The sequence below is a fragment of the Sorex araneus genome, chromosome 3 (genome assembly GCF_027595985.1).
Source record: "Sorex araneus isolate mSorAra2 chromosome 3, mSorAra2.pri, whole genome shotgun sequence".
Classification (NCBI taxonomy): domain Eukaryota; kingdom Metazoa; phylum Chordata; class Mammalia; order Eulipotyphla; family Soricidae; genus Sorex; species Sorex araneus.
The window spans coordinates 11031896-11086347 of record NC_073304.1 but is presented as its reverse complement, the minus strand read 5'-3'; the positions used below and the strand labels follow the sequence as shown (position 1 = coordinate 11086347).

Genomic DNA, 54452 nt, shown 5'->3' with positions numbered 1-54452 from the left:
CCACACTCTTCTGTCTAGCCCCCAACGCCGTCTTTCTACCACTTCCTTCACAAATGGGGGTGCATGTTTCTCAGACTGGGGTGCGCCGAAGGACAGGGATCACTGTGGTTTGTTTCTTTCTTTGTTTTTTTCTCTTTTTGGTTTGGGGACCACACCTGGCAATGCTCAGGGGTTACTCCCGACTCTGCACTCAGGAATCACTCCAGGTGGTGCTCAGGGGACCATTTGGGATGCCGGGGACAGATCCCAGGTCAGCTTCGAGCAGAGCAAGCCCCTTCCCTGCTATACTCTCACTCCTCCCCAAAAACAGGGATCTCTGAAGCCACCAGAAAATAATTCCTGTCCTTTGGATGATTTGTGGGTGGGGACAGGACATCTTTAAAATTAAACGAAAGAGAGCCTCCCGCCTACTGACTGTGATCCTGAGGTCTCCTAACCCATTTTGGCACCAGAGCAGATTCTTGCAGCCATGCATTTTGACTGTGAACTGAACTACAACCTCGTGCAGCCCGGGGAGGGATTTTTTTCCCTCTCCACCCCATTTTTCTGAGCGAAAATGGCGGCAGCGGCAGCAGCCACGCGGTGAGAGCCACCCTCTAAGACCCCTACACCAGGAGGTAGGACTTTCTTTAGTGACGTAGCCTGTAGGTGATCCTGGGAGGGGAGGTGTTCCCGGTGCGCCTTCCGCCCAGAGATGAACCAAGAGCCGCGGCACGAGAAGCAGAGCCTCCCGCCTACTGACTGTGATCCTGAGGTCTCCTAACCCATTTTGGCACCAGAGCAGATTCTTGCAGCCATCCATTTTGACTGTGAACTGAGCTAAAATATTAGAAACCCAAAACCGCGCGGCCGCAATAGCGGCCGCGCAGACTCAAAGTCTTCACTTTTACCAAGGAAGAGAAATTATTAGATGATGCTTATTCAGCAGGCCTGATTGTTGGGGAAAATTTCCAATCAACAATAGTGAGTTCTGTATGGAAATATGAAATGTACTCAATATATAGAGAGAATAATGGGAATATCATCAGCTACTTAGATGGGGGATGGGGTGGGAGGGGGGTGTATCGGGGTTCTTGGTGGTGGAACGGGTGCACTGGTGAAGGGATGGTGGTTTAATCAGTATTTGACTGTGACTTAAACCTGAAAGCTTTGTATTTTTTTTCTTGTTTTCACAGTGGTTCAATAAAATATTTCTTTAAAAAAAATAAAAATAAAAATAAATAAAAATAAATTAAACGAAAAATGTATTCATGCGTGTAAGTCTGAAATATGAAGTCCAATATGTAGCTTTGTCTAGGCTCACTCGGGCCGCTTTCTCAGCCTGCAGGAGTGTCTCTTTGGTCCCCTGGGCTGTGCGAGACACTTTGGTGGCAATCTTACAATAGCATCTACCGAAAGCTGCTGTCTCCTGTGGCAGAGATGTAGCTCAAGGGTAGCACAGCGTGAGTCCCTGAGTTTGATCCCGAGCACCTCCCCTGAGCCCCAATAAAGATTTTTCTCCTCAGGGGTCATAAGGGACACCGAACCTCTACATAAGTCAAGAACATCTTCACAAATATTATACTAGAAAGCAACTCTCAACTTTTTTACAGGGCAAATCAGCAGCAGATAGGGAGCTGGAGCGATAGCACAGCGGGGAGGGCATTTGCCTTGCATGCAGCCGACCCGGGTTCGATTTCCAGCATCCCATAGGGTCCCCTGAGCACCGCCAGGAGTAATTCCTGAGTGCAGAGCCAGGAATAACCCCTGTGCATCGCCAGGTGTGACCCCCCCAAAAAAAATCAGCAGGAGATAAAGGCGACCAGCAAGTGGATCTTTTACGGGGAAAACCACACTGAGGATGCAAAATTAATAAGAATAAACCAGGGTGGGGCCTGGGAGCTCCACAGGCTGGAGCACCTGGTTCCCTGAGCACCACCTGAGGGGAGGGAGCCCCAAGCACAAAGCTGGGAGTAGGCCCTGGGCACCCCTGAATGTGGGCCAAAATCCCCAAATAAACAAAAAAATCAACCAATGTGCAACTTGGAGAATTTATGAATTTTTCCTCCCTTTCCTATAATACTCCAAAGAAAAATAGAAAAATACAGGAACTCTGGAAGCAGGGGAATGGGAGGAGGCCTGCTGAATCATCGACCCTCAGTCTGTTTCTGCTATTTTCTCTTCTGCGAGAAGGAGACTGGGTTGGGCTAATAAGGGGGCAGTCTAGAATGCTAAATTGTTGTTTTCTCACCCTTTACCGTTTCTTTTGGTAGACTTTTAATGACTGGAACAGATGATAATTAGCACCTAAACCTTTTCCTGCGTATCTTGACAGTGATTAATTCCATTACTGGAAATATGCTTACTTCCTTTACAAAAAAAAAAAAAAACAGAAAAGAAAAATCTCAGCACATTGATGGGTTAGAAGTCAGCAAATTCACCAGTGTTGTCCAAAACAGAGACAGAGGAAGGATTGCATCTGAAATGAGATTAGCGGCAGGAATCTAAATGCAAGGCGGGGTCTAGGATTTCATTTTGCTAAGGAAAACCTCTGCAAAATTCAAACAAGGCCTGGAGGCTGGGCAGTGGCGCACAGTAGCATTCTGTCCATTTTCTGGTTTGACAAGCCCGTCAGAGTTAGGTCATAGATCAGCATCTTTCTGGAGTCCCACACTTTGAGTCCAAACATGGTGGTGACGGTGGTGGGCAGCAGAGTTCAGGCCACGAAAGGAGAGAGAGAGTGTGTGTGAGTGATGCTTTGGAAATATGGAAGAGGGGTTGGGAGACATTCCTTAGCCTATTCGTGTCACTTTTCCTCTAAGTCTGAAATTATATCAAAATTAAAATTTCAAAGAAAACTTAGAAAGACAACTTGTTCGGTTACTGCACACGGAAATCCAACTGGGGACAGGAAGATAATTAGGTAGGGCAAAGGACGCTCACGAGGAAGTCTGTTCACTTACAACAGTACCTTTCCTTGGACTGGATGAGTTTAGAGTAGTAGCCACCACTCACCATCCTGGGACTAAGGAAGGGTGTGCTGGTAAGACAACTCATTGGTGTGAGAACTTCTGTCCTTTTGGGTCTGGGGGTCACACATATTGGTGTTCAGCAGTTGCTTGCTCCTGGCTATATTCATGGGGCCGTGCAGTGCGAGGGATCGAACCCGGGTCTCCAAGAGGTGCTCAACCCTTTGAGTCATCATCCTGGTGCTGTTGTAAGAATTCTTCTCATTTGTCTTTGTTTGGGGGCACACCCAGCAGTGCTCAGGGGACCATGTGGTGGGGATAGAACTTGGGCCTCCTATAGGAAAAGCCTGTTTGTCTACTGGCTCCAGTGTATAAGAAGTGTGTGTGTGTGTGTGTGTGTGTGTGTGTGTGTGTGTTTCTGGTTTTGTTTTGTTTTTTGGGTTGTATTTGATCTCTGCACTCAGGGATCACTCCTGGCAGGGTTTGGGGGGCTGTGGAGTCCCAAGGATCAAACCTGGTTTGTCTGCAAGTCAAGCACCTTACCTGCACTGGTCCCAAAGATTCTTTTATAAAAATTTTGCATATAGTGTCTATTTATTTTATATTATTTATTTTTTGCTTTTTGGGTCACACCTGGTGATGCACAGGGGTTATTCTTGGCTCTGCACTCAGAAATTACTTCTGGCAGTACTCAGGGAGACCATATGGGATGCTGGGAATTGAACCTGGGTCGGCCGCATGCAAGGCAAATGCCCTACCCGCTATGCTATTGCTCCAGCCCCTATAGTGTCTGTTTAATAAAATCAAATAAATAGAAGCAAATAAAATTTGATGTAAACATTCATCTCCAAAGAGCAGCCAAGTGAAAAACCTTGACTTCTATCCAAGGGAGTGAGAAAGAGTTAATAGAGATATTCGTTTGCTTAAGTTTTCTAGATAATGATCTGACACATGTGCTTTGAATCTAAAATTCAAGGCATAAGAGTTCTTATTTGAAAAGTTAAGTGTTAAGCGCTATAAGGATAACAATCTAGTTAGTTTTGCTTCTCATTCTTCTAGGTTTTGCTTTAGTAAACCTTTGTCTATAGTTATTATTATAACTTAAACTCTCTTCATAGACAACTCCCAGGAAGATGTTGAACAGTGTTGAATCCCCCAACTCTTGCATTGAACTGCTGGCTCAGCTGGCTGAGAATTGCCAGTAGGACCCCAGCCTCTTGAATCCTTCTTGGGAGTCCTCAAAATTATATTTGATAATTTATATTATTAATATCATTGCTATGTACCACATGTGTTTGAGAGAACCTAATATTTACTTTTTTTTCTTCCTTTTTTTTTTTTTTTTTGCCTTTTGGGTCACACCTGGTGATGCACAGGGGTTACTCCTGGCTCATGCACTCAGGAATTACTCCTGGCGGTGCTCAGGGGACCATATGGAATGCTGGGGATCGAACCCGGGTCGGCTGCGTGGAAGGCAAACACCCTACCTGCTGTGCTATTGCTCCAGCCCCAATATTTACTTTTTTAAAAGCTACTTTAGAGTGACTGGAGGTACAGTGGCATTTGTCTTGCATGCAGCCAATCAGAATTCAATCCATAGCACCCCATCTAGTCCCCCGGCCCCACCAGGAGTGATCCCTGAGCACGGAACCAGGAATAAGCCCTGAGCACAGTTGGGTGTGCCACTAAAACCAAACAAGATAAAACAACACATAAACTCTACATTAGAAGCTGGAGAGATAGGGCAGGTCACAAAGCACTTGCCTTTCATGGGGAAGACCCAGCTTCAATCCCAGCACCCCATATGACCTCCCAAGCACCACCAGGCTGATCCCTGAGCACAGAGACCGGAGTAAGGCCTGAGCACAGCTGGGTGTGTACCCAAAATCAAAACAACAACAACAACAATAATAATAACAATAATAAAAGCTACATTAATTATAAATAGTGGTTTTCCTTCTTTCCTTGAACCCTTTCAGATTAGGCTACTTCAACTGACCAGTGATTCATATGTTCAACATGTACCATATAAGCTATGGGTCGGGATGGTGGATAGTGATGTCTAAGAAATAGCAAACCCCACATAGCAAACCCCACACAAATAAAACCAGGGTCCTTGCCCTCCAGTGCTTTCATCTAGTCATGGGCACCTGGTGGTCAGCGGCATGTCCATCTTTGTGGACACAGGGCCTTGCAGAGTGCTCGGCCTACGTATGTATGAGCCTCAGCGGTACTCATGGAGGGTGTGATGTTTGTGCTCTCCACAGGGCATTAGTAGAGAGGAGAGAAATTCTCTTGTTTATAGGGGGCCACACCCAACAGTGCCACGGAGCCACGTCAGATTTTTGCCTGGCCTGGGCACTTGCTTTACCACTATCTCCCAGGCCTGGGAGAGAGGTTCCTGACCCCAGGACCAGATCTGGTTAAAATGCACTTCCTCAGGAGAAGGACATAGAATGGTTACACTCATTTGTGGAATATAAAAACAAAACAAAACCATAATGCGAGACTAATACCCAAGGCCAGTAGAAACAAGGGAAAGGAGAGTTAGTCCACACGTGGAGGCTGCCTCAAATGCTGGGGGAGAAGGCAACTGGGCTAGAGAAGGGGCCGGCAGGACAAAGATAGTTGGAAATGACCACTCTGGATAGGAACTGAGTGATGGAAGTAGGCAAAGGAACAAACATAATAACATGATAACCTCTCAGTATCTGTGTTGCAGACCACAGTGGTGCCCGGAACGGGGCAGGAGAGAGAGAGCGAGAGCGAGAGAGAGAGAGAGAGAGAGAGAGAGAGAGAGAGAGAGAGAGAGAGAGAGAGAGAGAGAGAGAGAGAGGCAGGCGGGTTGGGGGAGGGGCAGGGTGGGAGGATACTGGGGTCGTTGGGGGTGGGAAGTGTACACTGGTGGAGGGAGGGGTGTTGAATCATTGTATGACTGAACCCCGATCCTGAACAGCTTTGTAACTGTGTATCACATGGTGACTCAATTAAAAAATAAAAAAAAATTTTTAAATGCTCTTTCTCTGGGTAAGGGAGAAATCTGTCGCCCTGGACTCTGAAAAGCCCCCTTCAGGGAGAGCATCCTTTGTGGGGGTTCCCCATATGTCGCCTTTGCTTACTGGACTCAGCATCACCGTGACACAGTTTCAGGTAGAGGGGAGCAGAGTGGACACTGGCAGGGTTTGTGTTGCTGACCCATCGTGGCATTGCTCACCACTCACAGAAGAGAAATTCTCAGCGTTTTAACATTTCCCGAGGGGGGGAAAAATAGTTTCTATTCCTTTCCATGCCCTTTCACATGAGACTGTAGCACTGTAGCACTGTCATCCCGTTGCTCATCAATTTGCTCAAGCAGGCACCAGGAACGTCTCCATTGTGAGACTTGTTGTTACTGTTTTTGGCATATTGAATACGCCACAGGGAGCTTGCCAGGCTCTGCCGTGCATGCGGGCGGCATACTCTTGGTAGCTTGCCGGGCTCTCCGAGAGGGACAGAAGAATTGAACCCAGGTTGGCCACGTGCAAGGCAAATGCCCTACCCGCTGTGCTAACATACAGGATTTTTTTTTCCTGTTTTGTTTTTTGTTTGGGGGCCACACCGGGAGCAGTCACGCTCAGCTCTGCACTCAGGGATCACTCCTTGCGGGGCTCAGGGGACCCTCTGGGATGCTGAGGATCAAACCCCAGTTGAAATCAGATTCAGTTCCATGCAAGGCAAGTGTCCTATAGTCTGTAGTCTTGCTCCAGCCCCTAACATCAACATTTTCTAACAAATTTATCAGCAGAGGTCCCTAGGGAAAAGGATCCTTTTTATCAGTCTTTCTGGAATAAAATGTAGCAATTGCTGCTAGGAAGAGGGCACAAGGGAAAGGATACCAAGAAACCTAGTAACAAGCTGTTCTGAAAAGAACTCATGGCTCACTACTCATTCTCTTCAAAGAAAAGACTTTCAAGACAGCAAACATTAATCGAAATATCAGTGGGACTAAATCTCCTGGGAAAATGTTCTGTGAAAAATATCACGTCTCTACTTCAGCTCCAGGTTGGAACTTCACTTTACAGAATTGAAGAAAATTGAAGAGAGGCAAGAATTTTTTAATTTACAAGACTCAGTTTACCAAGGTGCATCTTTGCATTTGAAACATGAAGAATTAGAATGTTGACCTTAATGAAAAACCCGTACTGGGGTATGATTTGCCTTGCAAATTCTCAGAGCATCAAAGAATAAAAAAACAAAACAAAACAGCAAACAGCAAAATCAACAAACAAAACCCTCCCTGCCATTTTTGGCAAGTTTCAGGATTAAAAAAAACAAACGAGTCAAGTATTCATTCACTGTTGAATATTATCACTGGACATCTTCATGTCTTCAGAGAGATTAATGTCATTAGAAATGATAAGGCTGAAAAAATGAGGGCAGATGACAAGTAAAGATATTGCAACTACTTCTACAGGACAATGGTTTAGTAGTAGAACTTCCTTATTTATTTGTATTTATTTATTTTATTGAATCACCATGTGGAAAGTTACAAAGCTTTCAGGCTTAAGTCTTAGAAATTTGCATATAAGTAGATCTTCCCTTTTTAAAAGGAATTTGTTTTGGATGAACTTATGGCCTAGTCAGAATGCTAAAACATACAAACAATGAGGTATGCATAATAGCAAAGAGAAGAGGGTGGGCGATGTGATATGAAATCACACAAGATGATAGAGGAGGAGGAGAAGAGAGTTGGCCTAGGATTGAGGGGGCATTTGACATACGGATAGGGCTACTATTCCATCTACAACCAGGAAAAAATAAAAGAAGAAAGGCAGGAGAACTAGAAGGAGCTAACTGGAGTGAGTGAACCTTCCAGGGCCCTGTTCCTCTTTGGTTTTGTTTTGTTTTGTTTTGTTGTTGTTGTTGTTGTTGTTGTTTGCTTTTTGCTTTTTTTGGGTCACTCCTGGCTCTACACTCAGGAATTACTCCTGGTGGTGCTCAGGGGACCATATGGGATGCTGGGGATTGAACCTGGGTGGGCCGCGTGCAAGGCAAACGCCCTACCCGCTGTGCTAGAACTCCAGCCCCAGACCTGTTTCTCTTTGACATGCTGTCTTGGGTTACTGGAAAGACAGTGGCTAGGGACACTACAGCCCAGTACCTCCTGGAGGACACAGTCATTGGTCCTTTTTATGCTACTTTGATGGATGGAGGCTGGGCAAGATGCTGCTGACCTCACTTCCAGGGCCCTGCATGGGATTATACATCTTTCTTTTGGGGAAATTCCTGGTTCTGGGCTCAAGAAGTGACACCCCCCCACCCCTGCCAGCTGGACTCAAGGGAACTCTCTGTGGTGGCCAGAGTCTTAGGCACCCTAACTCCTGCACTATCCTCTGATCTTACAATTAAACATGTTTTAATTTTTTTAATTTCGGGGCCACAATGGTGGTGCTCAAGGCTTCCTCCTGGCTCTGCACTTAGGAATCATTCCTGGAGGGCTCAGGAGACCATTTGAGTTCCAGGGATTAAACCTGGGTTAGCCGTATGCAAGGCAGGCACCCTACCCGCTGTGTTATCATTCCAGCCCATCTAATTAAGCATCTTCAAACAGGTCCCAAGAAGGAGCTTTCACCCATTGATGAGAGCCTTAAACATTTCCCCTTTAAGGGGCTGGAGTGATAGTATAGGATAGCGGGTAGGGCGTTTGCCTTGCATGTGGCCAACCCTGGTTCAATTCTCAGCATCCCATATGGTCCCCTGAGCACCGCCAGGAGTAATTCCTGAGTTCAGAGTCAGGAGTAACCCCTGTGTATCATCGGGTGTGACCCAAAAAGAAAAAAAATCCCATTTAAGATGCATCATCATCATCATTGTGAGTATTTAGCAGGAGAACTTAGTATACCTCCAAGGCACTTCCTCTAGGGAAAGGGGATTTCCTAGGAGAAGGCCAAGCCCAACTGGTGTCGATAACTTTTCCTCATTTGAGTTGGAAGAATTCCCACAGAGTGAGACAGTCCCATCACTTTGTTTACTGGTGTCTTAATGATTACAGGAAAAGCATGAGGGAGATACCCAAAGAGACCAGCACTAGAGACAACAGTGAAGGAACTTATCCCAAGCAGGGGTATTTCTTCCCCTTAATCATGTCCAAAAATGCCATCATGTAAGAAGAGTATTGGGTCTCAAATCTCGGAAGGCAGCAAGTAAGTGGGTTCACCTCCCAAATCTGTCACTGTGGGTCAGTGAACCTGGACAGCTTTTGGATCCTTACTGAGCTCACCGTCCTTATCTGTGGGGCTGGAGCGATAGTACCTGGCTCTTACCCTGCACGCAGCTGACCCAGAGTTGAAACCTGGTGCCCCAGATGGCCCCCCAAGCCTACCAGAAGTGATCCCTGAGCTCAGAGTCGGGGGTAATCCCTGAGCCCGGCTGGGTGTAGCCCCCAAACGACAATGTCCTTATCTGTGAAAGGAGTACACAACTTTTGTGAGTAGTAGCGAGGCTATGCAGAGCACCCCATAGCGGTCCATAAACAGCAGCATTCGTTGTCTTGTTGTTCCCTTTATCAGTCTTCCGCTCTACATGTCTTAAAATTCACCTCCTCTTTCCCGCCACATAATTATTCTCAGATAACTTTTGACTTTTGGCAGCCTCTTCTCTAAAATTCCAGTAAATTCCATTTTCTAACATTCCCAGTCAACTCCATGCACGCAGGGTAGTTCTTACCATCTTGCCTGGTACGTCAGCCCATTCCCAGCCAAACCTTTCTTGTGGTTGTTGGTTTGGGGCCACGGGCGGCTGTGCTCAGGGATTACTCCAGGCAGGGGGATCGCAGACAGTGCTGAAGTATCTCACGTGGTGCCAGGGGATCAAACCAGGGACGATTGTACGCAAGGCAAGTGCTCTGCCCACTCTAGCAACTCTCCAGTCCTCTCAATCAAGCCTCACCCAACCTACCACCAGTCTGCTCTCTCTTGATGCTCTCGACAATCCATTAAGGTTCCTTTCCTCCCCCAACCCACCCTGACCTTTGCAGCCCCTTGCTTTATTACTGGCTCTGCACCTAAACGGGAGGTGTTCTCTGTGTAAATCCATGTGGCTCCGCCCGGCTAGCTCAGGTGTATCCTGCCTCACAAAGCTTTCTCTGGGGGCCGGAGTGATAGTCCAGTGGGTAGGGCATGTGCCTTCCATGCAGCTGACCCGGGTTCAATCCCCAGCATCCCATAGGGTCCCCCAGCACCACTAAGAGTGATTCCTGAGTGCAGAGCCAGGAGTAACCCCTGAACATCATCGCTGGGTGTGACCTAAAAAGCAAAAAAAAAAAAAAAAAAAATCAAAGCTTTCTCCGCACAGGATTTCCCAAAGGGGCAACAGCACCCTGGGGAAGAGCAGTAATGGCCATGGTGCAATTGAGGGATGCTTTATATTTGTTTGTGTAAAGAAGGTAGATTTCTTTTTTCTTTTTCTTTTTCTTTTTGGTTTTTGGGTCACACCCAGGATGCACTCCTGGCTCATGCACTCAGGAATTACTCCTGGAAGTGCTCGGGAGACCATATGGGATGCTGGGATTCAAACCCGGGTTGGCCGCGTGCAAGGCAAACGCCCTCCCCGCTGTGCCATTGCTCCAGCCCCCCCTTTTTTTTTTGCTTTTTGGGTCACATCTGGTGATGCATAGGGGTCACTCCTGGCTGTGCACTCAGGAATTACTCCTGGCAGTGCTCAGGGGGCTCTATGGGATGCTGGGGATCGAACCCGGGTCGGCCATATGTGAGGCAAACGCCCTACCTGCTGTGTTATTGCTCCAGCCCCAAGAAGGTAGATTTCCAAGGGGGTGCAGAACAATTTTTTTTTTCTGAAGAAGGGGGCGGTAGGTCAAATAAAATTGGGAATGAATCTCTGCTCACGCAGAGTGAAAACTCCCTCTGGACTCTGAAACACGGCGTTTTCTTCTACCTTGAGAAATAGTTACTGGGGTTCACCTATTCCTCCAGCCTAAAATAGAAGTCATTTAAAAACCAAGGAACAAAAAAATAAAATAAAATAAAATAAAATAAAAATTTTAAATCTAAAAAAAACAAAATAAAAATAAAAACCAAGGGGGCTGGAGTGATAGCACAGCGGGTAGGGCGTTTGCCTTGCACGCGGCCGACCCGGGTTCAAATCCCAGCATCCCATATGGTCCCCTGAGCATCGCCAGGGGTAATTCCTGAGTGCATGAGCCAGGAGTGACCCCTGTGCATTGCCGGGTGTGACCCAAAAGCAAAAAAATAAATAAATTAAAAAAACCCCAAGGAACAGGGCTGGAGAGAGGGTAAAGAGGACTGGCCTTCCATGCGGCCGACCCCGTTGGATTCTCAGCACCACCTATGGGCTCCGGAGTACCCATAGGGGTGATCCCTGAGCACAGAACCAGAAGCAGACCCTGAGCACAGCCAGGTGTGGCCCCAAACTAAAACCAACTAAGCAAGTGAGGTCCCCTCCAACATCCCTGCCCCCCCCCCAAAAAAGAAGAAAACAAAGTCCAGGGCTTGGAGAGAGTACAGGAGGTCAGACACTTGCCTTGTTCAGGGTGTGACAGCTGAGACCTGGTTTGACTCTCTGGTACCATGTATGATCCCCTGAGCACCACAAGGGGTCACTCCTGAGCACAGAGCCAAGAGTAGACCCAGGGCACAGCCAAGTCTGGCCTACCCACACGCACAAAAGACAAATCAGCTTCGTTTTATATCCGCATTGCCCCCGGCACTGGGCCACTCAAGCAGGTACTTGAGAACTATGTGTGGAATGGGTAACGGCATACCTGTGAGAACAGAACAGGGTACCGGAAGAGGGCGAGATAAGGAACTGCGGGGATGGAGGGGAGGAGGAGGCTCTTCCAGGGGACATCTGAAAGACACCTTCAGCTAGCTGAAGCCCTCGGTGAAGGATGCTAGGACGCTGTCTGCAGGTGAAACTCAGAGATCAAGGCCAAGAACAGCCAGAGAGAAGCCGGGACCTTTGGTGGTGGGCAATGGACGTTGGAACATTATACGACTGAAACCCAGTCGTGAACAATCTTGTAGATGTGTATATCACTGTGATTCAGTTTTTTTTTAATTAATAGGAAATTTTTTTTTAATTTTAAAAAGAAAAACATCAAGGCCAAGAGAGCAATGGGAACGCGCCAGGGTGCACGGAGAGCACCGAGAGAACGCGGGAGCCTGAGGGGTACAGAGGGTGGCAGGTGGTCGGCACTGGAAAGCCAGATCAAGGGGGGTGCCTGGGCTTGATCCTTGGGAGCAGGGGACACCGGGGAGGTGTGGGGAGGGTCAGGACAGATGTGGCTGGGTGTTTGGGGAATTACTCCAGTGGGACTGCAGTGCTGGCCGCCTGCCCGCTGTCACCATGACGCTCAGAGGGGTCCCGTCGTCCCCGCAGCCCACGGCCACCACCGAGACCCAGGCCAGCACCGGCCAGGGAAGGGCCAGCTGGAGGAGGCGGAGAGCTGGAAGCGCCACATCCTTAAGGCTGTGGCGTACAGGCAGGCCCCAGGTGGTGGCCGGGGGAGGGGGCGGGAATACTTCATCAGGGCTCGTGCATCTCAGCGTGTTCCAGAGTCTCGCGCAGGAAAACAAGCCCTTGGTCCTGGCCAGCCACCAGACGAGCAGAGCCAGGCGTGACGAGCTGACCTACTTCTGGTGGCCACCCGGCGCTCTGCGCCTGCATCTGAGCGCCCGCTCCGCCCCCACGTGACCTGCCCCAAGCCACTGGATCCCCCGCGGCAGGTTCCCTTCAAATAAAGCTTTTTAAAATTTTTGCAAAAAAAAGAAAAAAGAAAATTACTCTATTAGTTGGGCACAAAAGGGAACCAAGGAAGAGATTTAACAGGAAAAAAAAAAAAAGGCTATTTCAGTAGCTGGGAAAGGGGAGAGGCTGGGAAAAGAACCAGAGGTGGATGGGGCTGCTCCACCCGAAATGCACGGGCAGAATTCACAAGTCCATCATTTGGTTTTCGTTTTTTTGTTTTGTTTTGTTTTGTTTGGGTCACACCCGGGCGATGCACAGGGCTTACTCCTGGCTCTGCACTCAGGAATTACTCCCAGCGGTGCCCAGGGGACCCTATGGGATGCTGGGAATCGAACCCAGGTCAGCCACGTGCAAGGCAAATGCCCTACCTGCTGTGCTATCTCTCCAGCCCCAGGAATCTGTCATTTGGATGCAAAACTGGAAGCTCTTTATTTCACTAGCTCTCCGTGAAACAGAGCATGCCTACAACCAGGAGTGTGGGCAACAAACCACGCCCACATTAGGTTCGGACAGACTGGCAAAGGGGTGCGTGGCATCAAAAAAGATCTAGGACTGGTGAAATAGTTCCAGCAGATGAACCAGGAGTTAAGTCCTGAGCGCTGCTGGGTGTGGCCCCAAAACAAACTAAAAAAATCCCAGTACTGTAAATCACATAATCTCAATTTTAAAAAAAAGTGACCAAAGATTAGAATAGGGGGAAACAGGAAATAGGAAATAGGGGGAAAACATGTATATGCATATATATACGTATATATATAATATATACGTATATATATCAGTTACTCAGAAAGAGATAGATACAAAATGATCTCTCTGTGTGGAACTTAATGAGACACTGCAAGGTAGAAACAAAGGGCTGAATACAGCATGGCAGGAAAACAAACCCACACAATTGATTTGGGGGCGGGGAGTTGAAAGGGAGGGGCTTTCAGATCCTTGGAGGAGTGCGGTGGGTGCACTGGTGATGGGTGTGGTGTTGGAGTCATGCACACAGAAACCATCATTAACAGTATTGTGGACCACAGTGCCTCAATCAATAAGAAGCTAAAACAATAAAGCAGTAGAACCCCATGCCAGAAAAGAAGTGTGTGTGAGGGGAGCAAGAGAGGCTCCACTTGTGTCTGGTTGACTGCTGACAGGCTTTAGAACTTTTATGAAAAGTACGAAATCTGGAATCTTCTGTAATGTTTCTTTATCTTAAAATGCTGGAGCAATAGCACAGTGGGTAGGGAGTTTGCCTTGCACGCGGCCGACCAGGGTTTGATTCCTCCATCCCTCTCAGCCTGGCAAGCTACCGAGAATATCTCACCTGCAAGGCAGAGCCTGGCAAGCTACCCATGGCATATTTGATATGCCAAAAACAGTAACAAGTCTCACAATGGAGACGTTACTGGTGCCCACTCGAGCAAATCGATGAGCAACAGGATGACAGTGACAGTGACAGTGATTTTGCATCCAAGTTATGTATATAAATAAATGTGTATATACACATATGTGTGTCCACTCCTTCCCTCCCCTCCCTGTCTTGGTATGTACGAGACATGGTGCGTTGCCCCTCCTTAGTTGGGGTGTTTGCACACTTGTGGGCCACCCTCTCCCGACGGTGCTTGCAGTTTTTAGTTCAGCTGCGGTCTGTAGGGTCGCACACCTTAGTTGCAGGGCTCCCACGCACCTGGTGATGGTGCGGCCAGGAATCACCTGCAGAGCCAGGCCCCAGGCGGCAGCCAGCCAGCTGCTACTTAGCACCTAGTCAGGGCAGGGCAGCGAGATCCTGGGCTCAAGCTCGCAAAGCAGGCACTTAAACAGAGTCATCTTCCAGCCCCCTGAAAAATAAACTTAGGAGCCAGAGAGACAGTAGAAGGGTTAATTAAGGCACTTGCCTTGATTTATTTTTTGGGGTCCCCAATACACATCTATTTATATACATATATGTATACAAATACATGTATACAATTGTATATGCAAATATATAATTTACATATAAATATATTTGCATATTTGCATATATACGTGTGTGTTGGGAACCAAATAGATATGTATTTGCATATATATCTCTCTATGTATATCCTGGTGTGAGGACTAAAAGGAATAAAGCTGGAGAAAATAATCCCTTTTGGCCAGGGAGAGCGCATAGGGGTTAAAGCGCTTGCCTTGGATGTGGCAGATCCTGGCACTGCACCTGGTACCCTGGGCACTGCCAGGACTGAACCCTGAGCACAGCCGGGTATGGCCCGGCTCCCGAGTCCACCCAGCTCATCTTTGCTCGGGATGAGTTTCAGGTGTCAGGACACCGTTTCCTTGTAGCTGGAGCTGCAGGAACACTTAATCTCCACAGAGCAGGAATCTCCCATTTCCCCATCTGGTCACCGGTGCACCCTCCCAGCTTGTGGCACTGAAAACATCCCACGGGTGACCAACTGTCCTGGTTTGCCCGTGACAGAGGGGCTTTCTAGGACATGAGCTTTTGAGGGCTGAAATTCAAGGTCTCAAATTCAGGGAAATTGAAGGTAAACTGATAAGCCGGTCACCCAACACCCACCTCCCCACCCCCATCTGACACTGCATGTTAAGGCTATTTTAATACGACGCCATCAATTAAGAAAACACGGTGCTATTTAGGGTTTGTTTCAGATCTGCATTTGTCCCTCTGTTCATCCCACAAAGTAAAAAATGAAAATCTTCTCACAAGGGAGAGGGCATGGGTGTAGGCACCCCACCAAAAAAATGCTTTAAAGGGACAGAATGCCACTTTTCTGTAGACTGCACAACGTACACAGAGCTGCTCACATCCGAAGCAATCCTGGGGTCAGCTCTGCAGGCGAGACTTGATTCTCTTCTCCTCCAACAAGGGATCCAGGCTCTGCAAGCTCTTCTCCGCTTCGGCTCGCACAGCAAAGTGGCCAACTCCAAGCACTGCAGCTGCGAAAGAACACTGAATCCCTGTGTGTGCTCCGCCCAGGCCTGAGTGGTTAGTTGCTACATGGAGATTATGCAAAACTGCACTTTTCTTTCTCATGCAACGTCCGTGAACTCAGCGCTCGGGCGTTTATATAATGACACCCAATAAAACGGAGGGTTCAGTTTTAGGCAGAAGGCGCCTCCTCAAGGTACGGTGGGTGGTTTGCCGATGGTGGGGTGGGGGTGGGGGTGGGGGGGAGAAAGTCATAAAAACCAAATAGGCAAGTGTCCCAAACTGGAAAGATTAGTAGGTTCGAGAAGCACCAACTCGGCCATCGACACGCTCAGACACGGGCACAGAAACAATGCACGCGTCCCCGTGCGGAATCCACGCGAGGCGGGGAACACGCCCACGCAGTATGCAAGCCGACACCGCCCGTGCAGTGCCCGTATCGATCAATTCAGGAAATCTTGGCCGCGGCGGGGAGAGGGGAAAGCCAGGATCCATCCATAAACTAGTCAATTACTAGAGAGGCTTCAGACATCCGGGGCTTGGGCTTGGCTGGGGAAACTCACCCACTCTCCCCGTAGCCATGGCAACGCCCACACCTAGGCAACGCCCGGCTTCTCTCTTGCGTGCATCTCCATCAGCCCGGGAGCTTGCACCTTTGCAGCTCGAATAAAACAAAGGCACCCCTCCCGCGGAACCAAGATAACCCTGATTATTATTATTTTTTTTTCCCGTTTCCCCATCTCTTACTCGGCCTGGGAACAGGTCTTTCTTTTCACCCATATCCGCTGCAGGAGGGTGCGTCCTGCACACGCGTCGCTTTCCACATACTTGGGCCCTCGTACAGAAGGATGTAAGATAACAAGCAGATTCCCCCCCACCCCCCTCTTTTTTTTTTTTTGCCGGGGCGGACATCGGAGACGACGGAAACCTCATCCACACACAACCTCACAGTTGCCTAAAAAGGCAAATAAGCTGATAGGATCAGGATGATTTTCAGCCAACGTCTCGCGGCACGGTCTGTCAGGCAAGCTCCGTTTTGCCCCTGCAGGCCACGGTCTCTGCGGCCGAAAAATAAAAAGTCTCCGAGCCGCCGGCTGTTTGATTTCCAGTTCTTAAAACACACACACACGCACACACACACACACACACACACACACACACACACACACACACAGGCACACGCATTCCATGCGGGGTGGAACGGCGCGCGCGGCGTGCCCGAGAAACCATGACGTATTCGAGAGAGCTTTCCAGAACTGCTTTCCAGCGCAAACTGCCCAGGAAGCAAATCTTATTATTTTTTTTCCTTTTTTTTTTTTTAACGTCTAGCAATCGAGAAGCATCCAGCCGCCCGCCCCGCGCGCGCCGCGAGAATGCAAATCAGGCGGCTCGCTGCAGGCGGCAGCTGGAACTCTGGGCCGGCGCCCGCTCCCCGGGGACCGGAGCAAAAGCGACCCCCGGGCCTCCGAACAGGAGCCCCCGACAAAACTTCCTGTCGCAGCGCTCCTTGCTGGTGGCCAAAGAAGGCCGAGATCCTTAGACCCAAACGCAACGGGACAGCCCGACACAGCCGGCGCCGCGGGCCCGATGGCGCTGCCCCTAATAAAGATGGCGGCCAGGGGGCGGAGCCGCTCTCACCCAGCCCCGCCCTCCACGCCCCGCCGCGGCTTGACGCATTGCAGGTGCCGCGTAGCCAATCAGGGCGCCCGGCTCCTTCCGGCCAACCATTGCAGGGTCGCGCGGGCCAATCACAGCGCTCCCGGCCGGGGCTGAACGAGGAAAGGAGCCTCGGCAGCGCCAACTAAGCAACCGGCTACCGCAAGCGGTGGGGACGCTGTGTGCGGCCGACGCCGTCGTGTGCTCCTCCGCCGGGAGATATAGTGCCCCGGCCCCGCCCCGCCCGCGCGCGCTTGAAAGGCTGCAGCGCTGGGCGGCCCGCGGCGTCCTGCTCTGGTGCACACGGGGCTGGGCGTGGACACGATGCCCGCTTTCTCCGCGGGGATCTTCGGCCCTGCTGTGGTCCCCCCCACCCCAGCCCCCCTCCTCCGACCCGGCCCAGGGCGGCCGCTGCTCCGGCACCTTTTGTCAAAATTGCTGCGGGCAGGGAAAGGAAACGGCCCCTGATCTCGCAGCCCCACCCCGGCCGGCCTCGGAGCTGACCCCAGCCGTGCTGGCGAGCGGGCCTGCAGCTGCAGTCCCCTGGGCAGCGGTGTCGGGAGAGCCCGGCTCCAGCTCCCTCGTGGGCGGGCCCCGGACCTCCCGCGGACCCTAGGCCAGGCTGACCCCTGGAAAGCCCCTGGCTGCAGCAGGATGATAACGCCCCTTAGGCGGGCCAGTGCTGGTAGCGTGGTCGGGAGGTGCATGGACTCGCCTCCCATCCACAGCCGCTTCATTGGCATCTAAGCCCTTGTTTGTTTTTGTTTGGGGGCGCATCCTGCGATGCTCAGGGCTGACTCCTGGCTCTGCGCTCGGGGATCGCTCCTGGCGGTGCTGGGGGGACCCTGTGGGATGCCAGGGATCGAGCCCAGGTGGGCTGTGTATAAGGCAAACGCCCTACCTGCTGTATACTAAGCACTCAGGCCCCAGGCCCTTGGTTTTCACACACACACACACACTCCAGTGACACCCCATCTTTCTAGAGTTGACCTTAGGGCCGTGACATGGCGGTGGGGACGGGCGGGATGGACGAAGTGAGGGATTCTTTTGCAGCTGAGAAGGCAGTAGAGGGGAAACAGCCCTTGGTGGTTCTCAGAAGTCTAGCTCTCTGAGGGAGGGAAGTGAAGACTTGGGGATTTCTGAGTACTGTCCTGGTTCCCCATGACTCAGGCACCGCAGGACTTGGGGGAGCTAGTGAATTCTGTGCTTGAGCCATTCTGAGTTCTCCTTGTTTCTTAGATGGTGCGGAATGGTTTTCCCGGAGGTTCCACAAACACCCGTGGGCTCAGCACCGGACTAGGGGAAGGTGGACCTTGGATCTGAGGCCACCGATGGCTTGCTGCTGCTTCCTAGGCGGGCTGGAAGTCTTGTTCAAATAGAATAGCTGAGGCTTTCTTTCTCTAGGTAGGAGCGAGCCGTCCCCGAAGGTGTCTGCCAAGTATGCAAACACACGAAACCCTAAATGAGCATCTGGCCCTAAAAACCTCTGCCCCAGGAAGCAATCCACCATTTCCTTTGTGGTGCATGTGGTCTCGGAAGTACGAGCCCTGACTTTTTTTTTTTTTTTTTTTTTTTTTAATCAAGGCAGATGGAGATGTGAGAAGAGAGATCAGACTGTACCACTGGCCAATTGGGAATTCTTGGGTAAGTCCCTTTGCTCATGGGAACTTGGTTTTCAGAGGATCGGTAACAGGATTTCCGGAGTTAACTTCCAGCGCTGATACTCGATTCTGCTGTGCACATATCAGACCAGAACTCAATTGTATCGTGATATTTAGGTGTACCTGCTTCTGCTCACAATGCCAAGGCCTCTTTAGTCATTTTTACACTGATTTTTCACATTTAATCTCCTAAATATATCCTGAAGGAGAGACCCCCTTTACAAAGAAGGTGGATTTTGCTAGAAAGGCTGTTGCCGGTTTCTCTAAATGTGCAGCAATAGATTTTGGGGAGGAGAGGTGGAAAACACACCCAGCCATGCCCGGGGACCAATCTTATTCCTAGGAGGTATCCCTGGTGGGGCTTGAAGGGACGATGTGGTGCCAGGGATCAAACCGTGGCTCTCACAGGCAAACCATTCACCACGCTCGCCCTCTGAGCATCCTTGCGGGGGTTTACTGGAACAGGAGTCAGAGGGCCCCGACACTTCTCTGCCGGCTGGGAAGGGAGCTCAGCAGTAGAGCATCCTTCTGGCTCAGGTGGGCCCCTGGCTTAATCCCCAGCCCTGCAAACATCAGTAAACAAATAAATGAAAACTGTGGATGCGTTACTTCAGTTCTAAACCTATTGCTCTTTGGTGGGCAATAACTTAGCTTAATTGTGAGCTCTGGTAGGATAGGTTTATCCGATTCATCCTGCTTTTAATTTTTTATTCCACCCCCCGCACCCCAGCTCCTTCTTATTGTTGTTGTTGCTGCAATGACGGGGGGTTGCACAGGTGTTTGATTGTTGCTTGCTGGGTTGCTGGCTGCCACACATACACTCTTACCTGACTGCTGCAGGCTGGAGATTGTTACAGTCTTTGGTCTGGTGCTAAGGGGTCCCCAGTAGAGCTTCTGGGACCCCACTCAGATGTGTGGGTAGTGCCAGGAGATCCAACTGGAGACCTCAAACTTGCAAGGTAGGCATTTTGCCTCCAAGCAATCCCAGACCCCTGGTGCGTCTCTGTTTAGTGAGTTCCGTACTGCCGTGAGGAGCTCAATGAAGAAGGGGGCCAGGGAGAGAGCTGGGGAGCTGGAGCACAGTCAGACTTGCACAGAACCCCAGTTATATCACCAGCCTGCTACCTGCTGAGCACGACTGGGTGTGACCCTGGGGGTTCTCAGCACTACTGGGGACTCCCCGCCCCCAAAAAAATGTGTTGAAGGAAGAGATGAACAATTATTAAGACCGTAAAGACCGTAGTAGCAGGGGCTGGGGCAATAGCACAACAGGTAGGGCATTTGCCTTGCACGCGGCCGACCCAGGTTCAATTCCCAGCATCCCATATGGTCCCCTGAGCACCGCCAGGGGTGATTCCTGAGTGCAGAGCCAGGAGAAATCCCTGTGCATAGCCGGATATGACCCCCCACCCCCAAAAAAAGACCATAGTAGTAGCTCCTGGCTATGGAAGAGTGTTTTTGAGTCCCAAGAGAAGTGATCAAACAGCACTTCCTGAGGCTGCATGTAGAAGATTGCGTTTCCGCTTCCATCATCACACTTTCTCTCCATTTGACTTATCCTTTTCACTTTTTATTTTTAAGTAACAAAATGTCATCATTATGGGACATTAATATCTTCTTAAATATCAGGGCTTATCCAAGTCTTCCTTTGTATCTGTTACATTCTTTGAAGAATACAAAGATTTGGAAGAAAATGATTTTTTTTTTTTCAAAATCTGACTCACTCAAAATTGCTCACTTTCTCCTCCTATTGTTGCTTTTCTGGTCTTTGTAAAGAGATAATGTCCTTTCACCAGCTTTTGAGCTCTTGCGGTAATTTCTGGGAATAAATGTCAGGTTTGATCAGTCAGTTTGAGTGGGCATGGCCCTGTCTGTTCTGCTTTGACAGAATAGCACGCAACAAAGTAGGGATTCTGTAGTGATCTTAACTTTCGCTGCTTACAAAATGATGTAAGTCTGGAGAGATGCAAGTTGCCGCAGCCCTAAACTCTATTTATACCCTCTTGGGAATTCTGCACACATCCCTTACAGAATTCACAGGTATCATACAACTTGAAACCCGGGAGGACCCAGAGGAAGTCCATCTTGTGTCACCACCCCCCCAGCCCCCCACACACACATTCTTTTCCATTTTACAGAAGAAAGCCTGTCTGGGGAGACAGCCCAAAGGGGTACTGAGCAGGCTCTGCCTTTGGGGCTTCCAGCCTCGGATTCCCTGACCCGCCTGGGGACCCAGCACCCACCCCTAGTACTGCAGGGGTGACCCCAAACAAAGCAAACTTCCAAGAAGTGACTAGTGGGAGAAGACAGGTTCAGTCCCGTCCATGATTAGACTCCTCTTCGACCTTTGAAAACATTGAAACCAAAGTCTAACCCTGGGAAGGCGAGGAGAGGGATGTTATCATCTCCCAGGCCTCCAGTGACTGGAAAATCTTGAGATGACTTACTTTGGACTTTGTTATTCCACTTAGGGATCGGCTGTCCTGAATTGTTCCCCAAGGGAGGCCTTATCTATACAGCTTGTTTAAGACTCTTTGACCTTCAGTTAAATTGCTGACAATTCCCAAAGGTTACGCCTTATCTTCGTTCCTTTACCTGCCTGGTCTTGAAGCTAGCAGTTCCTTCCTTTCTTACGCCCAAAGGTGCTCCGAGAAGCCACCTTTTGGAGAAGGGTAACAAATGACAAAGAAGGCATCTGTATAATTATAACTAAAAGCATTCCAAAGTATTGCCAGGGGTTGCAAAAGTGCTATTACAAAATAATTATGGAGGACTGGAGAGATAGCATGGCAGGTAAGGCACTTAACTTGCACAACCGGGGTTCAACCTGGGTTCAATTCCTGGCACCACATATGGTCCCCCTGCACCGTGCCAGGATTGACCCCTGAGCACAGAGCCAGGAGTGAGGCCTGAGCACATCCAGGTGTGGCCCCCAAACCCCAAAAATAAAGGGGAGGGGAAAAAAGTCTGGTTCTAGCTTCATTTCTCGCTATGCCGCTTTGGGGCTGCTTCTTCACAAAAGTTTCTCTTCCAATGGTTAAAGCAGTTAATGACTGGACACATCTAGAACGTGGTGCTGTTTCAGAGAAAGGGAGACTTACTCCCTGCCTCAGAACATTAGTCGTTCACTCAGCTGACGGCCTACCAAGAGTTCACCAGCACGATGAAGTTCGAAGGGCAGATTCCCAGCCTGGGAACTGGGCAGGCCGAAACGCAGGCGGAAGGCCCAGCTCAAACCTCTCCGTGCTTCCAGTCCCAGAGTCCCAGGTACGAAGCATGGGAGAGCTGTCTTACATTCTCCCCCGTGGTTCCAGACCTTCCTGCAAATGCAAAATAGGAAAAAAAAATGCCCCTGTACAGTCGGTTTCATTGGCCGTGTAAAAGCCAGTGTGTGCACTGTGCCGCTGTTTGGTTTTAGGGTCCTTTCCTGGATTTCCGACTGTGGGCTAGACAGGTGCAGCGGGGAAGAGCTGTGTCAGGGAAGGGCTAGAGTGGTGAAACATGAAACTAGAAAGCCGGTCTCTGAGTCACAGGTCTCGGAGCCGCTCTAGAAGAGGGTGATAATTCAGCAGCATTCCGCAGGGGTGGAGGAGGCCCTGAGCTTGCCGAGGGCTTGGGGTCCGGGCTGCTGGGGGCACTGACCCCTCTGGGAACCTCCCCGATGCTGAGTTGTTGCATGGCTGCCTCAGTTTCCCAGACAGGCTCTCAATTGATACTTGGGGGTGGGGGGAGTTAGGGTTGTCACACCTGGCAATGCTCAGGGGTTACTCCTGGCTGTGCACCTGGCGGTGCTAGGGACACATCATAGGAGGCTAGGGGTCGAACATGGGCCAGCTTCCTGCAAGGCAAACGCCCTACCCATTGTACTATCACTCTGGCCCCTCAACTGATTTCTGACCCTACCTTTAAGTATGGGCTGGAGCCATAGCACAGCAGGGAGGGTGTTTGCCTTGCACGCGGCCGACCCAGGTTCGATTCCTCCATCCCTCTCGGAGAACCCAGCAAGCTACTGAGAGGATCCCGCCCACACTGCAGAACCTGGCAAGCTCCCCGTGGCGTATTCGATATGCCAGACACAGTAGCAACACGTCTCACAATGGAGGCGTTCCTGGTGCCCGCTCAAGCAAATCGATGAACAATGGGATGACAGTGCTGCCTTTAAGTATATTTATCTAACTGGAAATCATTAAGATTTTAAGAAGCCACATCTCATATATTTGTCTAAGGTTTATTGTTTGCAAAAGAACTCGCCACTTAATTTTTCTCAGGTAGTACACAGGCCCTTGAGGTATGCTGCTATTCAATCCACTGATGAGAGAGTTGAGTGACAAATAGCCAAGGCAGCCATTGAAATCAGCAAGTGTTCTATAGTATTGGCCTCTTCTTGGGAAGTAACCATTTTCTTTTCTGTTCTGTTCTTTTCTTTTTCCAATTTTTTTTTTTGGGGGGGTCAGATCTGGTGATGCTCGGGGTTACTCTTGGCTCTGTACTCAGGAATTACTCCTGGCGGTGCTCAGGGGCCATGTGGAATGCAGGGGATCGAACCTGGCCTGGCCACGTTCAAGGCAAATGCCTTTCCCACCTGCTGTCTGATTGTTTTGGTCCCAGTAACTATTTTTTCTTTTCCCAAACAATAAGAATAGAAAAACAGAACATGCCTTAGAACAAGACAAAACTGTCTGCTTACTCTCTTGTTTACAGGGAAGCCGTTGGGAAAGGAGGGGACACACCAATGCGAAGTTGTAGGTCTTGAAAATTCTCCTAAAGGCACATCTGTAACCGAGGGACCCAGTCATCCTGTTGTGATCCGGAGAGCTGGTTTATTAGCTAATGACTCAGAGTCTCTACTTAGAATAAATAGAACTGAAGAAGCATCTTCCCTGGTCTGAGAGACAGTCCCAATTTTTCTATCCCAGTGCAGCTTCCCTTTGGCTATGTTTGCTCCATTCCAGGAAGTAGGAAATGGGTCCAGTTCAGTGAAAAGAGGGGAGAGGATTGCTGAAGGGCCATCAGCCCAGGTCTCTGCTCTGACCCTCGGGAGGATACACAGGTGAGGACTAAAGGAAAAGCCTGCGCAGCCTCGCACATCCCTGAGGAGGGGACGCTAGCCTCCAAATCTAGGGAGGCTGGCTTCCAGGAGGCAGTTCAGCTTTAAAAGCCAAGAATTTCATTTTCTTCCCTCTCCTTTAGAAAATCCATACCTGGTATCTTCCCTGGCCCCAGGACCCAACCCACCTCCACATTGGTTGACTAAATAATCCGTATGCACCGAGTCAGGTGCTAGGCTGAGTTCCAAGTAGAGGATGGTGGCCTCTGCTCCTGTGTGGCTGAGAAACAAAATATGTGCTGAGGCCTCTGGAGGTAGAAACGGAGGAGAGAGAGAGAGAGAGGCAGGAGTGCAGGAGACAGGAAGTTGGTTGGAAACCAGGAGGGTCCGTCAAGTTCGAGTTGAAAACAGGCGTTGCCACGCTGACCCAGCATATCCCACTGGTGGTTCACACTGCGCTGTGGCTTTCTGTATGGACACAAAGTGTGGCGTGTTAAACAAGGCCTGGAGGAGCCGCAAGAATTGAGAGGCCCATTTGTGGGATATAAAGTAACAGAATGGAAGACTAACACCCAAGAACAGTAGAGATAGGCACCAGGAGGAGTACCCCACAGCTTGGAAGCTGACCTCATGTGCTAGGTGAAGAAGCAGCTCTGATAGAGAAGGGATCACCAAGCAAAGGGTGCTAGGCGGGCCCACTAGGGATGGGAGATACGGGCTGAAAATAGACGATAGACCGAACATGATGCCTGCTTAATACCTCTGTAGCAACCCACAACACCCAAAAAGGGAGAGAGAGAACAAATGGGAATGCCCTGCCACAGAGGCAGGGTGGGGTGAAGGGGGCAGGGTGGGGGTGGTGGGAGGGATGCTGGGACCATTGGTGGTGGAAAATGGGCACTGGTGGAGGGATGGGTACTCGATCATTGTATGACTGAAACGTAAGCATGAAAACCTGTAAGTCTGTAACTTTCTCTCGCCATGGTTCACTAATAAAATTTAAAAAAAAAAAAAGAATTGAGAGGCGGTGAGAGGGCAGGTAGGCATCAGAACCGCGCAAGGCAGGAGGCTCAGCGTGTCCCCTGGGACAGGTGCCATCTGCCCGAAGCAGAAACTATGTATTTGTACAAGACTGAAAGTAGCAACTGAAAAGCAGAACAAACTCTTGACACCTTAGGGTGCTGGCCGCAGGAGCAGCGTTGCCTCTCTGCCAGCCACCGGGAAGCCACAGAGGCTTCTCAGTAGGGAAATGACGTTCTTGAAACATGGTGGCTGTGTGCTGGATGCATCAGAAGGGGACACACTCATCGGGATGAACAAAAAGTCATGGCGGTCATATTAAAATCATTGGGATTTGGGAGCCTGAGCGATAGTACAGCGGGTAGGGCATTTGCCTTGCACGTGACTGACCCGGGTTTGATCCCCGGTATCCCATAGGGTCCCCCAAGTACCGCCAGGAGTAATTCCTGTGTGCAGAGCCAGGAGTAGACCTTGAGTGTCGCCCTGTGTGACCTCAAACAAAAAAATAATTAAAATTGTTGGGACTTTTTAGCTACCTGGATCAGGCAAACAGGATGTATTGCATACTGATGAAAAATCCCTAGTCTGGTGCTGTCCTGGGGGTGTTTTGAATGAAGGGAATGCTCTGTGCTGGAGGTTACGAGTCCTTCTGGGCTATTGAATGCTCCAGTTCAAGAGCTGGAGAGGTAGGACAAGCAAGTCAGACACTTGCCTTGCAGATGGCTGACACAGGTTCAATCCCCGGCACCACATATAATCCCTCACCGGAAATCCCTGAGCACAGAGCCAGGAGTAAGCCCTGAGAACTTCTGTGTGTGCCCCTCCCCCCCCAAAAAAAAAGAGAATATTAAAAAATAGTGCTTTGGGGCTGTAGTGATAGTACAGCAGGTAGGGCATTTGCCTCGCATGTAGCCGACCTGGGTTTGATCCCCAGCATCCCATATGGTCCCCCAAGCACCACCAGGAGTAATTCCTGAGTGCAGAGCCAGGAGTAACCCCTGAGCATTGCTGGGTGTGACCCAAAAAGAAAAAAAAAAAGAAGAAAGAAATGGTACTTGAATTTTGCCATTGAGACTCAATTATTTTTTTTTCTTTTTGGGTTACACCTGGTGATGCACAGGGGTTACTCCTGGCTCTGCACTCAGGAATTACCCCTGGTGGTGCTGAGGGGACCATAGGAGATGCTGGGAATCGAACCTGGGTCGGCCGCGTGCAAGGCAAATGCCCTACCTGCTATGCTATTACTCCAGCCCCTCCTTCTGATCTTATATTCATTCCCATCTACTCCTAATTTTCATTAATTTTGATTTAAATAGTCAAATTTGAGGGTCAGAGAGACAGTCCAGGGGGTAAGATGCTTGTCTTTCATGCAGCTAATCCTGATTCGGTCTGATGCACTGTGTATGCGCCACCCTACCTCCAGCATGGCCAGGGGCCTTTCCTGAGCACAGAGCCAGGAGTACTCCCTGCGCACCTCTGAGAATGACCCATAGTCTCCCTACCCCAACCCCAAGATAAGAAGATATGGCTTGTAGCTAGTAATGCATTGGCTAGCACAGATCCAGCAGGCAGGCCAGAAGCTATTCATTGTGATTCAAAGCCAACCCTCACCAAGCTAGATTCTTAGCTTTGTTAAAATTGGTGAGGCCCATTGGTCGGTATCCAAAATCAGCACTGATTTATCTGGTTTATCACTGTGCCCTGACATTTTTTGCACCGCAAGGACTTAGTGAAAGCCCCAAATGTGTGTCATCGCTGATTCTTCTCTTTAGACACACTGAGTAACCCTAAAACCTGTCATTCCAGCTCTCCACCGTTGCCACCTGCCCCTTCACTGAACATCTGTTCAACCATTCATGAGCTGCTAACACCAACGGGTCATTGGGTGAGTCTCGGTATTGCTCTCTGGTTTGCCCCTTAGCCCAGTGCGTGTAGCACTGCAGCACTGTCGCACTGTCATCCCGTTGGTCATCGGTTTGCTCGAGCAGGCACCAGTAACGTCTCCATGGTGAGACTTGTTGTTATTGTTTTTGGCATATCGAATACACCACGGGTAGCTTGCCAGGCTCTGCTGTGTGGGCGGGATACTCTCGGTAACTTGCCGGGCTCTCCGAGAGGGGCGGAGGAATCGAGCCCAGGTCGGCTGCATGCAAGGCAAACGCCCTACCCACTGTGCTATGGCTCCAGTCCCCAGTGCATGTAATGGAAGTGAAAAGTCACTGGTTATCCTTTGCATGTTGGTTAGAGTAATTTTTGCACTTGACTTTTGAGGTAAGTGATACCTTAATATTATCCCAAGGGCTGAAGAATTAATACAGCGGGTAGGGTACTTGCCTTATGCACAGACAACCCTGATTTGATCTCTGGCACCGTATAGAGTCCCTTGAGCCCCACCAGGAGTGATTCCTGAGCACAGAGCCAGAAGTACGTCTTGAGCACTGCCAGGTGTGGCCCAAAAAAACAAAAACAAAAACTTTCAAATGATAACTTTTAAAGAACCCCTTGCTCAATCGTTAATCGCGTTAAACTAAATCAGCTCGAATTTAGTGTCGACGGTGATGATTTTACCCCACTGGATCGTTTTGGGCCTGATGATTCACATGCTTGCAAGGTCCCCAAGTCTGTCTAACCCTCGGTGACTTCAGAGCTCAGTGGATTGAAGCAGAAAGTAAGGCCCGTCATGTGTCCAGTTTCACGAATGACCCTGATTTTGCTCTGTTTTCTCTCCCTGACCCTGGCTTGCTGTGTTGCATATTCATGCCCTTGATCACAGGGCAGACCAGGCCAGAGAGGGAAGAGTGCAAATCCATCACCACAGCTACTAGGAAAACAAGCGCAAGCAAGCCTGGGAGTGGAAGGCAGGTGGCATGCTCCACAAAGGGAAGTGGTTTTGCAAAGGCATCGGGGCACACATGTGGCAGGAGCGGAGCCGTTTGGGAACGTCGAGTGGCAGACAGTTAACTGTACCCATAGACGCTGTCGGCTGAAACATGCAGCCGGGTGTTCAGTCTAGCTCCGAGTCACGTCAAATTATAGATGCTCTCAAGAAACCGAGGAAGGGATGAGACCAGCCCCAAGGGAAAATACAGTCCATAGAACTGGCATGTGAGGGTGCGGAGAGGTGGGTGGGGGAGCAGATGGGACTTGGGATAACGTGAAAGGAGCCTGGCACTCTGGTGATGGGCATGGTGGGTACGGTAATATTGGTACCACGGCAGAGGAAATCTGGATGCTAAACAGACGCACCGTGTCCAAATGGGCCGTGCTTTACTTACGTTCACAGGGTAATGTTTTCAAGTTTAAATGCAATAGAATTCCCCCTCTATTTGTATTTGTTTATATTTTTTGTTTTTTATTGTTTTATTTGTTTTTGGGGGGGGGGCGGTTATACCCGGTGGTGCTCAGAGGTTCCTCCCGGCTCTGCATTCAGGAATCACTCCTGGTGGTGCTTGGGGGACCATATGGGATGCTGAGGATTTGAACCCTGGCCAGCCACATGCAAGGCAAATGCCCTCCCTGCTGTGCTATCACCCCGGCCCCTTATTTATGTATTTTGGTTTGGGATCATACCTGGCAGTGCTTGGGGGGGCTACTCCAGGCTTGGTGCTCAGTGGTCACTCGCTCCCAGTGATGCTTGAGGGACCTGGTGGTGCCTGGGGATCAAACCCTGGGCTCCTCCATGCAGAGCCTGTACCCCAGACCTTAGGGCTCTCTCCCAGATCTCTGTGGGGTGTCCCTAGCAGAGGTCAGAGGCCCAGGAGCCGCTGGATCAGACGATACAATCTAAGACCCAAGGATGTGGTGCTACTTGGGGCCCGAGGTGTCAGGGGGACTACCAGGGCCGTCCCAGTGTTCAGAGGGACACCCCAGGATGACACCTGCAGTGCTGGGGGGAGTAGACGGGGATGCCTGGGATTGAGTCGGGGGCCCCAATCCCTGTGCTGTCGCCTGAGCTCTCTCCCACTATTCTTCACCTGTGAGTTATTGGAAGAAGATAATAGTAAAAACTAAAAAGGAAAAAGAAAAAAGATAATCACTGTCACTGTCATCCCGTTGCTCATCGATTTGCTCCAGTGGGCACCAGTAACGTCTCCATTGTGAGACTTGTTGTTACTGTTTTTGGCATATCGAATACGCCACGGCTAGCTTGCCAGGCTCTGCCGTGCGGGTGAGATACCTTCAGTAGCTTGCTGGGCTCTCCGAGAGGGGCAGAGAAATGGAACCCAGATCGGCCGCATGCAAGGCAAACGCCCTACCCGCTATGCTATTGCTCCAGCCCCGAAAAGATAATAGTAAAATTATTTATTTATTTATTTAAAGGTTTGACTCACTCCCCGAGGTGCTCAGGGCTAACTCTTGGCTCTGCACTCAGGGAACACTCCTGGCAGGATTCAGGAGACCCAGATGGGATGCCTGGGATGGAATTCTGGTCAGCTGTGTGCAAAGTAGGTGTCCTATCCATAGCGCCTCCCCATCTCCAGCCCCATAATAGCAAACCATGTAAATGAAAATATAATGAAGTGGGTTTTTTTTTTCTTTTTGGGTCACACCCAGCAATGCTCAGAGGTTACTCCTGGCTCTACACTCAGGAATTACTACTGGTGCTGCTTGGGGGACCATTTGGAACACCGGGGATGGAACCCAGGTTGGCCACGTGCAAGGCAAACACCCTACCCGCTGTGCTATCACTCTGACCCCCTAGTGAAGTATTTTGTTAGCAGACAACGATAGTAGAACTTTCTAGTTTGGTGGTCACACCCAGCAGTGCTCAGAGCTTACTCCTGGCTCTGTGCTCAGTGATCACTCCTGGCAGGGCTCAGGGGGTCAACCATCTATGGTGTCAGGAAGTGAATCCATGACATCTAGGTACATGGCATTTACCCCTATGCTGTCTTTTTGGCCTGGATAGAAGAGCATTATACCAATCCTGCAGAGTTTATTGATGAAATGAAAATATACATAGAAACGAAAAAAAAATCCATGTTGGCTATTGGAGCTGGTTCGTGAGAAAGAATACAGGGAGCAGGAACCATCACTGCAATTAGACTCTGGGACAGAGAAGGCGGGTGGGACGGGAGAGTGGCTCAAGGTATGGCTTCTTGCTCATGAGAGTTCAGGAAAGGAGCTCCAGCCTGGTGTTACATATTACTTGCTAGTCCTTGAGCTAGGGACTAGGGGACCATGCTTGACCTGGGGAAGGCCTGGTGTGATCTCTGGCAGTACATGGAGCACCACCTGGAGTGACCCCGAAACACAAAGCCCCTAAATCAAAAATCAAATTATGGGGGCTGGAGAGATAGCACAGCGGGTAGGGCGTTTGCCTTGCACGCGGCCGACCCGGGTTCAAATCCCAGCATCCCATATGGTCCCCTGAGCACGGCCAGGGGTAATTCCTGAGTGCAGAGCCAGGAGTAACCCCTGTGCATCGCCAGGTGTGACCCAAAAAGCAAAAAAAAAAAAATCAAATTATGTCAAATGAAAGAGAAGAGAAAATTGTCTAAGTAGCAAATTCATTTGACTATAGCTATATGCAGCAAATGCATGTTTGACGGGTTATTTTGTAATAGCCCTGAATACACACACACACACACACACACACACACACACACACACACACACAACATTGTCTCCCCAAACATGATTTCATTTTTTCCAGGAAGGTAACGAGATACCTGTCTGTGTGCCGTAGAGAGTCACAGAGCCTAGAAGAAGGTGGGGTACAGTAAGTAACTCGATACTTGTTCTGAGGCTGATTCATATATATACGTTTATTGTTGGTTTTTGTTGTCCTTTGGTTTTGGGGTCAGACCTGGCATTTCTCAATGCTGGGAGACTATCCCAGCTCTGTGCTCAGCATTCATTCCTGGCAGTGCTCATGGGATCATTTGTGGTAGTTCTCATATGCGGTCCCAAGGCTCAAACCTGGATCTCTGGCATGCAATGTTCCCTCATTCTGGTGACCTACTCTTCTCTAGCACTATACGTATGTACTTAATATGCTAGGAAACATAAGGGCGATGTTTCTGATTTTCATAGCACAGCGGGTAGGGCGTTTGCCTTGCACACGGCTGACCTGGGTTCGATTCCTCCGTCCCTCCTGGAGAGCCCGGCAAGCTACTGAGAGTATCCCACCTGCACGGCAGAGCCTAGCAAGCTCCCCGTGGCGTATTCGATATGTCAGAAACAGTAACAACAAGTCTCACAATGGAGATGTTACTGGTGCCCGCTCGAGCAAATCGATGAACAGCAGGATGACAGTGTGAGTACTTCAGATGTCTTAAATTTAGGTTTTTCATGGAGACCTATTTGCAACAAAACAAAGCCATTTCAAATCCTGGATGTACAGCTTGGAACAGGAGTGGCGACAGAGAGCCCGGGGCCGCTCTCCTCCAAATGCAGAGAGCCGTCAGCTGAGTGCTTGATGCTAAGCCGGTCTCCACCTTCTTAGTCTCCTCTGCAAAATGAGGAACATCACCGAGCTAGGAAGCATCTCAAAGTGGATGCTCTGCTTTGGGTTTCCACTCCCCACCCCACCCCAACCCCCCAAACAGTGGCTTTTGTATGGGAGATAAAGCTACCACTGCATTTCCGGGATCCTGTTGTAATCAAAAATCTCTGGGTACAGAGTATAGAGATGCACCACATTTATTTATCTTCATTGGCGCATCACTCCCAGCAGAGGGGTTGGGCGGGCGGGAGGGATGACTGTGAGGTCATGGCTGGAACCCAAGGCTCGGCATTCTAAACATGTGCTCCAGCCCTGAGCCATCTTCCCAGCCTCTCCGAACACACTTTAAGCTCAATATTTGCACCTACCCTGATACGAATTAAACTGAACATATTTTGGGAGGTGGTCACAGCTGGTGATGCTCAGGGATTTCTTCTGGCTCTGCACTCCGGACTCACTCCTGGCAGTGCTCGGGGGACCATATGGGATGCTGGGGATCGAACCCATGTTCAGCTGCACAAGAGGCAAGTGCCCTCCCCTCTGTACTATCTCTTTGGCCCCTAAACTATAATCTTTCAATGAGTTGAAGAAACTGCTTTTAATACTGAATGCTGAAAATGTTGCTTCTTGGGATGGGTGTTTGGGGTTCACCGTTTAAAAGAGCAGAATCGCCAAATCCTTCACTGCTCCAGTTTCCACATCAGGATAATGATGCAGATGATAATAATAAGGATAATGATGGCTGCCTTACAGGACGGGCAGGAGAATAAAACAGGACATTCAGCACAGGGCCCGGCCATATCAATACTCAGCAAATGTGAGTTTGTTTATTTTGGGGCTTGGGGCCACACCTGGCTGTGCTCAGGGGACTGTGTGTGCTGAGGATGCACCTGACCCCTTATACTATCCCCCTATACAGCAGATGTTATTTTTAAGCTATTGCCATTGAACATTTCCATCATCAATATGTGTATCCTGGCATGCATACATCTATTTGTCATAGGCATGTAGGTTTATGAGATAAGTTAGGATCTCATGGTCTACAGCTGGAAGAGATTTATAGATCCAGTTCAAACTTCTTGTTTTATACATGAACACCTGCAACCACTGGTCAGGTGAGGGGCAGAAATGGCCAGGTGAGGGGCAGAAATGATACTTGAGGTTTCTGGCTTAGGCTTTCTTTCTACCTTTCTTCCCTTCGGTATAATTCTATTGAAATAATTTATTTTCAATATTTTGAAATATTCCATAGGCTTTTGGTTCTCAGTAAATTATGGTATCACAGTAATGTGGCTTTTGTTCGTGCCTGTTCATCACTCCATCAAGTAGGTATTTTATTGAGTAAAAAGACTCTATTTGAGGGCCATGGAGATTGCTTCAGTGGTAGGAAACATGATCTAGACAAAGCCCTGAGTTCTAGCTGGAGAACTTCCTAGACCCATCTAACACCATCAAATGTGATCCCTAGTTTATTTTTTTTTAAGTCCATTAACTTAAATAAAAAAAAATCCAGAGGTCATCAAAGTAGTAGTAGAAAAATGTGTTTTATGAAATAGGCAAATTCTTCACATGGTCACTTAAAAATTGCAAATATTAGGGTGGGGCTGTGTCTCGGTGATTGAGTGCATACCTCACCTGGGTAAACTCTGGGTTTGATTCCCAGCACCGAAAAAAATTGTTTGGATATTGATTCCACTGATATATAATCTAATATTTGAGCCCCTGAGTCAGGACTTGTGCTCTATTTTATATTCCCATCACTGACTCACGGTAAGATCTTGGGCAAGTCACTTGACCTTCTTATATTTCAATGTGTCAAACTAGTCATAAAACTTAGCAAAGCATGACCTCATTATTAGTGCAATAGACTTGAAAGCGAAGATGTGCTTTGATACACGAAAGAATTGCCAAAAGAGAAGGCTAGTAAAATTTGAAGAACCAGAAAGTGAATTTTATTATCAACAAAATGATTCTGAAATACATAATCTTTAGCAAGTGAAGTCATGTAACAGTTTCTTTTATTTGGGTGGAATAGGTTAAATAATGAGAAACATTATTTTAAGGAATGCCTCAAAACCGGAGATGATAGCAACTTAACTAAAATAGCTACATGGAACAGAAACTGTTAAACACTAAGGAATCCTTTTTTTTGTGGGAGGGTTTGGGCCATACTGATACTTAGGCCCTCTCTGAGGTCAGAGATCTCTCCTGGAAGTGCATAGGGGAACCGTAGGCAGTGCAGGGAACTGATCAGTGTTCTTTGTGTGGAAGGCAAAAGCACTTGAACCCCTATACTGATTATCCTGACCCTAATGAAACCTTGAAAACACTGTTGTCCCGTTGTTCATAGATTTTGCTAGAGCGGGCACCAGTAACATCTCCATTGTGAGACTTGTTGTTACTGTTTTTGGCAATCAAATACGCCACGGGTAGCTTGCCAGGCTCTGCCATGCAGGCGGAATACTCTCAGTAGCTTGCTGGGCTCTCCAAGAGGGACGGAGGATTCGAACCCGGGTCGGCTGCGTGCAAGGCAAACGCCTTACCCACTGTGCTATTGCTCCAGTCCTTTAAAAATTTAACATATTTATTTCTAAGCCAATATTGTATAACATATAGCACTGTAGCACTGTAGCACTGTCATCCTGTTGTTCATAGATTTGTTTGTGCAAGGCAAACACCCTACCCACTGTGCTGTATACTTAGACATATATATGTGTGTGCATGTATATATGTATATGTGTGTGTGTATATATATGTATTTTTTAAAATTTGGGGGCCACGGGAGAGTAGTGTTTCATACTCTGTACTTGGAAGGCCATAGGATTGAACCCAGGATTCCAACATGGAAAGCATGTGCTCAGTTCTTCAAGCTCCGCTTTAAAATGTACATAACTAACCACCTCATAGAAAGGTTGACAAAAAATTATAAATTCCCTTAGTAATGGAGCTTTTTTAAACTACCCGTGGTGTGCTTAGAGGAATGTGTAAATTCAGTGCCAGGGATTGAACTTGGGACCCCTGCATGCAGAATCTGAGCTCCTGTCTGTGGAGCTTCATCTTGTCCTGGGCCCAGAAGCAGATATAGCTGCTTGTTCGTGCCTTGGCCATTCAGACGTGTAGCTCACAGGATTATTGAAATTGACTTTTTATATTTTATTGAAATTGACTTTTTCTATTTTATTTCCAACTTGATGGTGACAGTGATGGGGATGATTGGCAGATTTGCAAAGTCAGTACGGCCTTTCCAAACCGCAGAGGGAAGGCAGTACCCTTCCCTTGTTGGCTGCTCTAGCCTTTGATGGTTGTTCTGATGAATGATGAATGCTTTGGGGTCACTCCTGATGGGCTAGGCGGGTTACTCCCAGTTCTTTCCGAGGGTGTGAGGGGTCATGCCTGGTGCAAGCACTCTGGCGGCTGAACTACCTCTTTGGCCCTGCAGCCGCTTTTGAAATTGAAGAGCAGGCTAACCCTTTCTGCAGCATTCCAGGAGGACTATCAGTCAGAACATTTCCACAGATGCTTGTCTGGGATTACCCAGGCAGTCCTCTGGCATCTGCAATGTGCCCGAACATTTCCCGTTCTTTTAAAAACATCTTTTTGAAAAAAGAACTCCCCCCCCCCCAAAAAAAAAAACCCAAAAACAAACATCTTTTTTTTTGCAGGCTCCATGAAAGTCTGAAACATGGGAAACCAAGCAAAATCCTTTGGCGCAAAGCTGCCAATCTCCACGTTCCCAGACGGGGCAAGCAAGTGATAACTTGGAACCGTTGTCCAGACGCTGTAAACAAAAGATCAAATTCTGTGTTCAGCCTTGGCCAGAAAAGAAACGGTTTGATTTTTTTTTTTCAAGAAAAAGAATCAAAAAACAGAAAACAAAAACAAACCGACTTGGGCTTCAAATAAAGGACTGACCACGCTTTTTCTATACTACAAAAAATAAAAAATTACCCAAGCCCCAGGAAAATCAGGGATGAAATACGATTTCAAGGGGAACATACTAGATTGTGAGTTAAGCGATGGTCTGATGAAGCTGTGTGCCAGCGCTGTCACGGAGGGGGATTCTGTTTTTCCTTGTGTGTACGGATCTCTAAATTCAGATCTGATCACTCCGTACCAGGAACATTCAGAGAAACAAAATACACCAAAAAAAAAAAAAAAAATGCTGCAAAGCCTGAGCTGTAGGAGATGCATGGTTCAGTTAAGAGCAGCCCAGAATGAACAGTGCTTTCCATAGGGGGAAAAAAAAAGAAAAAAGGGAACAGAACTGGTGCGGTGGGGTGGGGTGGGGGGAAGAGAGTTACTATTCCGGCACACCGGCAAAACTATTCCGTGGGAACGTGAAAAACATGAGCGCGTGGCTAAGCCCGCGGGCAGAGGCACGGATTCCGCACGCAGGCTCTGGGCACGGCGCCTTCCCCCCGGAGGAGAGCTCTGGCCCCTTCCAGATCCTTCTGCGCGGTGGAAGGCTGCGCGGCCGGTGCGCCTCCCGCCCCCGCAGCCCCGGCGCCCCGCGGCGGCCCCCGCCCCCGCCCCCAGCACAGCCCCCCGCACGCGAGCCGGCGGGCGCGGGGCCCGGGGCGCGCGGCGGGCGCCGGGGGCAGGGCGGGGCCGGCCCCGGGGAGCGGCGTCCCGCGGCTCTCCCGCCGGGGCGCGCGGGCGGCGGGCGGCGGGCGCGCCGGGGGCGGGGCCAGCGCGCGAGGCCCGGCCCGGCGCGAGGCGCGCGCCGGCGGCGGCGGCGGAGGGATACGGAGCGCCGTATATATACGGCGGGGCGCAGGCTCGCGCTTCGGCACTGGTGCTGGCAGGCTCGCGGGCGCGGCGCCGTTACTCGCGGTGGGGCCGGAGCGCAGGCGGCGGCACAGGCGGCACAGGCGGCACAGCGCCCCGCGCACCCCGCGCCCGAGCAGCAGCGGCAGCGGCAGCGGCAGCAGCAGCAGCGTCAGCGGCCAGCAGCGCCGCCGCGGAGGCCCCCGCCGCCGTCTCAGCCCCTGAGCTGGTGCAGCCCCCCTCGCCCCCTCTGCTCGTCCTGCGCTCGCCCGCACCATGGTAGGTCGGGAGTGGCCGCGGGAGCAGCCTCCCGCTCGGGGTCTCGCCCCCGATCCTGATTCCCGGGGTCTCTGTGTGCGTGTGCGAGTGCGGGAGAGGGAGCGGGAGGGAGAAAGGAGAGAGTTGGGGGTGGGTGGGGGAGCGCTCCATTATCTTTTTTTTTTTTCCGGGTGTTACGCAGCAGTTGCGGTTAGGAAGGATGCATTCCGGATTTGCATCTCGGTTTCCTCGTCCCCCGGGGCTTCTCATTTAAATTTTGGTCTCCCCTTTGGAGCTGGACTTGGCCTTGGGCTGACCGCGAGCCGGGCTGCGGGGAGGAGGAGGAGGAGGAGAGGGGGGGTCGTCCCAGCCGCGACCGCACCGGGCCCTGGCGCATCCACCCCCTCCCCCAGCCCCGCACCGCTGCACGCAGCGCGCCGCACCCGGGCAGCCCGCAGCGCTGCGCCTCGGCCGGGGCCCCGGAGGGGGGGCGGGGAGCCGGGCGGGGCCGGGCTCCGGGTCCCCCCCTCCCCCGCCCTGCCTCTCCCAGTTCCGAAGGCGGCCGCCGGCCGGGCGCACGGCAGAATGAATGGGTCCCGGGAGCCGGTGGCGCACATTGCTCCCACCGCGCTGTTGGGGTGGCGGGGTGGAGGGGTGGTCGTCGTGAGTCCCCGCCTCCCCTTTCTCTACCCCCCAGCCCCCCACCTCCGGCACCGACCCCGCCGGGCGTCCGCGCTCAGCCGTCCTCCCCCTCCTGCTCCCGCCCGGGGGGCGCGCCACGGGCGTGGGCTGGGAAGGAAGGAGCCGGGGAAGGGTGGGGTGAAGGCAGGAAGGCGAGGGGTGGGGGGCGGAGAGGGCGGAAGCTGCGGGCCGGGCGGGGCCCCGCCATGCGGCCCGGGTGGCGCTGCTGGCACCGGCGACCCCCGGGCGGCCCCGCGGGGCGTTGCGGCTGCACCCGGAGGCCCCTTCCCGCGGGAGGCGCGAGGCCCGCGCTAATTGGGGCGGGGGGGGGGGGAGGAGGCGGGAGCTGGCGCGCGCCTCGGTTTCCATTAGAGACGCGAAGTTTCTGCTCGGGGAGGAGGCGGTGGCGCTGCGGGCGCGGCGCCTGGGGGAGCAGCCGCGGGTGGGAGGCGCGGGGCGGGCGCCGCGCGGGCGCCGCGTGGCCCAGGAGTTGGGGCCGCGGCGCGGGGAGGGCGCGAGGGGGTGGTCCCGGCGGCGCCCCTGCCCCTGCCCGCCCTCCACTTCCCCGTCGGCGGGGAGCTGTCCTCGCTCCTCGGCGTTTCCGCTTTCTCCGCAGCCTGCGCGCTCGCCAGATGCGCCTGTGCGCCCCGATGGGTGTGTTGGCCACGGCCCCTTCCTCCCGCGGCCGCAGGGCTGACATCACTCTCCGCCCGCGCCCGGCAGGTTCCCATCACCTTTGCCCCCGGGGCTGGCTCTGCTTTGGGGGGGGGGGGTCTCTGTCGACCCGGGTGATGCTTACCCAGCGCCCCCCACCCACTCCCCATCGGAAGGCGAGTTTGGGGGCGAGGTGGGACTGATTCTCCCCCGGAACAGCGACAGTTTTCTCCTGCAAGGTGTGGCCGCGCTTCCTGTTGTACAAGACAGACGGAGCCCTGGCGTTACATAAATCATCGTGTCGCCGCCTTTTACCAAAAGAAAACCAAATTTGCAGTGACTCGGCGACTTAGGAAGGGAGGAAGCCCAGTTTGAAAAATTGCTTGAAACAAAGAAGCCCCCCCCCTCTCCTGCCAGTCAACATATCAAAACCCCATTTCTACGGAAAGTTTTCATTTAGGACTTAGAATAGACTGAAGTGTGGTTAGCTTTCTATTTGTAACCGGCTTCATTAGGCGTCCTTCATTAAAGTAAAAATACATATTAGCTCTCCTTGAGAGCTGAATTCCCCTGACTGGAGGCGCAGGCTGAGTGTTGCAGAGACCAAATAATGCAAGTGAGAATTGCCACCTCCAGTAAAGCGTGCTTATTATGAGCAACTCTTATGTCATCCTAGAGGTGGGGAGAGAAGTAAATATTTTCCAGCGAAGTTTTCTCTCCCGAAAAGAAAGAGACTGTAGCGTCTCAGGATCGCTGTGCCTTTTGTGTGTGTGCCCGTCCTTAGTTTTTTTTTTTTGCAGTTCCAAAACGGCTTCCGAGCCCTGCTTCACAGGATAATTTGACCAAGGGCATTAGCTATAGTAATTGCAGGCCTCCGACAAATAACTGCCTCATTTAAATGATTGGAAAGCATTCATTACAGCAGAATTAAGTGGGAAGGGTAACCCCATGCTATGTATTTATTTAATTTTTTCGGGATGTAAAAGCCCCTTAATCCGACACAATGCCATTATGTAACTCCAATTTGGAGATTGGAAGCGCCCGCAGCAATGCGCAAGGTGCGGTGAAAGCCTCCCCTGGACTCGACCCTGCGCGCTGTTGGCTGCGGTGCCCGCGGCGCCTGGCTGGATCCCCGGGCGCCTGTGGGCGCTGTGGGGGCGCGGGCCGGTAGGTGGCGCTCTCCCTTCTCCGCCTCCGACGCTGCAGATGCCGCGGGGCCTGTTGCCGCTAGAGGAGCCCTGTTTTCAGATGAGGCGGCCCCCCTCCCTCCTCGGGCAGGAGCGCACGGGGCCACGGGCCCGGGAGAGTGACATCCTTTGTCTTCACGGTGTCACCCGGGGCTCTCATCATTCTGATTGCTGTCATCAGATGACAGTGGAAAAAGTTGCGAGGGTTGGTCCAGGGGCTGTGCTCCCGGAGACCCCGGGGCAGAGTGTGGCTGGATGAGAAACTGTAGCTGCCGGCACTGAACTGTAACCTTTCCTTTCTCCTGCAGGCCGATCAGCTGACCGAGGAGCAGATCGCTGGTAAGTCCGGCGGGGGCAGGTCCCCTTAAACCAGAGCTAGACAGGACTCAGCTTGGTTCCAGTGACTCCTGAATCCCCTTCCTAAAGCCTGAAGTGCTCCAAGCACTTAGGTGACAACAATAAGCAGAAATACTTGAGGCCGGACATCATTGCCACTAATTTGAAGATTATGTGAAAAGGGAAAAAAAAAAGTGGGACTAAGACAGTCCGTTTGTTGTACCCTGGAGTATTTGTTTCAGCAGGGAGCCTTGCAGATAAGAGGAGGAAACAGCCTTCAGCTCAGAAAAGGCCCTTTTAGAATTCTTACGTCACTGGGCTTGTAAGGAGCCGCCCTCAAATCTTGTGTTGGCCAGGTGACAGTCAGTGAGGGTGGGTGCAAGCGAGAGTTAGGGCCCCTGTCAGAGCTGGATGGGAGTTACTTTAGGTATTAAGGGTTTTTTTCCCCCCCTTGTTGGTTTTGGGGCCTCACCCAGCAGTGCTCAGGGCTTACCCCTGGCTCTGTGCTCAGGGGTCACTCCTGGCAGGGCTCTGCTGGAGGGACCCCGAGGTTCCTGGAGTTGGACTGGGCTCGCCACGGGCAAGGCACGGCCTTAATCCAAATACCTTCTCTCCAGCCCTCGGTTTTGGCTTGGGCGACTCTCTGGAGGGTATGCGTATGTATATTTTGGAGGCCGTTTCTCTGGAGGAAACGCGCAGTGCCTCTGAGAGGCTCTGAGTGCCTTTGAGGGAGGCTGGTTGCCTGGGACTCCTCCTCACGTTGCTATGGAACGAGCCGTCCAACAGGAAGAGGCCTTTGGGGACGGTGTGGGCCGCTCTTCACGCGGGTGGGACTCGGGACCGGTTTGAGCGCAGCGTCCTTTAAAGACACGAGACAAGTGTGGTTTTCTGGAGCGGCTGCCAGGAATGGTGTTTAATCCACGACCTGCCGCCTGTGAAGGGCCAGTTCAGGGGCGACTGGAGTCTTGTCCCCAGTGGCTAGCGACCGGGCGGGGTCTGATGGATTGCGCAGCTGGACTGGTGGCGGCCAGTTCCGGGGAAGCCAGTCCGGTGGCGGCGCTGGGCGGGGTCGGTGACATTCATTCTCAAAGGTGAACTTTTGTTTTCAGAGTTCAAGGAAGCTTTCTCCCTGTTTGACAAGGATGGTGACGGCACCATCACCACAAAGGAGCTTGGGACTGTCATGAGGTCACTGGGCCAGAACCCAACAGAGGCCGAGCTGCAGGATATGATCAATGAGGTGGACGCTGACGGTAAGGGTTAGCAGCAGCGCGGTGCGAGTCGGGTCCAGACACTTCCCAGGCTCGGCTCCCGGGGGGCCTGGAGCTAAACACGCAGTGTGGGGGGGGGGGTCTCCTCTGTGGCCGCCTTGCAGCCAGCTCCGGGCAGAGGGAGCATTTCCTGGATGAGATCGTCTTACTGCTCGTTTTCCACCTGCGGTGACCTGGGCGCAGTCTTCTCCAGTGGCCAGTGAACAGAATAGCCTAAAACACCTGTACTAAATACCAGATAGCCTCAAAGACTCGGTCTCCAAGAGGAGAGGAAGGACCCCTTGAGATGTTAGCCGTTCCCGACTGGAGAGGGGGCTCGGAGACCTACCGCCCATTGAGCCGCAGAGGGTGCTTCTTCCTACACCCCCCCAAATTAGTAAAGAACTGAGCACGGTGTGAAGCGTGTGATGGACGTGTGTGCATGTGTGCACCGGGAGTTTGTTGAGGCTCGGGGAAGTGCACGTCGATGATGGGGCACAGCCAAGAGTGTAAGAAAAGGGAAGGAGGGGAGAGGGGAGCCCTGAGCTCATGCTGCAGTCACCGGCCAGCCGCTCCCGAGGCCTCCCGGGCCTGATGGACAGTTGACCTTTTCTTGCTCACTTCCTTCCAGAAGCAGCTTCTGAGCAACCCCTCCACCGGAAATCTGTACTCGCACGAGTACACCGAGAAGCCTGGCACCCGCACAGCACAGCTGGAGGGCTGAGCGGAGAGCAGTTTGGGCTTAGGTGATTTGAGAGGTGGTCGGCTTGAGATGCGCCCTTCGAAACAAACAGTGTGAGGGCATTAAGAGACATCGAGTTACATGTATTAGAAGCAGGGCTTTTGGTGATGGTCTTAGCGTAGAAGTCTGGCCCATTGGAGCTTAATAACTGATTTTGGAAAGTGGGATTGTTCACAACTTGATTCTGCCGAGAGGAGCAGCCATCTGGGGGCGGGGAGGGTCCTGGCTGTGTGTGGCCCAAGGAGATGGCGCTTGGGGTGTCAGTGAAGGGAATGGGGCAAGGCTGTGGCACGTTCCTGAATGAGGGGTTCAGCACCAATAGCTGTGGATGTCCCCGCATGACCGTGAGCGGACACTCCGGATCATTTGTCTTCTGTGAAAGTAGCACTTTACAACTGTAGGAGGACTTGCAGGCTATTTTCATGTAAAGGGACTAGTGAAAGGTAACCTGACCCTTTAATTTCCGGTCAGACCACGGCTGGTCTTTGGGGGGTGTTCATCTGACTTTGTTTTTTGGGGCTGGGGCTTTGAGTATTTGGAGCGCTTCATACATAGCTTCTGAAATATTAATGGGCTGAGCTGTGAGGACAATTCTGGAGCATTCTAAGCTTTGCCCTTCGTGGAAATAGATACTTGCTTGGCAAGAATGAAGTGGCTTTCCAGTGGCTGAGCAATAATTCCCCTCCCTTGGTTTGGGGGGGGCAGGGGCGTGGGCCATGCCCAGCTCTGTGCCAAGGCTTGGTTTCGTGATGCTGGGTGTTGGCTGCCTTCGGGAAAGGCCTCACCATGTGCCAGTTCTCTGGCCCCAGGACTCTAACAAGTTCTGGTCTTCTGGATAACAAAGTCAAATTTTCCAGGTCACCACTACCCCAAGAACAGTTTTTTGGATTTGTTTTGGGGTTTTTTTTGGGGGGTCAAACCCGGCTTACTTCTGGTTCCTAGCTCAGGGATCCTTGTGGGCGGGCTCGGGGGACCATGTGGGCTGCCGGGGGTAAACCCCGGGTGGCCGTGTGCAGGGCAGGCACCCTCCCCACCGTGCTGTCATTCCAGTTCCCTAAAAACAGTTTGGACTTGTAACTTGGTGGCCCAGTCCCAGGTCTTTCCCAGTGTCCCTAGCCTAAAGCACAGTTCGTCCCCTTGGTCCAACTCAGGGCAAGTGCACCCCAGCCCCTCGGGAGAAGGCCAAGCGGGGGACACTGTGTTGCCCGAACAGGGAGTTCCCCCTTGAGTGGTGAAGGGGGTCTCTGTGCATTTTCCTTCGTACCCACAAATGCCGTCCTTGGTGTCATTTGAAAGTTGTGACACCTGTGGGCCATTGGAACCGTCCCGGCCTGCCGCAGGGTGGTCCCCCTGATAAAATCGGGGTGTCATGGGGCTCGAAAGTGACCTGCACCAGGCAGCATCACCAGAGCACTTGTTTTACACGCACTTTTCTTTTTTTTATTTGAGGAAACGGCACCATTGACTTCCCAGAGTTCTTGACTATGATGGCTAGAAAAATGAAAGACACAGACAGCGAAGAGGAGATCCGTGAAGCATTCCGAGTGTTCGACAAGGTAATTGCTGTCTGCACTGCAGACGGCGTTTTGCTGGGGCTTTTTCCCCCTTTTTTGGCAGTCCTCTTAGGTTGCTTTTGTTCAGGGGCTAGACCCCGCGGGGTTCAGGGGTCACCTCAGGCGGCTTCAGGGGAACCCTATGGGGTGGGGTGCTAGGGCTCGGGTTGACTCTGCGTGGCAAGCACCCCACCTGCTGTACCATCTCTCTGGCCCCTTGCTGTCGTCTTTAAAGGGCTGGAGCAGTCCTGGGTAGCGAACACGCAGCAAACTGCGCGGCGCCCTGCCTTCATGCAGTGACCTTATCAGAACAGACTAAGCGTTACAAACTAGCAGAGAAATCGGAGTCGGATTTCTTGGTGGTTACTTTCGTTTTCTTGTGGCTTATGAAATCGCTGCTCTGGTGCTCGTGGGGCGGTGTGCGTGAGAGGCGGGGCTGGGTGGCGGAGTGGCCCGGGCACGCGTGCCAAGCAGCCTCCGGCAGAGCCGCTTACCCCGCGCGGGGGCCCCCTCCCCTTCGCTTCGGCCCTAACCCGTGCCAAACCTTCCCAGGACGGTAACGGCTACATCAGCGCTGCAGAGCTCCGTCACGTCATGACAAACTTAGGAGAAAAACTAACAGACGAGGAAGTAGATGAAATGATCAGAGAAGCAGATATTGACGGGGACGGACAAGTCAACTATGAAGGTAAGCCCCGCCTCGGGTGTCGGGCGCTCTTCCCCGCAGGCTGGCCACCGGCGTCTTTGCTGGCCTTTCAGCACTGTGTCTGTCTTAGAGAAACTGCTCGCTCCTTGCAGCTGCCTCTGAAGATAACAAAGTTATGGTTGTTTGTCTTTTCAGAATTCGTACAGATGATGACTGCAAAATGAAGACCTACTTTCAACTCCTTTATCCCCCCCTCTAGAAGAATCAAATTGAATCTTTTACTTACCTCTTGCAAAAAAAAAAAAAGTTCATTTACTCATTCTGTTTCTATATAGCAAAACTGAATGTCAGAAGTACCTTCTGTCCACACACACCCAAAATCTGCATGTCTTGGTTGGTGGTCCTGTCCCCTAAAGATCAAGCTACACATCAGTTTTCCGATATAAATACTTGTACTACCTTAACGATAAGGAAGCACTTAGTGGATCCGCGCAGTTCCATTTGCTAATGATTACTACACTGTTTGGGCTGGCCAGTTTTTCATGCATGCGGCTTGACAATTGAGCACAGTCAGGCATTTGTATTAAAAAAAAAAAAAAGAAAAAAAAACAAAAAAAAGAGAAAAAAATCCAAAACCTAGTCCAATGGGTTCTAGTTCCGTTTGTTAGCATAAATTGTCATAGCTGGTTTACCAGAAGGAAAAGAAAAGGAAAAAAAAAACCCAACCCATTAAAAATTGGTTTACCTCGAGGTGCTGTGCAGAAAAAGGGGTGAAGGAGAAACTGTCCAGTTAGAGTTCCCCTCGCAGAATGGCCCTCCTGCACTTCCTGTGTCCCCAGCCGTGGCGCGGTGACACCCCCTCGCAGGGGCCCGGCCCGAGGGCTGGCTTAGCGCTGTCTGCATCGTGCCAGGGCGAGACTTTGAGGCTGTCACTGCTGACACAAATTTTTAGACCCCTTTTCTCAAGGGAGTATCTTTGGACTCTCTTTTTAAAACCTTCCCCACCTTGACCTGGGAGCCCTAGGGTAGTCGGCCGGGGCTGTGGGCTTCCGCCCCCCCCACCCCCGTCAGCATCGCTGTTCGAGAAATGACAATTTCTGTCCATTCCAAGTTATAAATGCTAGTCCTTTTTTTTTTTTCTTTCAATAAAGAAAGACCATTAACTTAAAGTGGTGTTACATGCTTTGTAAAGCTGAGATCTAAGAGGGGACAGGGCAGTCGGACGGGAGTCCGGTGCACCCCGCAGACCCCCGCCCGTCTCCCCAGCCCCAACCTCAGAGCGGAGACCTCGCCTACAAGGCAAGCAGATTCGCCATTGCTTCATCCTATTTATGGACATAGGTCTACTTGTACTTTGGGGGGAGGGCGGGCGGGGGTGGGGGGTGGTGAATTACAGTAACTTAATTCAGGCGGTAGAGCTCTGAAGGGGGGAAAAAAAACACTTTCTCAAGCATGTATTTAGGGGTTCTTCTCAGTCGTGCTGCTGATAACCTGTCGTATGTAACTCTGTGAGACCATCTGCAAGAGACAGGCTCTGCGGCGTCTGTAACGCGATCTTCTCGCTGTGTGTGGTAGCAGTAGTCCCTTCTCTAGAGCCAGTCTCATGCCTAAAAGACACTACTAGCCGTCACCTTTGGATTCGGGAGTTTCGATTCATGATTCTGTTGACCTTTGCCTCGACTTTAAGAAAAAAAAAATATTTTTTTTTTTTAATTTTTATTTTTAACGTCTTTAGTTGACTTCGCTTTTTCTCCAACCCCCCTCCAGCAAGCAGAACTAATGCTGGGCTCCAGCCTGAAAATAAAACTGCAGCCCAGAGTGAATTTTGTGTCTAATTATAAACCAGTAACCCACACTCAGATGCGGGCCCTGGGAGCGGCCTGGTGGGGGAGGCCCTGAGCAGCATGGCTGCGTGTCGTGGCAAACTCTGTGAAGGCTGATGTGCATTATTATTATTCTTCCCCCCCCCCACCCCCAAGGTGTTTATGGACTATCTTCATAGCAAGGAAGTCGGGGTTTTGAGCGTTGTGTAGGGGGAGGTTTGAATTTGCCGGGGAGGCCAGGAGTTGCTCCTGGCAGCCAGAGCTGCGTGTTCTGAACCCCCTGGCTGCTTCCTCTCCTACTCCCTGTTCCTCCGGCGCTGCGGAGCTTGTCCGACTCCCGCCGGGGGGCGAGGTCAGAGCAGTGGAGAGGAGCTGCCCGCTGGGCCCGGCCGGGCACTGCGTGGCAGAGGCAGATGCCAGGAGCGAGGGTGGGCTTCCGCAGGCCCCCCGGTTCTGGACAGGGCTCCTGCTAGCTTGGGGCCTCTGGCGGGGTGTGGGACCCAGGGCTGGGTTCCTGGAAGTGTCAGTTTCCATGGTTACCTGGCGGTTTCTCTCCTAGGGCGCCCCTAGTGGCCTGACTGTTGACCCAGCCTGGGGCCCGAGACCTGGTTGGTAGCTTGGGAAAGGAATTTTGGGCGCGGGGTGCTTGTTTTCAAAAACTTGCCTTTCACTCCGTTTTTCTGGAAGCAGGCGGGGGTGGGGGTGGGGGTGGGACTCCCATTTTTGTGGTCTCAGTCTTCCGAGACTACCTTTGGGTCCATGTTCTTGTGTGGCCAGCATCCTGCCTGGCAGCCGGAAGTGTCTCCCATCTCCTCCCCAGGGGATGCTGAGTGTCATTGGGTGCACAGGTGAAGCCTTGTCCGAAGAAGCCTTTGCTCCCCCAGCTGGCAGTGGGCACGGCCAGCGCCGGGGGCTGGGGGCTGGTGTCTGCAGGGCTCGGGAGTTGGTGTGTGGAGGAGAGGGCCAGGCCGACCTCACCTCGGGTGTTGCGAGCACCTTCCCGTCCACCCTCGCCCCTCCTTAGAACTAACTGCTCTATAAATACTATACATAGGTTTATATATACAAAGTGACTAGTTTAACTGGCATCCCGCTTGAGCCTGAGTCTTGCCGTAAAAGACTGCTGCGTTCTTGGCACTCACTCCCGCGGTCCCGTTCTCCGTCCGTCTGGGGCAGGTGGCGAGGCAAGGCGTCGGCCCCTCCCTCGGGGTCCGCTGCCGCGCCGCCGCCAAGAAAGGCTTTTTTTTCTGCTCTTTTGACAAACCGAATTTTTTGCACACATCAATTGGTGTCTTTTCGGCAACTTAAAAAAAACACATCGAAGATTAGCGACTGTACATATTTTTATATTCTCTTTATAATAAATGCATGTCTGACTACCTGTAAGCAATTGTGACCAGTGGCTGTCCCGCCGGCCCGGCTCTGCTGCGGCCGGTCAGCGTAGCAGCGTATTTAACTAACCCCTCGGCATATTGGGAACTTCTTCCTAAACAAAGAATGTAAATTTGGTCAAGTCTGCTCTTGGTTTCATTCACTTATTTAAACCTTTGGAATTATTGTATATCCTAAAGATTCTGATCTCTTTGGCAGTGACTAGATTTCCACGAATGTGTCTTAAAACAATCTCTCCCTTGATCAACTGGCAATTACTCTTTTCTTTTTTTTTTTTTTTAAAGAAAAAAAAAAGAAACAAAAACTCGAAGTCGTCCCTTAGGTGACAGAAATCCCTTGCTGTCCCTAACTTCCCTGGGAGTAGGAAGGAAGGTCGTGGCCTGGGTGGAGGGCGTTCTCTCTCCAGATGTCGCCCGGTGTTCATGACACACGTCCATGGCAGAGACGGGTGGTGGTTCCTTGGTGGACGCGCGCAGCGGCTGTTGGCAGCAGAGGGACTTGCAAGTCCCTGTAAATCTTGAGATCAACTGTCTGGAGATTTAAACCACCTCTCTGATGGGGGACCAACTCTATGGAAATTGTAAATAACGTTTATTATTTATAAACCTGGCACTGTATTCAATAAACATTTCTGCAGCCTTTCATCTCTACCTGCGAACTGTGTAGGTTCTTAGCTTGCAGCGCCTTCCGTGCCCCGCCGCCCCGCGGACCGGGCTCCGTGCGCGCCGAGGCGGTTCCAGCCGGCTGAGGTGAGTGAGGAGGAGACCGGGGCTTCCGCACTCAGCCCACCGCGGCCTCGCTCGGGACCAGCTGGCGTTCCCACACACTCTCTTCCTCCCCGTCTTTGACTAGACCAGGCCCTCAGACAGGCCACGGGAATAGGCTTTGCCAAGTTCCATTCCCTACTCCTCAACACAGTTTGGGGTTGGTTTTTGTTTTTGTTTTTTGCAGCTTTTTAATTTTATAAAGTAGTTCACAATATTTGACTACATTGAACAGTTTCTTGACCTAGCGACGTATTTATTTATGCTCGCTTTAGGCCAGAGAACGAGCTCAAAGGACCACACGCATGCTTTGCACGTGGGAGACCGGGGTTCCATCACCTGCCCTGCATGGTCCCCTGAGCACCACCAAGCGTGACAAGTGACCCCAGAGCCACCACCGGGTGTGACTCGAATGCCCCCTCCACCCCTAATAGGAAACCTCCCATGGTCTTAGCGTCAGCCGCGTCTGTGGGGATTGTGTGTGGACAGAAACAGGGACTGAGGGTTGCTACAGCTCAGCGGTGGAATGCCCGCCCGGGGCGGGTGGTGTCCTGGGTTCTCTCTTCCCCGCCCCCCGGCACAGCGTTGCAAAACCGGACCGGGATAGGGAACGCCGCTGTGGTCCCTGCGCCCCGGCCTAGAGCAGGGCGGCTGCAGGAAGGGGAGTGGGTCGGAACCTGCAGCCGAGACTCGCCCTCCTTCACTGCTCGGGCTCCCGTGCAGACGAGGTTTTCTGGGTTTGGGTTTGGGGCTGCACCTGGCGGTGTTGAGCTACCCCCCCCCTCCACCCCATCTCGGTGTCCAGGCAACCATACGCGGTTTCGGGAATCCAACCTGGGTGCCCTATGTGCAGAGCATGCATTCTGCCCTCGGAGCACTGGGTGCTGAGCAGACAGTGACAGGGATGGGGGGATGGGGGGCGGGTAAGCCCCTGTTTGGGCTGATGCCCCTAGGACAGGAACTGCCAGGGAAGTGAGCACTGGGGCAGGGGCAGAGCCCGCTGCCCTGCAGCTCAGGGACAGCCTTCCCTGGAAAGTACAATGATGGGGCTGGAGCGATTGCACAGTGAGGGAGGGCGTTTGCCTTGCATGCGGCCAACCCGGGTTCGATTCCCAGCATCCAATAGGATCCCCCAAGCACCGCCAGGAGTCATTCCTGAGTGCAGAGCCAGGAGGAACCCCTGAGCATTGCCGGGTGTGACCCAAAAAGCAAAAAGAAGTATGATGATGGAGGGGTACGGGACGGGGGGGGGGGGAGCAGAGAAATAGTGCCCCAGGCTGGGTGCTGGTCTAGCTCACAGCCCACCCGGGGTCGTCCCCAGCACCCCATAAGGTCCTCTGGGCCTGCCCGGTGTGATACCTCAGCATCACTGGTGTGGCCCCAGGCCAAATAAGGTGATGAGACTAGATCCGCCCATTACTCCGCCTTTCTCCCATTCTGACGGGCCCAGCTTGGCACCACTGGTGAGGGGCGGGGGGTCTAAATAGAAATCGCAGACCAGAGGGCAGGAGGCCAAGCGGTGGGAGCGCCAGAGACTCCGAAATGACACACGGGAGTTGTCGAGTCTCAGCAGCTCCCACTTGGGGGTGGAGGAGAGGGGAAGCTTGTTATTAAGCCTGTGATGTAATATTGGAATGTGGGTCAGAGAAACTGATCATTAAGTGACTTCCAGCCTCCTCCCAAGATGGAAAGAGGAAGCTCCCGCCCCGCCGGGCCGCAGGAGAGAGTGGCGGCGGTGACGTCATGGGGCTGCTGGCGCTCGGGTTCAGAAGCACACGCGCACACATATTTCCGACTGGAGCCCAGCGACTCCCCCGGGCCCCGGGGGCTGGAGCCCCAGTGACTCAGAACGCCTTAGAAGGAAAGCAAACTTCCAGATTTTTATAGCTCGGAGCATTCGCCCGCTGCCCTCCGCCCTCTGCCAGGAGTGGGGGACTTGAGTGGCGCAGACAGACTCAGGAACCCCAGGAAAGCTGGCGGCCGCCCACCAGCCTTCCTGCTCGTGGGGGACAGGGCCTGAATTTGGGCTGCAAAAAAAAAATTTAAAAAAAAGAAGTGGCAACTTCCTCCGAAGAATTATTTATGTCCTTCCTGTATGTCAGCAGCCTTTGGCTGAGACTCTGTTTACACGTCCCCGTAGTATTTCCAAGTTCTATTTTCCCTTTTTGTGAGACGAAGGGCGAAGAGTGTTCTCAAGTAAGACGGTTTCTTGACCGTTTTGTGACAGTGGCCTCTCTCCTGGCTTGGGCGTGTTATGTGCGCTTGGCTTTTGAGCTCCTTTTCTTTTCCTTTTTCGGGTCTTTGCCTTTCCAAACCGTGATACTTTGGACAGGCTAGAGGTGGGTGGGTGCCATGTTTTATAGCAAAAGGTGGATGCTTGTTTTTCCATGCATACTGATGCCAAGTCGACACTTGAGACCGTGGATTGTTTGGGGTGGGGGGGTTGTTTTGTTTTGGGGCCATACCATGGTGCTCGGGGCTTCTGGCTTTGGGGTGTTGGGGATTGAACCTGGAGTTGCGGCGTGCAAGGCAACCACCTTAGCTACTGGACTCCCTTTCTTGCCCCGTTTTTGTATTTTAACTTAATAGTACTTACTTCGGGGGGGGGATTTTTTCTTTTTTTTTTTTATGGGATTTGCATTTTATTTATTTATTTATTTATTTATTTATTATTTTTAATTAGTGAATCACCGTGAGGGTACAGTTACAGATTTATACATTTTTGTGCTCATGTTCCCCCCATACAAAGTTCGAGAACCCATCCCTTCACCAGTGCCCATTCTCCACCACCAGTAAACCCAGCATCCGTCCTACCCTCCCCAATCCCATCTCCCCCCACCCCACACTGCCACTATGGCAGGGTATTCCCTTTTGATCTCTCTCTCTGATTAGGTGTTGGGGATTTTTTTTTTAAAGGAATATATGGAGAGATGAGTAGAGTGGGTAGGACACGTGCCTTGCGCATCTTTGACCCTGGTTCATTTTTTAGCACACCAGATGGTCCCGAGCACCAGCAGGAGTGATCCTTGAGCAGACTAAATCCCACGAGATTGGCTGGCTGTGGTCCCAAGCCAAGAGACAGCAGGAATCAGGGCGATTTCTCAGAGGGCTGAAACACGGGCTTGGCATGTAAGCAATCTGGGTTCTAGCCCAGGCTACACTCCGTGTGACATTATAACCCCCCCAAAAAAAATAATTAGGAAATCATATTTTAGTTAAAAGGACGACGTTAGGGCTGAAGGGATCGTGCAGCTGCTAGGGCACTGGCCAGGTTCAATGCTCGACACCCCGTGTGGTCCCCTGAGCACAGAGCCAGGAGTATACCCTGGGCCCCAGAACAATAAAAAGAACTAGGTCACATTCTGTAGGTCAGAGCCCCAGTCCAAGGACCCGTTTTTTGGTGGTTCTCAAACTTGGGAGCACTTTCCATGACAAGCCTATGAACTCATCAGGCAGCCCGGACCCAGTTTTTATAAAAATATGTTTCTGATTCCAAAAGAAATGTCACTTGGATAAAATTTGTTCTATCTAGTGACCCTGTTGCATGGTAAAATTTGGGGTCCTTTTTTTTAGCACATTCTTTTATTATATGTCTTGAAATCAGTTGTACTTTTTTTTTTTTCCTCCTAAAAATTTTACTTTTCTGAATTGTATCATTCAGGGCAGCAGTTAAGGCACCTGCCTGGCATGTGGCCAGTACCATCCCTGGTACCGTGTGGTTCCCCGAGTATCACCTGGGGTGGCCTGAGTACCTGTGGGAGTGTAGCAGGGGCTGGCCTTGCACTCAGCTGACCTGGGTTTGATCTCTGGCATCCCATATGGTCCCCCGAGCACTGCCAGGAGTGGTTCCTGAATGCAGAGCCAGGAGTAACCCCTGAGCATTGCTGGGTGTATGCCCCCCCTCCAAAAAAAGACCCCAACATGGGGGTGGAGTGATAGCACAGCGGGTAGGGCGTTTGCCTTGCATGTGGCCGGCCCGGGTTTGATTCCCAGCATCCCATATGGTCCCCCGAGCACCGCCAGGGGTAATTCCTGAGTGCAGAGCCAGGAGTGACTCCTGAGTATCACTGGGTGTGACCCAAAAAGCAAACAACAACAACAACAACAAAAGGTATAGCCCAAAACAACCCCTGCCCCTCCAGGTGAACAGTCCAGTGGAGTTTGATAGATCCACAACACGACAGCAGTCTCCGTAGTCTCATCTGAGAGTAGTGTCGTCTCCCCTGTATCAGGCCTCGCACCCCGTCCCCCCCTCTCCAGCTGCAGGCACCTGGTTTATCTGCCTCCCGCCTGGATTTGCCGGCGCTGTACCTCTGCACGGAGGTGCCCTTCCGAGCTCTTTCTCCTCGCGCCTTTTCTGCCCAGCGTTCCCGCCAAGGCTTCCACCCGGGGCATCGTTCGTAGGAGCAGGCTGTACTGAACGGCATGACGAAGTCACCCTTCCCCTCACAAACACCATTTGGCACAAGCCGTTCCGAGCAGCTCCGAGTGTGAGAACATCACGGAGAGAGTGAAACCCGCTTCCCTCTCGCTTCCACGGACTGGCTGCACTTAGGCGCAGTGGGCGTCCTCCGCGCCCGTCCCGATCCCACAAGGCACTGCTCACGGGGGGTGAGGGAGGGGTGCAGCCTCACCCCACCCCCCCACCCCGGACTTCAGGCTTAGTATTTGTTTCTTGGGGGGTGGGTCACACCCTGCAGTGCTCAGGGATCGCTCCTGGCAATGCTCGGGGACCCCTACCAGGGTCCTGGGATCAGCCCAGCGTCAAACGCATGCACGGCAAGTGTCTTAACCTCTGAACTCTTTCTCTGGGCCCTTTGTAAAACGCCCCATTTGAGAGAAATCAAGGTGGAGCGAAGTAGATGCGGGTTGGATGTTCTGATTTCTGGGTTCACGTCTGGCCCTGCAAGTATTCTGAACTTGACCCTGGGCCGTAGTTTATTCTTCGTGAGACTCTTCTCACATTCTACTCAAGGCAGAGGCCTGTACCGCTTGTGCTCTTTCGGCAGTGCTCAGGGCTCACGTGACCTTGCACTCGGGGGACCGACCAATTGTGGTGCCGAGGATCAAACCAGGATGACCCCCACTCCCTCCCCCCACATGCACCCAAGGCAAGCGCCTTGACCCCTGTGCTATCTCTCTCTGGTGCCTCAATTCGTTTTTTTGTTTTTGTTTTTGTTTCATTTTGTTTGGGGACCATACCCAGCGATGCTCAGGGAGGGGCTTTTCGCAGTGCTGTGCTCAGGGATCTCCGGGTGGTGCTCGGGGGACTACATGGGATGCCGAGGAGGATCGAACCCAGGTCCACCATGTGTAAGGCCAGTGCCCTCCCTGCTGTGCTCGCAGGAGCTTTTCTCCCCAGGTAGCCAGGCCTCACCTGGGCTACTCGGACCCCAGAGCAATGCAATCCATCCCACCTACTCTCTTCTCCACCAAGGGTCTGTCTGCAGCTGCGGGAGGGCCGTCCGGTTGCAGGTCAGGTCAGAGGTCCTGCCCCGAGCCTCAGACAGGGCGAGGACCCGGGGGTTGGCTGAACCGTAACCCGCTGGACCTTTCTGAAGGGGGCCAGGAGGGAGCGCCGGGTCCGGGCGTGTAGCCGCCAGTGAAGCAAACAAACGGCAGAGCTCGGCCCGCCCTGCCCTGCCCTGCCCCCGGCCACCCGTGCCAGGGACGCCCTCGAAGGCGCCGCTTTCTTTCATTTGTTCTTGCGGAGAGGAGCAGCTTGTGGAAGGAACGAAGGGAACAAAATGCGTGGAGGTTTGTTCCCGTGCCTGTCTACAGTGCTTCAGAGCCCTGGTTTAGAGGGTTCCAGAATACTCCAAGCTCACTCACTCTGCATCTGGGCAGCGTGTGCAGGAAAAATCCTGAAGTATCACTGCCGAGTGGAGTGCTGACGAAGGGCTCCTCCAGCCTGAGTGCGGAAGGACCCTGCAGACACAGTGTACGACGCACGGAGAGTCCACAACGGCCAGAGTAGCGTCATGGGGAGGTTTTTGTTCACTTGGGGGCCACATTCAGTGATGCTCAGGGGCTACTCCTGGCTCTGCTCAGGGCTCCCTCCTGGGGGGCGTCTCTGGGGACCATACGGGATGCTGGGGATTGACCCCAGGTCAGCCGCATGCAGGACAAGTGCCCCCGCACTGGAGTCACTCTGGTCTCTTTAAAACCATGCAGATTGTTAGCACAGTACTCCCAGTGTCTAAGGAGTTGCTAATTGTCCATTTGACCCACACAATAAACAGTTTTGATCTCAGGTGTATATATAGACCATTACATCCAACAATTAGATAATTCACATTACAGTGATTAAGCGTTAGCATGAACAATGCCAACAAATTAATATTTAACTGGGGGCTGGAGCAATAGCACAGCGGGTAGGGCGTTTGCCTTGCATGCGGCCGACCCGGGTTTGATTCCCAGCATGCCATAGGGTCCCCTGAGCACTGCCAGGGGTGGTTCCTGAGTGCAGAGCCAGGAGGAACCCCTGAGCATCGCTGGGTGTGACCCAAAAAGAAAAAAATAATAATATTAACTGTAATTCAAATGTAGGATTGACTGCGTATTAGTTCATAAAGTAAATTTCTCTATTGGCCAGGTTATTTAATAACAATGGAATGGAGGAGAAACATCTTTTTTTTTTTTGTTTTTGGGTCACACCCGGCAATGCACAGGGATCATTCCTGGCTCATGCACTCAGGAATTACCCCTGGCGGTGCTCAGGGGACCATATGGGATGCTGGGATTCGAACCCGGGTCGGCCGCGTGCAAGGCCCTACCCGCTGTGCTATCACTCCAGCCCCTGGAGGAGAAACATCTTAAAAATACAAGTTGGGCACCTGAATTGAGTAGGTGCTTGTCTCGTATCTGGCCGGTCCGGCTTCAGTCCCCAGCGCCCCATATGGTCCCGGGAGCCCCACCAGGAGCGATCCCTGAGTTCAGAGCC

The 54452-nt window shown here is 51.6% G+C and overlaps 1 protein-coding gene across 1 annotated transcript; it reads left to right on the top strand.

Annotated features, from left to right (window-relative positions):
- The first annotated feature begins 36229 nt into the window (after nt 1-36229).
- Nucleotides 36230-47395, top strand: CALM1 (calmodulin 1). The gene is made up of 6 exons (XM_004610257.2): nt 36230-36502; nt 39312-39342; nt 40449-40592; nt 42781-42887; nt 43437-43572; nt 43726-47395. The coding sequence occupies exons 1-6, from the start codon at nt 36500-36502 to the stop codon at nt 43752-43754; spliced, it is 450 nt and encodes a 149-aa protein (XP_004610314.1). The 5' UTR covers nt 36230-36499; the 3' UTR covers nt 43755-47395.
- Nucleotides 47396-54452: the final 7057 nt, after the last annotated feature.

Excerpts from the sequence above, each read along its gene's own strand:
- CALM1 (XM_004610257.2), top strand. Across the intron at positions 39,343-40,448 it reads GACCGAGGAGCAGATCGCTG|AGTTCAAGGAAGCTTTCTCC; the intron begins GTAAGTCCGGCG and ends TTTTGTTTTCAG. Across the intron at positions 42,888-43,436 it reads CATTCCGAGTGTTCGACAAG|GACGGTAACGGCTACATCAG; the intron begins GTAATTGCTGTC and ends AAACCTTCCCAG.